This window comes from Protobothrops mucrosquamatus, unplaced genomic scaffold (assembly GCF_001527695.2).
Source record: "Protobothrops mucrosquamatus isolate PMUCROS unplaced genomic scaffold, P.Mucros_1.0 scaffold1, whole genome shotgun sequence".
Classification (NCBI taxonomy): domain Eukaryota; kingdom Metazoa; phylum Chordata; class Lepidosauria; order Squamata; family Viperidae; genus Protobothrops; species Protobothrops mucrosquamatus.
In genome coordinates, this window is record NW_015386388.1 from 65,771 (window position 1) to 133,800 (window position 68,030).

General features: G+C 37.8%; 2 protein-coding genes across 2 annotated transcripts in view; one reads left to right on the forward strand and one right to left on the reverse strand.

Annotated features, from left to right (window-relative positions):
- Positions 1 to 11,289: 11,289 nt before the first annotated feature.
- On the forward strand, positions 11,290 to 38,880 carry MAP3K14 (mitogen-activated protein kinase kinase kinase 14). Its single transcript, XM_015832209.1, has 15 exons — positions 11,290 to 11,548; positions 12,659 to 12,728; positions 14,006 to 14,219; positions 15,647 to 16,249; positions 18,016 to 18,153; positions 21,118 to 21,247; positions 22,386 to 22,517; positions 25,247 to 25,351; positions 27,311 to 27,474; positions 29,591 to 29,741; positions 30,898 to 31,227; positions 32,964 to 33,070; positions 37,026 to 37,170; positions 38,127 to 38,227; positions 38,716 to 38,880. Exons 1-15 carry the CDS (start codon positions 11,293 to 11,295, stop codon positions 38,878 to 38,880), a joined length of 2,811 nt encoding a protein of 936 aa, XP_015687695.1. The 5' UTR covers positions 11,290 to 11,292.
- Positions 38,881 to 47,771: 8,891 nt separating this feature from the next.
- The window catches only part of FMNL1 (formin like 1), a 90,699-nt gene continuing 70,440 nt past the window's right edge, over positions 47,772 to 68,030 (reverse strand). Inside the window, exons 11-27 of the mRNA XM_015832210.1 lie at positions 65,021 to 65,095; positions 63,767 to 63,877; positions 62,954 to 63,103; positions 62,589 to 62,711; positions 61,263 to 61,497; positions 59,849 to 60,211; positions 58,105 to 58,229; positions 57,811 to 58,013; positions 57,350 to 57,584; positions 56,153 to 56,221; positions 55,008 to 55,088; positions 54,376 to 54,505; positions 53,976 to 54,139; positions 52,733 to 52,834; positions 50,809 to 50,907; positions 50,515 to 50,641; positions 47,772 to 47,943 (exon numbers count right to left, since the gene is read on the reverse strand). Of these exons, the coding sequence (XP_015687696.1) occupies positions 47,840 to 47,943; positions 50,515 to 50,641; positions 50,809 to 50,907; positions 52,733 to 52,834; positions 53,976 to 54,139; positions 54,376 to 54,505; positions 55,008 to 55,088; positions 56,153 to 56,221; positions 57,350 to 57,584; positions 57,811 to 58,013; positions 58,105 to 58,229; positions 59,849 to 60,211; positions 61,263 to 61,497; positions 62,589 to 62,711; positions 62,954 to 63,103; positions 63,767 to 63,877; positions 65,021 to 65,095 (2,496 nt within the window). The 3' untranslated portion in view covers positions 47,772 to 47,839. The remainder of the gene's footprint in view (positions 47,944 to 50,514; positions 50,642 to 50,808; positions 50,908 to 52,732; positions 52,835 to 53,975; positions 54,140 to 54,375; positions 54,506 to 55,007; positions 55,089 to 56,152; positions 56,222 to 57,349; positions 57,585 to 57,810; positions 58,014 to 58,104; positions 58,230 to 59,848; positions 60,212 to 61,262; positions 61,498 to 62,588; positions 62,712 to 62,953; positions 63,104 to 63,766; positions 63,878 to 65,020; positions 65,096 to 68,030) is intronic.

Sequence of the window (68,030 nt, forward strand, 5' to 3'; positions counted from 1 at the left end):
CCCATGACCCCACTTCACACCTAGGGATTCACAACCGGCAGTCTGCGGCACAGTGGTCTCCCTTGGATCCAGGCCTTCCCTAATAATAACCGCCACCCCCCCACCCCGACCCTGGGCTCTCGGCTGGTGAAATGCACGGTAACCTGGCGGGCACATTTCAACGAGGGGCACCCCCCCCTCTTGGCCCAGCCAGGTCTCCATAATACCCGCCAGGTCCACCTCCCCCTCCAATACCAAATCATAAATGAGGGGGGCTTTATTAACCGTGGACCTGGCGTTACACAGCATCAGCCGAAAGCCCAGGCCCTGAGATCCTAAACCCCCTAGGTTGCAAGAAGAGCCATGGAGGCCGGAGCGCGCCACAGCTCGTAAACAGCAGGTGCGCCCTCCCCTAGTGTGATATGGCCCTCTGCTCCCGCCATATCTACCCCTCCCATACACAGTCTTAATGGAATTGCCCTCTATTAGGCAGACCCTCCCCCCCTCCCCAATTCCAGGACCTACGCCCACCTCGTCGAGGCCTTCAGCCGGCCTGGGAGAATTAATTTCAGTTTGCCCACCCCTCTCCCTGGAACCCCCTAAAACCCGGACTAAAAATTTGATTAAAAATCCCCTTAGGTTGCGTTTTGACTTTCATCAAGCATTGTTCATATAATATAGTTCTCAGCCAAAGGAATAATTTCTTTATTAAATAATATCAGAGACATTCAAGATCAGAATGTTGAACCTGAACTTACGTTTGCAACTGCCTAATTTTGGTAGGCAAGTTGCACTCCTTCTGGCTAAAAGGAGAACACTAAAGAAGGCAGGTTCCTTGAAGTAGAAATCAGGAATAGTTAAGAGTGATGTGCATATCTGTAGGCAATATGGCAAAATCGGAAGGGAAAGAGCATGATCTCTTGAATCTAGCCTCATCCTATACTGAAAAAGGTTCTCAGATGCCACATCCACATAGTGTGACATCCTGAGAACAAGTAATCTAGTGCAGCTCCTTTTGAACATGATTGGATCTTCCAATTGATTCAGAAACATAATCTATCCTTCAGAAAGCAATTAAATATGCCTTTTTACTTAATCATGAATCAAAAGCTGCACTGGTAATGGAGATACAAAACAAAGATTTAAATGAAGACAGTAGTTTGTTTTATTTTCTGAAGAAGATCAATAGATATGAGATATTAAAATGACACATCTTCATCTTAATTTTAGGAAAAAAATTAGGATTTTAGGAAAAAACTTATGTCTACTAATAGAAGTATTGAATACACTGTCCTAAAGCATCCATAATTTTGTGTAGTATTAATTTCTCACTTTTGCCAAATAAGGTAAACTGAGAATTATGATTATTATTTAATTACTTTTGTTATCTAGCTGTTATTATTTTTATAAATAACTCTAGTCGGTGAACATAGATGATATTTCTTTTTCCTCCTATTGTCACCATAGCAACATAAAATGATGTATGTATGTCAGAAGAAACACAAAAATTGATTAAATGTGCCAAGATTGAGTTATGAAGTATGTTGGAAAAGAGGAAGAAGAGATAGGGTCAGGAACAAATAGATATTTATAATAGGAACAAATATTACAAAACAAATATTTGCAAAATAAATAATTTATATATTGAATTGCAAACTAATATGTGAAGAAAGGATAGATTTGAAGAATGAGAAAATTGGGCTGGCTTGGAATTGATGAGATCCTGAAGCACAGAGTAGCCAGCAACATAATATTCAATGAGATAAAGTTTCACAGTTATTTAATTTGGATTCCATCAACATGGGATCAACCATTTGTGATTAATGGGTTCTAATGTGATCGGTGACTAGTGGACTAGTAGAAAGATTAGTCTTTGGGGCTCATTATAAAGCTTAGGCAAGTTCATAAAAATGTAATGGTTCATCAAGTAAATGGTCTCATGCCAATTCACAATTTCTGAAGCTTAGTGTTAAGCTCCTTGATAAATCCTCAGTTTGTCTTCAACTTGCTTAGAAGTTCTCAGACATTCAGCCCAAATAGAGAAGTATCTTTATTGCATGCCAAGGCAATAAAGACGTACAAAGTTGATTGCTTCTGTCTTTGTTAGGGTTGCAAATTTCCTCTTTTACCCAGGGCACTGCACAAAGCCCTTGTCTTTTCTCCCTATATGTTTCACCAAAATATATTGTCTGACAGCTCTGCCCTGTGAATTTCTGGCTTTTGCAGAACTCTGCATAAGTATATTTAAATGTAAAATCTAAAAATAAAAAAGTATCCAATATCAGAGCAAAAGAATACACGTTAAACCCACTTAGTGTCACAAGTTGAATCAATACTGCTCCAGCTGAAGTTTCATTTTAAAAAGACAATTTTATATTGAAAGCATTTCCAGTATTGTACTTCTATAGCAGTGTTTGCAATAAATCTGCAGTAAAAATTGGCCTGGGTTTTGTTTTGGAGATTTTAATTTTGTTTATAGACATTAAAAGGCTGTTTTCCCATTTATAAGGTTCAACAGTCATTCTCAGTCCTTGACTTAACAGCGGGTAGTATATGCTTTGGGTGTAGGATGAGTCATTAGTGGCTCACATTTTTTTTCTTCAAGTTACATTTAAATAGCAGCAGGAGTTGCAGAAGGCTGTGTATGAAAGCGTGGGTGTAGAGGAAGCACTAAATTTTGTTGAGAACTGGCCTGTAGCATTTGCTGCAAGGCTGTGCAGGCTGCATTTTAAAGTTCACATATCTAATCATCTCTGGTGATTCATCCTGTCTGGCTCTATGGCTTGCCAAGTTCCAAGAGGATCTTTAGAGCATATTTGCAACTGTGGAGTCATAAGATACATTTAGCTGAGGATTAACTTCTTTGGGTACCTCTTAAACTGTGCTGGCTTCTCTGTAGTAATTTCTTGAATGGCCTGGGCCTCCCCAATATTATTCAAGGCACATAACTGTACTTTATCATTAATATGATCAAAGAATCCTGGCAATAGCTTCAGCATTTTTTAAATAGTTCTTTTTAAACACATTTTCTTCACCTATTTCAAAACTGAATTCAAAAGGAAAATTCTTTGACTGGTCTTGAAACACTTTCTGAAGTATTTAGCTTTTGTGTTAACTGGATTATCAACTTACTGCATTGGGCAGAATTTGCTTTAAAAGATTTCTGGAAGATTTTGTTTTAAATCTGCTTTGTTAACATGGTTGTCTACATAAACATAGACTTAGTAGACAGAATGTCAGCCTATTGATTTTTTCCAATTCTGAAGATAATTTAAGGCTGGTACAAAATAGTTGGAAATCAACTATGCTTAAAATAGAGGAATATGCTTAGAATTAAGGGATAGAACAGTGATGGCGAACCTTTTAGAGACCAAGTGTCCAAACTTCAACCCAAAACCCACTTATGTATCGTCGGGTGCCAGATGGGCATGGCTACAGTGGTCATGGCAGATGGGTGGGCGTGACCAACTCAATGTTGCTCCTGGGGAGGGACACCTGTGGGGGCTGGGCAGGGTTGGGGGAGGTCCAGGGGGTCTCTGGCGGGTGGGTTGTGGGCAGGAGGCTGGTCCTGCAGAGTGAAGCGAGGCAGGGTGGGGGTGCCACTGTCGCAGGGTGAGGCAGGGGCCTGGCACCATCGGCCCCCACACCCAGAGGCCAGCAAACACATGGGTGCTGGGATGCATTCAGCCACGTGGGACCTCGTCGATTTAGCAGGCGGCTGGTTGAAGAGGACAGTTGCCATCTCTGGGGCATGGCACGGGTGCCCACAGAGAGGGCTCTGAGTGCCGCCTCTGGCATGCATGCCATAGGTTCGCCACCACTGGGATAGAATGTCTTTGAGCAATGTCAAAAATAACAGAAAATCAGGAGGGTTGAAGCCAACCCACTCCGGGGGGATATGAGGTTCCAAACAGTAGCAACAATAGAAAAGGTTCTTCTCCTGCACCCTTCCAGCTGGAACATCCTGGCCTGCAGCATGCTTTCTCTGCCTTTAAAGGTGATTATATACACCTTATTGCATCCCGAAGTAAATTGGCAGCCAGTACAACTCAGGGAGCAGTGGTGTTACATGGGGCGTTCTTGGGATCCAAGAACTGCCCATGCTGCTGCACTCTGCACCAGGTGTAGTTTCCAAAAACCCTTCAAGGGTTGCTCTATGTAGAGCACATTGCAGTAGTCAACCATGAGATGACTAGGCTTGAATGAGTGAGCACAAGAACTCCTAATGCAGAAGTGGCCACAATTTATGCACAACATGAAATTGTCCAAAGGTTCTTTTGCTGTGACTGCCACCTACTCTTTGAGCAGGAGTCAGAAGTCCAAAAGAACCCCCAGGTTGTGGACTGGATGCATCTGGAGTAGTGCCACTTCATCCAGCACTAAATACGTCAAAGTCTCGGATTTTGGGGCTTCATGCATTCAAAGTCACTTGGTCTTGCCAGGGTTTAGCTGAAGCCTGTTGTGGTCCATCCAGGCCCCACAGTCTCCAGGCACTGCAAGAGGGCAGTCACAGCATCACTTGGCTCTCAGGGATACTGCATACAGTAGATATTTCAATCCATGGTGATGGGTGAACTCAATAATAAATATCAATAAAGAACAAGCATATTTCATTGTAATTGTCCATACATTTTCCATGTCTATAAGCAGTTTTTTCATAAGTCACAGATATGGTGGAGTTAAGAGGGGAGCTGAGCTTAGAATCCTTGCATTGCAAGAAGCGACAAAGGCCTTCCCCAGAATCCTTGAAGCCTATCTGACCTTTCCATAGGGAAAGGCAGTCTGATGGGATATTTGTATTATAGATTAAAGGTCCCCAACCTTTTGGGCACCAGAGACCAGTTACCTGGAGAGAAGTTTTTCTGCAGATCGGAGGGGGTGCAGTTTTGTATGCTGCCTGCATCTCGCGGATGGGGCTTTGCTTCTTTGTTCTGACCGGTTGCTGGCATGCCGCAGCCCGGTACTGGTCCACAGATTGGGGGTTGGGGACCCCTATTATAGATGACTAACGCTATGTTTCTGCTTGAGACTATTTATGAGTGGTTTGGGTTACTTGTGTGTAATGCAGGCAACATTGAATAAATGGATTCATAAATTTATATTTGTAGTATTGAAGAATTTATCTGTTACCAATGCTGTAAAAATGGCATAAATAACCCATTAGTATAGCCTAGTCATTGGTTTCTATATAACAAATGTGTATAGTTCAAAACAATATTTGAAAATATGAAATATCATCACAATCAAATTAGCAACTGTAAGTAGAATTCCTAAAATGTAAGCACGGAAGGAGGCTTAGAAGGTAAATCGTGGTTGTATTTTCATATGAACGATTAGGTGTGTAAAATTGTAAACAATTTGCTGTTATTTTTGACATTGCTGAAAGACATTTTATTCTTTAATTCTAAGTATGCATATCCTGATTCCTAGTTATTTTAGATCAATACTTAAGAAGTGAAAGGTACTATACCTGCCATTTATTATTTTTAAGATGATAATGGGATGATCTGATAGGTTTTTTTGATGTTAAAAAGGCATTAACAACTTGGTTGTGTTTATTTTTCTCACCTCAAAAAATTAGTACAAAAATAAAATAATGCCCTTTGGAAAAAAAGTGAACAAAAATGCATATTGGAGAAATGTTTTTAAAGCTAATCTTAAAGTAGTTTAAGAATTAAATGCATAATACTTTAGAGAAGGATGCATGTAGTATGATGCAACATAGAGTATGTGACACTGTCATGGAATAATTTGGACTGATCTAAACACTTTTATGGTAGACCTTTGAGCTATATCAGAAACAGAATGGACCAGCAGGGCCGCTTATTCCTGATACAGGCAAATATTCTGCCTTCAGTTTGGGCTAATTAGAAAGGCATTATACTTTTGTAGCATGTCCGTGATTTGAATTATAGTTAATGCCAAGCAAATGTGGAGCATATGTTTCCCTCAGTGAACGCAGATCATGCTTATAGAGAATTTCAGAATGTTCAAATGATTCATAAAACCAAGAAAATCAGGAAGGCCTGGAACCTGCAGATATCAACTTTGGGTTTGTGGAAATCTAGACAGCCCATCATTTATGGTTCTTCCATAAACGAATTCAGTTAAAAATTATTTTCTCTTTCCTGTTTTGCTTCATGAAAATAAACATTGATATCTTACCTAATTGAAGCAAATCCCTTGAGACCATGAGCCTAACTGGGGGCAATATCGCAAACTGGTTTTGCTTTTGAGATGCAACATCCTCCTGTTCTTTAAGAAGGAAAGGTGTCTGCAAGATGTGACTGAAAATTGTGGCTTCTGAAATGTTAGAAAAGGCTTTCTGAGCGGCCACCTGAAGCTGGGGAAGAGAGAAGTCACTTAATATACTGAGAGAGCATTGTTTGTGTGGGATCCAGGACGTGGGCGTCTTTACAAGAAAAGGGTTGGCTGCTGAAACAAGCAAAAGCAAGCCCTCAGCCAAGAGTGCAACTACTATATGTAAAATCAAACCACCTCAAGCAAATGCAAAAAAAGGAGACTAAGAGTAGCGTCCATGAAATAATAAATTTAACAAAGTCAAGGTGGTGGCAAAGATAGGAAGGAACATAAGTTCCTTTTGTAGCAAAACCCATTTTATTTTTCCTTTGGTGGATTTCTGCTCTAGGATAGAGATGAGAAGGTACTTTTTGGCAAGGATCTTCTGTAATCTGGGTTTGAAGTGAGCTATCTGAATATTTGCTTTACCTGCTGCTGTGTTTTGTACTGCATTGTGTAACAAGCCATTTTGACCAATTTTTAAAAATAGGAAATAGGTAGCTTTAGAGAAGGAGTCCTATCAAAATATAAAAAGTTCCTAGGTAGAAAAGACAAGCTGGGATCTTAATTAGAAAGGACTTGCTTAGTTCCATAGAGGAAGGTGACAGTTATAAGCTCCTCGACGAAATCTGGGTTATATAGGGATTCCCAGCTTGTACTGATGAGTAAGGGTTAGTGGTTTGCCATTGCTTTTTTTTCTAGGGCTGAAAAGAATGATTGGCCCAAATTCACCCAGAAATTCACCTTAGTCACACCTAAGGCAGGACTAGAATTCACAGTCTCCCAATTTCTAGCTTGGTGCCTTTAATTATTACACCAGATTGGTTCTTCTTATATGCTTAGATCAGTTCAGTAATATTTTCTTTTGCAAAATGGTATATGTGCTCATTGCCTGTGATTCTCAGACCAATAATAAACAATTGAGACTGTGGTTATCATATCTTTTAATGATAGGCCCTTCCCTCTGCGTGGGCAGCTGTATTGACAGAAGGAGGGCCACGTAAAATATGGGAGTGCTTGGAAAAGACTCAAGATTTATATGTGTGTGTATCATCTATTTAAAAAACAAAACAGCTTTAGGGGAAAATAGCCTAAAACAAATAGAAGAGTTTGTGTGTGTGTGTGGAGGAAAGCCAAAGGGGGATGAAGTATATATGCTAGGCCTGTAAATCCCTTAAATGAGTTTCAAATGCAGCCCTACCCTTCCTGGCTAGCCAATACTTCTGGAGATCTCTCTGCGCTTCCTTCAAGTACAGGAAACAATTTCTCATCTACCTCGCCTGGGTGGCAGGAAACTTTACCTTGCATGCCTCACCCCAGCAGAGTTTAAAGTCCAAGATTTCTGTCTTCCAGAAAATTTCAAGATGCCATGATCAAAAGAGAAGCATAAGTTCCTTTCTTGGCTTCCAGCCTTGCAAAACAGAAAGAGGATCCTTACCATAGAAAGATACTGGAGCCTGAGCACTAAGGCGTAGTTTGATTATGTTTTAGTGGGGGTTTTGTATGGGGTATTTTTAGAGCAGGCCTGTTATTTAATTTGATTTTAGAACAGAAACTTGCGTATATTTATCGTGGTTTTTATTATCGCCTGTTCACCGCCCTGAGTCCCGTAAGGGAGATAGGGCGGTATATAAATTCAATAAATAATAATAATAATAATAATAATAATAATAATAATAATAATAATAATAATAATAATAATAATGAGAAGGAGAAGGAGAAGAAGAAGAAGAAGGAAGAAGAAGAAGAAGAAGAAGAAGAAGAAGAAGAAGAAGAAGAAGAAGAAGAAGAAGAAGAAGGAGGAGGAGGAGGAGGAGGAGGAGGAGGAGGAGGAGGCAGGCCCATTTAGCTGTTGTTGCATCTCAAAAAGCCATGCCCTCCTAGTTAATTATTTTATAATATGTATAAGTAAAAAAATATTGGGTTCTTTATATTAAAGCAGTTTTTAATGTTCCTTTTTAATTGTCACAAAGATTTCCTAATTACTTCAAAAAAAAATTCCACCAAAAAAAAAAGAAAAAAAAGAAAATTGAAACTCAAATATTTGTGTTTGTTTGTGAATATCAAATAGTATAAAAATGTATACATGGACATTTAATGTCGTTCCCAGTTATTTTTAATATCTTTTGAAAGATATTCTGTAATGAGTGTGATCTTTCTGAAAAGTTGTCTCTTTAATTTGGCGTAACACATCTCTGCAAAAATATAAAGACAAATTCATTTGGCCCTGAATACTTTGTTCTTGGCAACAACTTGGATGCCAATTACGTAATACTCCAAAAAGTAATAATTAAATAAGCATTTATATAGCAGGGAATTCTAATTAGTGGACTCTGCAGAAATTTAGATTGTATGTTCCAATTTAGATTCCTAATTTTATAATTTTTTCCTATTGTCAGGTAAACTTACACTTCATGTTACACAGTAAAACTGCTGTACACATATATTTTATGTACAACTGATTTGTTTGAATATAAAATGGGTAAAACAGTAAAAGAAAGAAATAAGAGATTTTTGTGAAATGCTTTTCCCTTTTTTTTGGGGGGGGGGAACATAAGGAAAAAGAAAAGCCAGCACAGTCAATATAAAAACGATGCTTCCTTTCTGGTAGGGGCAGAATAGAAAATCTAGTAATGTCTCACTATGTCAGCACAAGCTGCTTTCTCTAAAAAGGAGAGTCTGTGGAAGACCAACCAAGGCTGAGCCATTTCTGATTACAGCAGCTGCTTAACAGCCAATTCCATTCAAGACCACTTCTAAGCTGCAAACTTAATTCTTCAGTCCTGGACCCATTGAGACTTGGGCTCAAAGGAGAAAGCAATTTTGTGTTCTGTTTTGTCACAGACAGAATTTTGTTAGCAATTCAAGTTAACATTGGTATTCTTGAATTGTGAGCTCTTAGGAAAGTATCCCCTCCTTGTGTGTTGCAAACAGCCATTTCCAGTGGGGAAAACAGGACAAAGCAGAGTGGGAAAAATATTTTCTTTTGCAGGGTCCCCACAGAAGAGCCTTTTTAAAGATTATGTATAGAAAACCAACATAAAAAACAGAGGAGCTCTGAGAAGCATCGAGAAATGTTTCCCTTTTGCATTTGAGCATCCAAGAAGGGACAGGAAAGGAGAAAGGGAAAGAGGAAATAAAGGGGGAAAAAAGGAAAGAGGGGAAGAGAACAAGGAAGGAAGAAGGAAAGAGGGAAAGGAAGAGAAAGGAAAGGATAATGAAGAGGGAAGGAAGAAGAAGAAAAGGGGGAAAGGAAGGAAGGGAATTATAATGAGTGAATGGGAGGATTTGAGGGAAGTCCTGCCTTTGCACTTGGCCACGAACAGCCCAGCTGCCCTTTCGCCATTCCCTTGTCCCCTCCTCCTTGACCTCTCCTGGTGGTCTCCCATCCTATTGCTGAGGATGCTTTGGTTACAAAACCGGGACTCCTCGCATGGAGAGGGAGTGGGCCTTTCTGAAGGCTTTGCCTTTCTGCACACCCCATGAGCAACCTGGCCAAGAAGAGCAAGCCAAGCAGCAGAAGCCTTGAGGAGGCAAGCACAGCCGGGTGCCCCCTTGGGGAAGGCTGGGCTTGGCACTTGCCCTCTACTGCCCAGGGCTCCCTGTACCACCAGGGATCCTCTGTGGGGCCTGAGAGGGATGACAAGGCTCCTCTGGTGGACAAAGGTATGGTGCTTACCATAGTCTCACCTTCCTCTGTATGGATCCCTTTCAGCCCCACCTGGGCCACCACAGGTGCCCCCCCAACATGAGCGACATCGAGCTGGCCATGCTCACTCCAGCCACGCCCATTCCAGCCATGCCCCCCGAGATCAACAACAACCCTGATGCGGCCCTCAATGAAATAGAATTTGATACCCCTGCTCTTATTCCTTCTAATTAACATTTACTGTATATGAAGCTCCTGTGAGGTTATCCATTGTACGGGTCAGGTATAATTGGCATGCTGATTATATAGCTCAGTATCATGTGCATCTTGAGCTGTGGACAACCAACTCATACCATAAAATATTTGAATCAATGCTCCGAGATTATAGGGCAATGCATTTAAGCTCAACCCTAGCAAGACAAAGTAAATACTGATGTGGGTATGAACTTCCAGTTCTGGGAACTTTGTATCTCTAATTCTAAATAAGGTTACATTCCCCACATGGAACTGATGTACAATTTGAGGTTCTTGGACTCCTGCTCAAAATTCCTAGTCAAAGAACATGTGATAGCTGTAGCTAGGAAGGCCTTTCTCACATATTTGTCTTGTACACCAATTGCATCTGTTCCTGGATTGGGATGCTCTTCTCATAGTCCCTTCTGCTTTGATTAGCATAATTGCAAGCCTGCTTTTCTTTAAATACGGCTTAACTATTTCACCAGGTTTGGGGATAGGGTAGCTTATGATCTCCCTTTGTGAGATGTTCTTATGTCTGTTGCGTTTGAATGACCATCTTCCCGTTGCCTGATAATTGTTCTTTCTGTGGTTTTCAACTTGTACACTATCTCTGAGAAATTGGACAGCTTTAGAATTATAAATCATAAGGACAAGCATTGTAAATACATTTTCAATAGAGATGCAAAATATGGGTGTATGTAAGGCTGTGTCTTTAAAGGAAATTTTATTCTCAAAGTAGTATAACAATTTAAGTATAGTTTATAAAATAAAAAGGTCCCTTATTTTAAAAAAGAAAAGAAAACATTTGTGATAATTGCAGGATATTTGCTAAAATGTTTGCTGTTGGCATTTAGAATATGTAACTTCTTAATTCCTTTGAATTTTGAAAGATGTTTTTAAAAGATGATTTGGGATTTCTAAGTAGCCACGTAGCTACTTAGGTATTGTGATTTGTTTTCTGCTATAAGGTAATATGTTTTCTTCAAGAAAAAACACTTTTAATTGTCTAGCATAGAAAGAGGTAATCATCAATACCCATAAGCTCTATCAGAACAAATGCTTAAAAATTAACATTTAATACTTCTTTTCCTGGGATTTGTTTTTTAGTAACATACCAAAAATAAGAGATGGCAGTAATGGAAATAGCTTGCCAGGACCATACAGAGCCAGCTACTGGATCTCCAAAGGATCTCCTAATGGGCAAAGGGCCAGAAGAAGTAGTGAGTGAAAAGAAAAGCAATGTTTGCAAAATAGAAGAGCCAGATAAAAAGATGTTTCATGGATCATGGAAGATCCTTAATGATGTGATTGCTAAAGGAACTGCCAAAGAAGACAGCGGAGAAGGGAGTTTAGCCTCAATCTCCATCATTGCCCAGGCAGAATGTAAGTGGAAAATAATATATTAATGAAAGGAGGAGCTGAAAGTGTGTGTGTGTGTGTGTGTGTGTGTGTGTGTGTGTGTGTGTGAGAGAGAGAGAGAGAGAGAGAGAGAGAGAGAGAGAGAGAGAGAGAGAGAGAGAATGTTAATGTTTATGTAAGTATAACTTTCTTCTGGAAAGATCAATTGGTAGCCTTCTAATGGATTTTCAGTGTTAATAAGGACATTCAATTGAATACCACGATGATTAAGGGAGAAGTGCTTTCTGAATATTAATTGCTCTTAATTCACTTTTCCATTTCTCCTGGCATTTCCATCTCTCTCTATAATTCTGAGTCTGAATTCTAGTAGAAACCTCTAACTTTGAAAGTGTAAGTGATTTAGAATAAATACTTAGAATAGAATTAAAATAAACCCTTGACTTAACAGACCACTGGGGACAGGAGCATCTGCTATATCTGAATGTTCATGAAATGTTGAAAGGGAATTTATGCATGTGTTATACCATTGTATACAAGCTTAGTAGTTATGTAACAACTAATGTCAAATGGAATTCAATGCATGCATAACATGGCATTACATGTACAATGCTGAACAGGTTGTGTTGCATCTGAAGTCCACTATATTAAGATCTGATAAACTGAGATTTTAATATAATTTAGGCACGTCCCAAAAAACCACTCTTAAATTCAGAAGTAGTCTGAATTGATTGATATTTACCATCAATTTGTTTTTGACTCCTAGAAACCAAATAGATTTTCTCCAGGACTGTGCTATTATATATATATCTAAGTCTAGATTTCTATTGGATATTTGAAACAAATTGTGCTATTCTTTAGATTCTAGCTTGACTATTTTAACGTAATATTTGACTCCCCCCTTCTCAATCCTCTGAAATACATTTGCAGTCTTCCTTTATGTTTTCTTGATATTTTATCAAATTTTAACTCTCTAATACTGCTATTCTTTGATCAGAAATGTGGATATAAATTGAACACAATAATAATAAATGGCCTCACACTTTAGTGAATCTGAGTTCTGTAAATGTTTGTGATTTTGATGTTTCTTGCTTCATTATGGCATGTTTGGACTTCTTTTTTAAAAACTTTCTTCAGGTGAGATAAGCCAGGAGTTCAGTCCCACCTATTCAGAGAGGCCTTTTATTGCTCACACAAAACGATATAGGTAAGTTCTCCTTCGTAAAATGCAAAACCACAACACCTTCACCTGCTCCTTACCCCCAATTCACTTGCATAAAAAGAGGAGACTCCTTTGAATCCATGTTGGAAGGAATGTATCCACACGGGGGGGGGGCAACAAAATATTCAGGGGCTGGGCTCTTCAACCATATTTTGATGACTGCTATCTTGCTTGTTTGATTCATGCCCCCCATTCAGCAGAGGTCATATATTCCACTTAATTCCACTTTTTATCCTAGACTGGTATCCAAACCATTGTGCTAGAATTACCAAATTTCATTCTTCAGAATTTTCTGCATTACGTAACAAAATATTTGTTAAAATGCTATCTTTGAAATTGTTCTTTGAAGATTGTCAGGACTTGGCAATTCCTGGTAAGACACATTGTATACAGTACCACTGCAGATGTAGCATAATTTGCATAAGGTCTTAGTTCTTATGGTATAATTACAGAGTGGTCTTGCAGATTTTCAGCAAAACTGGAGTAGCAAGGCTAAATTTTATAAGCAACATTCAAGTAAATTATTCTGTGATTGTGAAAAAGTTTAGAATTGTTGTTTTAAAAGAAGGGAAAGATAGGGAAAGAATCAATATTATTATGAAAAGGAGCCATTGCTTGACTCCTTGGATTTTGTATTTTGAAAAAATAAAATATTTCGATTGTGACATGAAGCAATAATACCAGCAGAATAAAATGTTTCTTGGACAGCCCCCGTCCCCATGTATTCTGTTTCTTGTTATTCACAGTCCTTTTCTTTTCTGTTATGTCTAAGTTTGCCTTTTGCCCTCATCACTCCAAAATATCAATCATTCAGAAAGTCAAACCAGTAAGGTTTATATAATGAATGTTTCAACATTGCTGTAAGCAAATAAATCCGGTGTCTGGTACGCCATGGCATTGCTTTCATTTTAATAAGGCTAAACTCTTTGGCTCACTTTTGACGCTCATATTAAAATATTGTTGAAGAGGAAACATCTGAGAAAATATGTGTTTATAGTGTTTCAATGTATGATTTAAAAATTATTTAGATATATAACTTTATTGGTGTATTTTGTTAGAAATTGAAGACGGAAGATATTACAAAATTAAATTTTAAATGAATACATTTTTCACAAATGTATTCATTCTTTAGTTTGAGAACTTATTTACTATGATTATTCCAAATGTTCTCAAGATCTTAGTGTGTGGCTTTCAGACCTGCTAAATGATTGTGGTTTTTGTGAGTTAAGCTAAAATATATCTGTAATACTACTTTCTGTCAGCCGGTCTAGCAGCCTTGATCAAATCCCCAATAATGTGGCTCATGCAACTGAAGGAAAAATGGCTCCAGGTTCCTGGAAGGCCTTACATCGCGGCAAATCCCGGAAGAAACAGCAAAAGAGAAAATCCTCCCTTAAAACATCAAAAAGAACAGCCTCCCTAATTCGAAAGCCAAGGACTCCGGAGCAGGAGAGCTGTGTACCTATACCTGTGCAGGTAGGGTATATTCTACACTGCTTCAAATCATGCTTGAATATAGCATTGATGATGGCTATAATGGAATTTAACCTCAACAGTGCCTGTTTTCTTTCTCAGAGACATATGTGTTTGTAGTTGTATTAACAATGCACAAATGAGCAACAGCTCAGATACCATTTTTCACCTTTATGAAATCTATCCTGTGGCAAAATGTGTTATAAGATGAGATCCTGAACAATTTGGAGGGGAAATTTTTAAAATTACTATCTACAATAGATGACATGTACGATGACAATACAAAAGAGGACAGAGATCACTAATGATTGCTTAGCAGTATGATTTTAGACCACTTTTTTATAATTTACCATGTCTGAAACATTTAGGACTTTAACTTCCATAAATCCCAGACGTTATTGGAATTGAGATCCAGCACACTAGAGTGGATAAATACATAAATATTTTTTTATTTATGAAACTTTTATTACACTTTTCTATTTCAAAAGCACTCACATCTTTCCCCTAATTCAATAAGTTGCTAAATATGGAAATTTGTTTGTCATGAAGCACATTCTTTTTTACCCTGTACATTAGTACATCTGATAAGTAATCATCTTGCCTCTAACACCCAGGGAGTCTTAGCAAGGGACACACCAGCAATTTCCCACCATCCTTCCTTTCTTCAGATTTAGAAGAATTTCAAAGATGTCTCTTGGTTGCTTTTTGATAGTGATGTTGCATTGACTAAACCCAATGCAGGAAGGGCATCTTACAAAAAAGTGTTCCAGTGTTGGTCAAACAGAGCATATAGTTATAAAAGCCAGCCAGAAATTGTGGAACTCTCTGTAATAATAATATTCAAAAATAGAATGGATTACATATTTAAAATTCTAGATAGTCCTCGACTTATTACCACAGTTGGGACTGTAAATTGTTGCAGTTGTAAGTTGAGTTGGATGTGAGTTTATGATAATTTTTACAGCAATCATTAAATGAATCACATGGTCATTAAGTTAATCCAGCTCCCCCTGTGGGCATTTTTGCTAGAAATTGGTAAAACACTCACAAATCCACAATCATGTCACTGTAGGACACTGCAAGTAGTGGTAAACAAAGACCCAAGAGTCCAAACTATGATCAATTAGTGCAACAGTCATAAGTGCAAATACAAGTCATTTTTTCCAAAGCTATTGTAAGTTGAACAACTGTTAAATGAATGATAGTGAGTCCAGGGCTACCTGTAAATCACTGGTTCATATTTATTTATAGATAAAGTTCATGTAAAACCATTCTTCCAAAATGTTAGAAATTCGTGTCCGTGGTTCCCAGCTTTTAGTTATTTTGCTTTTAACTAATTGGAATCTGACAATTGAGAAAATAGCTTCCCTAAGTATTGGTGGAGTTTAGAATGCAATCCTGGGTAGCTAACTAGTTCATTTTTCTTCCAGGAAGATGACTCTCATTTGGACACCCTCTTCAATATCACTTCATGGCATTCAGAACTATGTAAGGATTTCAGTTCTGATTTCAGTTCCTTTGAGAAACCAAGCCAAGTTTTATCTACTAGCAAGTTGCACATGATAAAGAACCAAGCAAAGCTAGAGTTACACAAGTTGATCAGCCCTGCTCAGTGCTTGAGTCATGTTTGGAAATCCTATACACAAGATAATTTGGGCTCTCAATTGGAAACTGTGCATCCCTGTCCTTCAAACAAATTTCCTCCTTATTTGTATGGCTGTAGCTATTTGCTTCCTGCTTTGAAACATGGCCCTCTGAAGACTTACCTTTTTGATGATCTTTCAAATGTGGATGATGAATGTTATCTTTCAGACTTGAATCTGGCACATAGCCTTTCCAAATGTCATCAGTCTGCAAAAAACACTTCAGATAATCTTTCTATGGATGAATTTCTAGTAGATGCATTGAAGGGTAATGTTATTCTTGGAGAACCAAGAAACCTAGCTTGTTTGGCCAAGACTTGGAAAGATGGATCAAGTTCAAAAGTGTGCCTACAGGAAATTAATGAAAATGAAGGAGTGTTGCTTACAGAGGTGAGCTTTTGAAAACTGTTAACAGAGTACCAATTGCATACTTAGTCATAGGTCATGCTGCATTCTGCAAAGTAAAGATAGGGATCATCACCTAGAACCATATTCCTCTAAATAGCTTGGTCAAAGACAAAACATGCATTTAAAAGTATTACACGACAAAGAACATTTGAATTAAAATATTTGAACCCGCATGGAGCAGGGGTGTTGTATCTTTCTATATTTTCCATAAGTGGGAAAACTACTAAAAATCTGGCATAGAAAGAAAAGGTGAGACTGCAGTTTTCCTCTCCATTAGGCTAGCTTTCTAAAGAAAATGAGTTTTTAAAGACAATGGGCACTATTTCTTATGTCTTGTGCTGGTATAACAAAGGAATTACTGTTATGATCTTAGAGTGAAAATTCATTTTAATGCACTTTAAGTTACTTTTAGTGAAAGAATTCATATGGGAGGTAGTAGGACCCTCCTTTGAAATGGAAATATTTTATCCCATCCCTCCCATCCTACTTATTTGAGCAATAGCAGAAGAAATTGCAGAGTTTGCATTTTATGTTAAACTTGGTTTTTTGGTTTTGATTTAGTATAATGTGTGAACAAAGTTGCAGTTTTTTTTATAAACTCCTGGTTTGTCACTTAGCAAATATAAATCCATCCTATTGTGACTTACTCAACAATCCATAGCAGACACAATCACTGGTGATTCACACAACATGCCATAATGGCTTGATTTGGTTTTGGTATTGAAATACAAGTGTTGTTTTTAAGGTTTATGTGAGAACTAGAGCACTTTTATTCAACAATAATAAAGCTGGAAATTTGGGTAGATAGACTGGTTTAGATTCTGGACATGTAGGAAGAGGTATATGATGACATAGCAGTTGTGATTTTTTTTCATGAAATTTATTGCCAATAGAAAAGGAGATGATCATTAGTTTCAGTAATGTTGAAAAGCATTACATAAATTCATGACTATAACCCTATGAAACCATAAAGTGTGAGTAACATGGCAGTAAGAATACTTTCAAATCCCAGTTGCTATTGTGTATACTATGAGGAAGACTGTTGTTCTGCTATGTTGTTAAGACTTTGTGAGCATGATGCTGGTATAACTTGGTATATTTTTGATGGTCATGATGTTTAAAGAGCATTTCATATGAGCATTTATTTTTTGAAAGTAAATTATTCATAGAAGCAGTTAATTGGAAGTGTTAAAATGTTTCTATGTAAGACAAGCATTTATTATAAATTATTTTTATTGCATGAATCTGCTCATAGAAATCCTATGTTTCTCACAGAGTCAAGGATGAAAGGGATATAGAGAATATTTCTTCCTATGGAAGATCCACTCCTCTGTTGCCCTTTAAAAGAACTGGGTAACTCCTGAATTCATATCACTTTTTCACTCCCTGTCCAGGGATCTTATTTTGTGATGCATCTTTATTCTTTCTCCAAATTGTGCTGTTTCCTAGGATTATGTAAACCACCTAGCTTTCTCACTGCAGATTCTGGGCATTTAAACTAGAATAGCTATAATTATGTGAATTGTAGTTAGTTCCAAAAAAAATGAAACAAAAGGAATTCTGTTCATAGTAAATTTCTAAGACTCAAGGATAGAGGAGAATCAGTAAACATGTGAACTAATGGCAGGATAATTTGGCTTTAAAAGGCAAGCTCCAAAATGTTTTTTTCACCTGTTCTTGACAATAATTTTGGCATCCTCTTTTCAAGGCCTCTTTTCCTCTTTTGTTTCCTGGTTGCTAATCTGCAGAAACTCAAGGCAGTCGATTATGAGTACCGTGAAGAGGTTCACTGGACCAAATCTCAAAGTTTGCTTGGCACAGGCACTTTTGGAGAAGTGTACAAAATGGAGGACAAGCAGACTGGCTTTCAGTGCGCAGCCAAAAAGGTACAGTGGTACATTATGCAAATCTGTTGCCTTCAAGGGAGGGAAAGCAGCATCAAAAAAGAGGAAATGAAAGTTGCTTCCCTTTTCAGTGGAACTGCTGAAGGCTGGAGCAGTCGAAGCAATGATGCTCTGCTGAAACTTGTTTGTCACATCCTCAAGGTCAAGCCAGAGGTCGTTGCCATGGTGACATCAAACTGCGGAATCTCTGGCTGGCTGTGAGTGTAACAGGCTGCCAGGGAAGGATCACTCTTGTGCAGCAGCCAAAATTGCCTGCGGAGGTGATTTTAGCTGCTTTCTTGCATGGCAGAAATCATTTGTACAATTTGTAACAGGGTCAGATATTAATAATAATAGAAGTTTCTTTAATCTAATCATTGAATCCTGGCAATTTTTCCTTTACAATATAGATGTAGTCAGTCTCGTCCAATGAAATGGGCTCCAGCCACAGCAGCTCATGTAATTAAAACATTAGTCTTAAAAATACCACCAATCTCTGTATTTGAGTACAGAGTATGGTGGGAGAGCATAAGTCTCAACTTTTATTAGACTAAAGCTGTAGCTTTAAGCTACTAGCTAGAGCTGATTTGTAGGTGCCTAATTCTTTTTGAGACACATAGTGTGCTTTGGTGGCATCTTCAGCAGCAGTCTAGATTTCCTCCTTGTAATACGTCATGCACTTTCACACTCTTATGTTTAATGCTGGTATTATGTTTAAGACCTGGGGGGGGGAGCTAAATTAACAAGTTGGAGAGCTCAGATGCCTGAAGCTTCTCTGATGTGTCTTGAGGCTATTATTTATAATTCCTTTTTTTCCTCTATGCTCTGAATTTTTGTTCTTTGTTTCATTCTCTGATCCAATAATTAGCAGCAACTAGCTAATGACTAATATTTTCCTTCTCTTTAGCAGTTATCCTCTTTTATAGATGTTTTGTTTTACCAGTCTTTATATAATCAGCTTTTATTTTAGCTTTTCTCTTATCTGTAACTATGGGCAGACTGTATTTTAATGTTTGGGTTGAAAAAAAAAGCTAGACAAAGAATATTTAGCTTCATTTGTACAAAAATCTACTAGGATATGTTTAGCCTAATTTTGAACTGAAGGCACAATGTGACGTTAGCTTTTAGATCCCAGCTTCTTTCAATGAGAACATATCACTATATCAAACAACAATATTGGCTTATTCTTGCTTGTTTGTCTTATTTGTTCAGCAGGCCACAGAGATGTAAGGTCAAAGAAATGAAAAACTGCTCTTGTTTTCTCCCCATCCTTTGCTCCTTCTTACTCTTTTTGGCACTTGTCATATTTGTATATCAATGTCTTTATCAAGACCTCTGCTTATGCCAGGATCTCTGTGTTTTTTGTTGGTGCTGCTTTCGATAACTTCCATGTTGAAAACGCAGCTTCAGTGGGACCAATAAAATATATCTTGTTGCCTAAGATGATGAGTAAAATTGCTCCCTTTCATGGGGATGTCGATCAGTTTAACTTCAGTACTGATAGTGGACACATCATTCTCTACTGCAAATCAGGACAACAAAGTAGCTTGGAACCAACAGTGCATACTGTATTGAACTGACAACTATCCTCAGTCATTTTACTACTATATTGATTTGCTGTATCTAATTGCTGCTTACTGTCTCTTTGATAAAATGCAATGAAATAGGGTATTATGTGTTATATGAACTGAGCAATATATGTACTAAAATTGATATAGTACCTGGGCTGGTTGTCTCTTTGTCTTTTTATTTGGATTAGGGATTTTCTCAATAGAATTGTCAAGCGCTAGGAATAGGCAGGTGGGAAGAGCATTTAGGCAGCGCAGCTAGCAATATAAAAGTATTGTTACTGCCACTAGTTCAGAAGGATGGGAATACCCAGAGAGAAGTGGTTGGCATTGCAGCAGTAACTTCTAAATACACTGCTTTTCTCTACAACTGAGTGGAAGGAAAAAAATAATCGGCACAGGGTTAGCCTAGGAAGAGAAGTAAGCTTGTTTAGTTTGTGTTAACAATTGTGGGAGATCACAGAGAGGATTCTTATTTCTTGTTTGTGCAAACAATTTATGGAAAGTTATCAGATAACATGAGGAAACAGTGCCAGCTCTTTATTACTGCTAAAAAAATTGAGATATTCAGATTCTGGAAGAAGAGATAGAGGGAAATTAAGTGAGAAATTTGATAGACAAACCATGATTGCTTTGCCACACTAAATGATAGTAAAAACAAATTTGCTTTAACAGTGTGTATGAACCAAGCTCCTGTTTCAATAATTATTTTTTCCCACTGGGGGCTCAGGAATCTCAGTGAGTTTGTGAAAATCAATGTACCTTGTCCCAGTTTCTTCCTCAACTTCCCATTTTTTTCCTGTCAATAGATCACAGCTCTTTTTCTTAGTTACTTTAGAATTACCATGAGCCTGAATGTTTTCTTGGCTCATTGCTTATTCTTCTTGTTTTTTAATTCATTGTTAATTTGGTTTTGCTTCTTTTTCTGCCAGCTTCTCTTATCTATCCTATTTATTTGTTACCGTCATTTTTTAAATAAAATTTTGTTAGGATCTGTCTCTTCCATTTCAATTTTTTCTGCCTCTCATTCTCATCTGTTCTTCACTTAAGCAGGTGAGAATCATGATCCTTCGTAATAAAGGTCAAATATTGCTAGTATCTTTTCTCTGTTCTTGATCACTTACCTAGGTAAGGCACCAAGTGGTCTGTTTGCCTCTCAACTTCCTTATGGATAAGAAATCCAAATACCCCAACTTGCTCATCTTCTGCTTTCTCAGATGTGCCCTGAACTTCCCTTGCTCTGAGTTTTTTTCCTCATTCAGCTCACCCTTAATTCATTTGAAGAAACAAGATACTGGACTAGCTAATTTTGATTTATTCTAATTGTAGTAAAAGCCATTATTTTTCTATTTAAGGCCAATATTGTTTGAAATTTTTTACCTCATGCTTCTCTTTCTAGGTACAAGTTGAACACTTTCGTGCAGAAGAGTTGTCAACATGTGCTGAAGTGACACATGCCAAAGTCCTCCCACTATATGGAGCAGTGAAAGAAGGCCAGTGGGTTACTATCTTCATGAAACTGATGGAAGGTAAGTGATCAAGAACAGAGAAAAGATACTAGCATATTACTAATCATGAGCAATAGGAATTGCAGACTATTCCAGAGGCAAAAACCTGATCTGAAAATGAATTGGGTGACTAGATGTGAAGCAGGATTTTAATTTAGTCAATTTAAGTTCTTTTGGGATTGCTTCTGCAACATTTAAGCAACCATTAAATGTTGCCTGATGTGTCATTGTGGGATATAGAACTAAAACTTGATGGAATACTTTTCTTCAAAGCCTATTTCTAGCCTATTTCTGACCGCCGCCACCCTCTTTTAATGTTAGACTTGCTTCCTTTTTTCTTTTTTAAATATTATTTGAGCCTTACTTGTTCATCACATTAAAATATAATGAAATTTCAACATCTTGGTTTTAATGATTTATGAATATAGAATGCTATAAAATTTTAAGCAGAGGAGCAGAATATCTTTTCTGACCTTAAACATTGCCTATTTTTTTCTAGCTGTCAATTTGTGCTCTATTTCATTTTATTTCCTAAAAGCCAAGGGTCACAACTGTTTCCCGACTTTTCTGTTAATTTTTCTTTTAATTTGTGATAAGTATTTTCTATTTTTAGTAGAGGATAACTGAATATTTGTGAGAGCCTGTTGATCCCGTGGTTGAACTCACAGCGGGAGTTCTTCCTTTGGTACAAAGCCAGCTAGTGGACCTTGGCTAGTTGCTTTCTCCCAGCTCTAGGAGGAAGTTAATGGCAAACCACTTCTGAAAATCCTTGCCAAGAAAACTGCAGGGACTTGTTCAGGTAGTCTCCAAGAATCAGACATGATTGAACAGAAGAAGAAAATAGTCCTGAATATTTATTTCTTGCTTTTATAGTTTTCCTTGCTTCTCCATAGCCATCTGCTTAGCCACTGTAAAAATATGTGTTTGATTACATATCAAGAAGCTCTAAAGCTAATGTGTCCAACTTTGCAGTTCATGTGCCGCAAGTGGCCCTGGACCTACCAAATTGTAGGTACCATATCTTCTCTGTACATTGTTGTCCTTTAACTATAGGATCCATGATTGCAGATTTCTTGACTATGATGCCGCTTGATATTTTTTCTGTAGACTGAAGCAGCTAATGTACTTCTTGGTGAAAGATGGGAATTTTTCCTTCTAGGTGGGTCATTGGGCCAGCTAGTTAAGCAGTGTGGATACTTACCTGAGGACAGAGCTCTTGATTATCTCAGCCAAATACTGGAGGCCTTGGAATACCTTCATGCCCACAATGTTCTCCATGGAGATGTAAAAGGTAAGATCATTATTAAACAGCCAACCCAAGTAGCAGAGTATTTGCTCAAAATGGCTGCAGTTGCAGAAAATATGAGATGATGTGCTGGAGGGGATGGTATATCTTGACGTACTTCCCACTGAATTAGTCAACTTGTCTTTATCTTCAGTTTTCAATAGAAGATTGTGTGTGGGGCTTCCGTTTTTTGCATCTGCAGTGCATGGCCACGCGAGAGCAGACCTCTGCTCCCCACAGCTATTTTGTTCCTGCTTGGGGAACCCTAGATGGGTCCGAAGTTGCCCCGGAGAGGTGACTGTGAAGGAGGAGCGCCCCGTTGATCACGAAGCGACGGCAATCGCTTTGTTTGATCCGGGGAAAGCCCTCTGAACCCGACAGGAGAAAAGCTAGCGTGAGATCAGCGTTTAGCCCAAGCTGCTTGCAGCCGAAGTCCCAGAGCACGAACTTAAACATCGGTGAACAGCATACTTGAAATTGGTGAGAGTACTGATCTTCTTTCTTCTATGTACTATTTAAATCCTTGAAAAGATCCCCAAAGCAAGAAAACCTCCAGAAGTGAAGGGAAGGGATTATATCCCCATTCCCTTACAGACGGAAGCGGCGAATTAACATAAAAGGTTGAAAAAGATATACTAAAATTTGATCTAGGAACTAAAAAACTGTCAAGATTATACCCCAAAAAAATTCTGATAGAATTATAAAAATATATAACAAAAATAACTTTTTGATAGAAAGAAAAACTGAAAAAAGAAATAACTGCTGACACCTAGTGGAGAATCAAAGAATAGAACACTAACAATAAGGATTCAGAAATTGGCAGAATGCCCAGAAACAAAGAAAAAGTTGTTCCTTTGAATTGCAAATAATTTTGAAGACAGCTGGAAGAGCCACCTATAAGATTAAAAAGTGTTTTGAAAGAAAAAAAACACCTGGACTGTTGCTTAAACCTAAAAACTGTTTATGGGGAAAAAAACTTTGGCTTTTTGGCTAATATTTTAGAGGAGAATTTGCGGATTTAAAGTGGCTTAATATACTGAATCTGTAATTTTGATTTTCTGATAAATTGACTTTTGAATTAAAACATTGATGAAAGTTTATTTGAAGGGGGGAGACAACATGGATATCACATACGTATCAAAAAATGACAGGATACCACATTCAATATTTTTTCTTGAAGGACTTAGCCTGGAAAATCAAGGGCCTCCAGAAGCAATACTTCAAAGCAAGATAAATACTTTCCCGGAGGAAATATATGTAATGCTAGGACAAATACAAATGACAATAGATTCAAACCATGATGAAATTCAAAATAACTTTAAGGATTTAAATAAACATATTTCCAATCTAAATCTACAGGAAATAACAGCAAAGGAACAAACAAATCAGACAGCAGATTACAAACTAGAAGTGTATGATCAAATTGATGAAATAACAAAGGAAAATAATTACAATTTGACACAAACAGGAAAAAATCTTCAAGGTTCTGTTACAACAAGAAAAATGGAATTATTAGGAGAACTATTAAAATTTGGGGGACAGAAAGAATTTATCTTACTTACTTCATCTTTTGTATTCCTAACAACATTTGTAAAAATATAGGAACTGTTGGGTAAGCGGATTACATCAACTTGGAAAATTACTTGGCAAAAAAAGAAGATCAGAGACAGATACAAGAGATTTGACTCGCCCTACCAGATGGACTATTACGTGAATAAACATTGTTTGAATATGGCTAAAAGAACAGAGAAGTTCGAACATAAAGGGGCCTTATAACAAGAAGGATAATGAGATTTAAGTAATATAGTATGTTTTATAATATATTAAATGTTAAAATAGTAGGTTGATGTAACTTTTATTAATATATAAGTAAAAGATAAACTGATTAAAAAGGATGTTATATCTAGATACTATAAGACAGATAAAAAGTATAGTATTTTTTATAATGCATGGCATAAAATATTGGGACGATGTACCTAAATGGGAAAATTTAGACAATGAGATGATTAATATGAAGAAATTATGACTGATAAGAATTGGATTGAATATAAGGGAATCTAAGCGAACAAAAATTATAAAAATAGGATGCATGCTGAACTAATGAGATGATGGTTATGAGAATAATATATGCTGAAAAAAACGTTATATAGAGAGATTATTATTATTTGTATAAATATAAAAAATGCCTATACCTAATCATTTATATATTGAAAATATTAAGAATTATATTTTGGCTAAGGTTGAAGAAGGAAAATACAAATGGGAGAAGGGAAGACCAAAGAAATGTATTATTAATTAATATATTAATTACGGGATTATCAAATTTAATCATTATTGACTGTTAATTAATTATTACTGTCCTTTTTTTCTTGTTAAAATATAAACCAAGACAAAACGCTGTACACCAGGCACTGGAAATTGTTATATTTAAAAACCAATAAAATATCTATTAAAAAAAAAGATTATATGAATGTTCTGGCAGCCCCCTCCTTTCACATAAAAAACTAAGTATGAGGGAAAGGGACTCCTCTTTAGGCTTCTGCCTGAGAGGTTAATATCTGTTGTATTAGAATTTCTATGGAGGAACATTTAATCAAGTAAATCTGCACTTCTGGTCCCCAGTAATAAAGTCAAAATGTCAGGTGAGCACCTAAGGAGAAAAACTAGGTGCTCTTGTTACAATATTATATAGAGATACCGATGGCCTGAAAACCTTGCAATTTTTCTTTTGGCAGCTGACAATGTCCTTTTATCTGGTGACAGAAGCCATGCTGTTCTCTGTGATTTTGGTCATGCAGCTCAACTTCATCCAGATGGCATAAGGAAATATTTAATGACAGGTAACTTATGGCAGGTTCTGAAGAGGCTATTGATGTACGAGCATTGGACTGCTCTTTCCTTTATGTTCTAAATATTGGACTCATCCCTGAAAATAAATAATTTAGAGGTGTCTGTCTCATTATTTTCCAGCATCAGGCATGAAGCTATATCTTTATCCCTGCCTCAATATTTTAGGCATAATTTTAGGGCATTATCTATTTTTAAAAAGTTATATGGTAACATATACAAACTAACTTCTGCCCATAATCTGTACCCGACAATTTTATATATTATGCAAATTGAACCACTGCGGGTACGTTACCAAAAAGAAAAAGAAAAATTCCTCAAAATGGAGAATAAAATATAAATTATGTCAAAAATCCTAGGCAATATTTCCTAGGAGATGAAATATTCTTTGCTCTGATGCTGGTAATATCTTTGGAAGAAAGGCTAGGGCTAGTGAGGAAAGAAAAGCAAAGAAGCTATTATTTTTCAAGCCCTAGTTTTCTCTCCCCTTCACCCCCATCAACTTTAGCAGCATATGCTAATACCTTGGGAAGGAAGGTTAGGGCTAGCGAGGAAAGGAAAGCCAAGAGTTTCACCAGCATCTCACAAAAAGACTGTCGCTTGTGGAATTCTGTCACATGGCCCAGCAATGGAGCAGCCTGTCATCCTTCCCTACCTCAACCCCTTGAACTCTGGAGATCTTGAAAATGTAAATGAATAATCAGTGATGGGGGCAGAGTGGGGAGAAGGCCCAAGGAGCTTTGGGGACTCCAAGGGATGGGAAGTGGAGCAAGGGGTATCTTGGGGTGGGGGGACGCCTTAAGAGGCTGGAGGCAGGTGAGCTTGTGCCTGCACTAGGCCTTTAGGATCTTTCCCCACCACTGAGGTACCCCATACTCCACTTAACAACCTACATTTAACAAATAAATGTGTTGGGGAGAGCAGGGATGGGGACTTGTTAAGTGAGGCGGTTAATTTAACGCCCTCCCAACCTTCCACTGTAATGGCAGGCTCCATTATGTCAAGGATTATCTGTATGCTTTTTTTAGTAGATGAATTGCAGAAAGCATTAGCCGTTTGATATATTTAACAGTACAATGTCTACTGTTTAAGACACTAAGCTAGAAACCAGGAGCCTGGGAGGGACTCAGCTTAGACATAAAAGCCAGTTGCGTGATTTTAGTCCAGTCACTCTCAGCCCCTAATCAGGCTTGGACAACAAGCCAGTTAGTCAGTTCCTGTTGCAACCAATGGATCAACACTCTGTTGATTCAAAATAAGCAGACCCTGCACTTGCAGGAAAATATTAGGAAAAAAGGCTAACTGAGAATTTTTTTTTGTTGAAAAATCAGTTATTAAAGTAACTATTTTTTTCTGATGAAGGGAGTTGAAAACTATTCATTTATAAGTTAATGCATGAATATAATATATATCCTGCACTTATCACCATTTTTTTGCTCTTCCTTTGTTTGAAGCTATTATACATTGCAATCACATTGCAGGATAGTTTTAGAGATTACAGTATAGTTTTCCCAAGATAAGTTTGTAACAGATTTGGAGTATAAAGCTGTTCAAGTTACAAATACTCTATTTCAAGTTTGGAACAGGCTTTTCCAACTGCTCCAGAAATGTTTTGAGAATGAAGTTGCTGATAGTTTGACTTTAAAATACCTCTTTCAGACTTGAAACTTTGTGAATTCAAAACATTTTAGGTACTCCTATTTCCCAAGCGATACTTCTCTCCAGAGAGTTTCCTACCGGTGTATGAACCTGAACTCAAAGTTTTCTGTATCCTTGCATTGCCTCTTTATTGTAATACTCCAACACAAATTTGGTTTGATATTTTTGTGTGCTGTCTGGTCTTCTACAGTGAAGGACCCTTTATTAATTTAAGAATGTCTCAGCATGGCTGCTTATGTGGAACAGGGCCCAGCAGGACCCTAAAGAATCAATTTCCTCTATTCTGCTTTCAGGGGATTATGTCCCAGGCACTGAGACCCACTTGGCTCCTGAAATCGTAATGGGGAAGCACTGTGATTTCAAGATAGATATCTGGAGCAGTTGCTGCATGTTGCTGCACCTACTGAATGGGTATCATCCTTGGATCAAGTATTATAATCATCCTCTGTGCCTCAAAGTAAGTCACACATTAGTAAATGGGTAATGTGTTGCTTCATTTATCTGAAAGACAAAACAGATAATTGTGGCATGAAGTGCTTAATGTTCTCAACCAATCTAAGAAACGTATCTTTTGTTAGTAAATACATATTTTTGTTGGATATCTTGAAATCCATAAAGTTTACCATTCAACATAATGCACTTATTTTATATTAACTATTGATTTCAAGAAGTTATAGGTCCCATCTCAGGATTACTTCAATTTTTCAGATCTCCAGAACTTGTGGTTTACACCAAAAACACAGTCTCTGTCTAGTTGTTTGGTAACAAAAGCCATTTGCTCACACCTTTTAGCCAAAAACTCAGCAATATTTGTTAAATGGTAAGGTCCTTATCATAATCATAAGTTCAAAATGAACAACAGTCTATAAAAAGGGGTTTCTGATTCATTCTGAAATTATTTTTGTCTATAATTCTGGAGGATTGATATTCCAGAAGGATTCACTGATAGAAAGCAATTAAGAAATATAGAATTGTAATGTGATTGTGGCTACAGCTTATCCAGTTCCAAACAAATATCTTCAATAATTTGTAAAGATTTCAAAATTGTTCCACCTATGAGTATATTATGTTTGAGAATAGGTGGTTGGGGCATTGCAGATTTTTCATGAGTTGTACCAGCTATGCCGAGTGACACATTGTCATGCTATGTTAGTTACTTGGTTTTGCAGCATGGGAGTTTAATTGCTAACTGTTTTATTGATGTGTTGGATTTTCTGATTTATTTCATGACTTATTTTTACTCTCAATAATTACATGTGAGTAGAAACAACTGTTGAATGAAAAGGATTAAAATGTTATATAAATTGAATGAATATTGAATATTTTTGATATTACTCTGTAGAGAAGTTGTTTGGAGGAAATTTTAATGCTTCTTGTGATTTTTAAATAGGGCTTTTTCCCTTTCCTTCTATTTCTATCTAGTTACCTCTTCCCTTCTCTCATCTCCATCTGCTTCTTGTTTTCTATTTTTCCTTTCATTCTTATATTTAATTTTACCTTTTTGTGTATAGCTCTTTGTGAGGAACTTGTGAGAGAAAATGGTACATGCAAATGGTGTACCTTATTCCGAGGGGAACGTTTTAAATTTAGGGTCATTTTTCTCTTAAGTAAATAAGATATTTGTTAGAAAATGAGTATGTGCCAACTTAGGTCTACACAGAACCTGCAAGAAAGGATGGGTGATGACATTTAGACTGCCATTCTATTCTCATTTACCTGAAGTTGAATTTTAATGAAAACAGTGATAGGTTTCCATATAATGAAAGGAAAAGCACAAACGTGAAGTTCTGGAACATAACACAATATTCAGTGCATATAGAAATGATTGTTCGGAAGCTGAAGGGCTATGATGAGGAAAATGCAAATCAAGAGAATTTTCTTTGAATCTTTAGTATAGAATAGTTTCAGGAATTAGCTCCTACACAAGGACCTCTATTTGAGAAGTTTGGTGTGGATGCTAGACGCAGGTTGTCTCTATTACTTATATAAATTCTGGTGTATAGAATACTATTTAGGTCACAGTTGGCTGTTCTAAATGCAAAAGAACAATTGTTATTTCAACAATTGATAATATAGTGTAAAAGAATATAATTATTCCATCTTTTCTTCGGGGGCTAAAAGGATTCTAATTTTTATCTTCAGTCTGATGAAATATAGTGGGCTAGGAGTTAAGAGCTGGGCAAATGTTGTCCAGTGAGGAAACAAAATTTCTGTCCATCTCAGACATCAAATTATCTTTGGATGGCACTGGCCTTATTTGCAAGTCTTTCACTATTTTGTCCTTTTTGAATATTGACTTTAAGGCAACCTGTCAGTCTACAGTGTGTGCTTGGTATAATTTCTGTGCACATTAATATTTTTTGTACCAGAATATTGAGAGTTTTGGCCTGTATTGCAGTTGTCTATCAAACAGTATTATCTATTCCTTGTTTTCAAAAAAGTGAGAAATCGATTTCTATTTCATATATTACAGTAGTTGTTGTCATTGTCTGTTAAATAATTGCTACTTGTAGGCTTGCAGTTTTCTGATTGCTTTTGATCAGTATCCATTTTCCTATGTCTTTGCATTGCAGATAGCCAAAGAACCACCCCCTTTAAGAGAAATCCCCCCCTCCTGTCACCCATACACTGTTCAGGTCATTACCTCTGGCCTTGAGAAAGACCCTATAAAACGGGCTTCTGCAGCACAGCTAAGGGAGAAAACCTGCACAGCACTTAAGCAAGGTGAGATTTCTTTGTCTGTCTGAACATGCACACTGGACTGGCGATTCCTTCCTTTCTTGCATTTGTCCCCACAGTCCCCTGACAAAGTCTTGCTCTTTTATTTGTTCCTGACATTTCTGTTCATGTCGCTTCCATGAATCATTTTCACATTGAATTGTGCAAGAGAAAACATGGAAGTCAGGTTTTAGTTAATAACTTGTGTACTGTAAATTGGAAGGAAGTAAAAGTACATAGCATGTCCCAGAGCAAGCATTCTCTGTAAGTGAATTTGGCCACCTTCACTAGTGTCATGCATGAAAATCAGGTTCACGTGTGAAGGTTCAATTTAACTGATTTATTGCTAAAAGACTATGCACAAGAATCTTCTCAACTAACAATCAGCACCTGGTTCAAGCTAGATAAGGTTCAAAGCAGTCCTTATATATAATAAGCAGTCCTTATATGTGGCTGGCTAATAAAGCAGTTCAAGATAAAGTTTCCCTCAAGCTGACAAATAAGAATCATCATGGTTGAGTAATTCCTGTACTGTGAACATAGGACTGGTTATCAGCAGGCTTCCAGTTACAAATCAAAGACATTTGCATTTGACCTTATAAAAGCACTGAATGGTTTAGCTCATGATAGTGGTCTGCACCTTGTGGAACAGCCTTCCCAGTTGTTCCTGTAGGCAACAGCTTTGGTGGTATTTTAGAAAGCAGTATGCTTTTATTATTGTAAGCTCCAGGAGTCTTCCTGAGCTTAGTGATACAAGACTAAAAGGAATAGTTAAACTCACTCCTGATTTCCATCTGGGTATGCTGAGCCTTTTGACAATAAGACAAAAGTAATTTAGTATTTATTGCCTTCTGGTTTTGTTTTATTTGAAAATATAATAAAACGTTATTCTGTCATAGAAAGTAAAACTATGCCAGAGAGTACTCATCATTTTATGAATATATTTATAGAATATATTTATTATAGAATGTATTTATATTTTCCCTCTTTGTAATGGATTGTTACAGGAAACTTAGAATAACTAAGAAGATCTAGATATATCATCTGAAACTTTGGAGGCATCTTATCTTGTGTTAAATGCGTACTGGTGGTTGAACAGGAGTCCCAGTTCTCCTGAGGTGTTTGTACTATAGATTTTTCCATTTGTGCTTTTGGTTTGTAGTGGGAGGAGTGAAGAGTTCCTGGAACAGTGAATACAGAGAACCCAGATGCCTGCAGTCGACACAGAAAGCTATTCTCCCAGAGCTACTGTTATCCATACCTGAACTCCCGGATAGCCAAAAAGTGTTGTCTAGAAGCCCTAGACCTTTGCTGCCATGTCAGGATTTGACTGAGAGAAAGCAGTTAATTCACCCAGACGTGTGCAAGGAATTATTGCCACCAGGTGACTCCTTTCTACCCTCCTTCCTGGCTCCAATCAGTACTAGGAAATACAACATGACAGAATGGGGGACCCCCAGCATTGACCACGACCTTCAGCAGCTGGAGTTTGGTAATCATGGATCAGGATTGATTGATTCCTTTATTATTCCTTTATTGTTTTTATAAATAACTCAAGGCAGCAAACATATCTAAATACTCCTTCCTCTTCCTATTTTCCCAAAATAGGAGGAGGAAGGAGAGAGACAGTGACCAGCCCAAGCTGGCTTTCATGGCTAAGATGGGACTAGAACTCACTAGTCTCCTGTTTTCTAGCCAGGTGCTATAATGAGTAGATCAAACTGGCTCTCTTATCATTTAAAGCTGCTTCTTCGTTTGCCAGTCTATTTTCCTGACCTCTCTTTTTTTTCAAGCTTTTGGTACAGCTGTCAACTTCCTAGAAGATTTTACTGAATGGTACTGTATATTATAAGTAGCATTTCTACCTACCTTAATTTAGTTGAAGAGGCCAGTCATATAAAACTTGTGTGTTTAAAAGAAGGAAAAGGGAGATATGTTGAATGCAGCATTAATAAGATTTATATAGTAATGACAGTAACAGAATAAAAGGAACCTGCAAATACGGAGCAGATATCCATGAAGGAAACAGAGCATGTTAGAGTGTAAAAATAGCAAGGAGATTCTAATGCAGGCATGTCAAACTCGCGACGTCATGTGACATCGCATGACATATCAGGACTTTTTCCCCATTGCCGGCAATGGGGTGGGTGTGGTTTCAGCGTGATGCATCCGGCCTGTGGGCTAGCAGTTTGACATGCCTGTTCTAATCTATGCATTTTACAGAGCATGCATATGGAATATACAAATTTAATAGAAGAATCAGGAAATGAAAGGATCCTTTGAAAACCATGAGTTAGATTCTCGCTTAAAAAATATTACTAGTTTAAACAAAAAGGTCTTTAGATGAGGCAATAAACTTGGTAATCCATTTTTCCTTCCTTTAGTTAAGTTGTGAAAGGGATTCATTATTAAGGTAGTTCAGTGTTTCAAAAATGATTTAGAAGAAGTGCTTCATACCTTGCTTTGGCATAGCACCTTTTTACTTTTCATTAAAACATTGTCTTTTATTTTTAAGTTTCAATGTGGCTGCTGTAATAAATAGAAAGCTGCTGTGCTTATACTTGCATGAAATCCAAACCACTTCCAAATCATTTTGAAGTACCTAAAGTTCCAAATACTTATCTCAAATATCTTTAAGGACCTTGTTCTTAGGATTCAGAGGAACCAGATTTTACCTCAGTACATGCCAATGGGCAAAATGCTATATCCATGTTCATTTTTTTTCAGAGTTACAAATATTCTGTTTACAAATAAACTAAATAAAATTTTTAAAAATCTTTCATTGGCAGATTATTTTGGAAATGCCAAAGACAAAATAAATAGTAAAAGTGCTTAGGCTTTAACTGGATTAAACTTTTGAGGGAAAAAAACCTGTGTTTTAGAGAAGGAGAAATTAATATAAGAAATTAAAATGAAAAATGCATGCTAATATGTTTAAAACTAAATATAATAGCTGGCAAACATGAATTAGTATAGATACCATACACATTTATAAAAAGAACATCCATGGAACTTGATTTAATTTATTATTGGAAGCAAAATCAAAACTATAATCATTATATTTTGAAATGTTAATGAAGAGATGATGGGGTCCTTTTTTGTTTTAATAATGAATCCAGAAATAGTTAGTCCAGATCAGTTAAGTGTAGTCACGGAAGGCAGAACCATTTAATGCCGACAGTGCACAGTCTTCAATGTCTTCATTTTAGTCCATTCTCCTTTCCACAGATCTGATTTTGAGCAGCCTCTCTCAACCCTTTTCACTGGAAGAACAGGAACAAATGTTGTCGTGCTTCAGCTTGGATAGCTTTCTCCCATCAGATGCTAGTGAAAAGGTAACTACATGAGGATGAACAGTTGCTATTTTGCAATTGCAGTAGATTGCCCAAGTCAGAATAGTCAAGAAGGACTGTATCTAAATAGGTATCTAAATTCCTATTTAGAACAATTTGAGCATAACTGAATGCCTTGTACATTCGTATCTTTTACTGTGTGTTCCTGTTTCAAGTTTGTGTCCTGTTTATGCTATGAAGGAAAACTGTTTTTGTAATAGAATCCCAATCTAGATTCTATTGAGAAATGCAAATTTATTTCCTCCACCCAATAATAGAAGAAATAAATAATAAAATGTGTGATTGATCTAATATACTCAATTGCCCACACTATCTTCTGGGTCAGAGAAGGGACAAGTAGACCTTGACTTATAACCCACAACTGGGACCGGGATTTCTGTCACTAAGCAATGCAACTGTAAAGTGTGACTCCATTACTTAGCAATGGCAATCCTGGCACTCCTGGTGGCCATCATAACTCCAGATATATCAGAAAGTGGAGAAAGTCCCAAGTAAATACATAGTGCCCCCCCTCCCCACCCATCATAGTCAGACAGGAAGGATATTTCACCTGTCAGGGTCTAGGAAGAGAGCCTTCTCTGCCACTGCCTCAGTCCTCTGGAATTTTCTCCTCATAAAGGGGTGGCAAGCCCCACTCTCCAGGTCTTTTAGAAGGGTATGAAGACCTGGCTAGGCCAACCCATGTGGGATCAGAGTGGCATACAACCCTGGGGATTGTTGTTGCTTTGCATGTTCTCCATCTACCTTTTAACTTTTATTTCATCTTTGCTTTTTACTTGGCTCCCATTTTACTGATCTATTTTTATGTGCTTATTATGCTTTTAGCTGTAAACTCAGAGTCACTCTGAGAGTGATATTGATTGATAAATAAAGAGCATAGGGGGCAGGGCAGGGGGATTGAGCCCTGGAGACCAGGTGCAGACCGCACATCATAAGTTTGTGGGGATGCTAGAATACAGTGTGACAGGAAGGAGGAAAGAGAAATAATACAATTCAGCTCAGAGTCTTCTTGGCATGTCATGGCTCTGAGGCTGTAAGAACTCACTCAGCTACAGCACAGCACAAGGCAGTGGTCCCAGGAAGCCCTGGCTAGCAAAGTGGAAAGCCCTGGCTCAGCCGCCCTTGCTGCTCTGCGTTTCATCAGCCTAGCTGACCCTCACTGATTTCTTGCTCCTGCTGCTGACAAGGCATAACTGCCTTGGACCCTCACAAGACAGCTCCTGACCATGCCAGGCCTTCTTTCCAAGGCTGCTTGCTCCAGTCTCTAAATTGTGCGTTCCATTCTCCAAATAGTGCATCCTGTTCTCTCAATGCTTCAGAAAGCTTTTTCTAAGATTTTTGAAAACGGGTACCCTATTTGGAGAAAGCCAGGCATCCGTCTGTTGCACTGCTTTGGAAGACCTTAGAAAATTTCCAAAGGCTTTCTGAAGCATTACAAGCACAGGGCACACTATTTGGAGAATGTTACAAGTGACCTTAGGAAGAAGGTCTGCTACAGCCAGCAGCTGCCTTGTAAAGGGTGAGGCCGGGCAAGCCTTGTCAGTAGTAGTAGGAAGATAGCAAAGGTCAACTAGGTGCAGCAGGCATGGAGGGTGCAGGTCAGTGATGGCCACTAGTGCTTTGTGCTGTGGTCTTTGGGTAGCTAGCTAAGAGTGTCAGCTGCAGCTCTATGACTGAAATAAAGGCTTCATGGATAATAGCAGCTGGCTACTACTGCTGAAGGCCCTGGGCTGCTACTTCAGCCCCAGCTTTGACGCAGCTGCCAAGGAATGCTGCTGTGCCAAAAGGATAGATGGGGAAGAGAAAGGCAAGTGGGGTAAGTTGAAGGACCCCTGTGTTTGTAAGTGTGGGCAGGCTGCCAAGAACCCAAATTTTGATCACATGACCATGGGACAATGCAATGGCCATAACTTCAAGGAACAGTCATAAGTCATTTTTTTTCAGCAGTGTTGTAACTTCAAATGAGTGAATGAATGAATAATCATAAATCAAGGACTACCTGTATGGTGAAAAAGTCTTCAGCATTTCTTTCCAATCTCTTTTCAATTCACTTCAGATCATTCCCAGGGCTTTGTGCTTTTCTGGAAAACTATAACCTCTACTCACTGCAATTTAGTTACATCAGTACAGTGTAGTGTTTATGTTGTTGGACTAGGACAGGGAGATCAGATTCAAATCTTCACTCAACTGTGGAATCAACTGGATGAATTTTGGCCAGCTATTCACTCTTAGCCAAAATGTAAAGATCTTCCATGAGTCACAACCAACGGAATCTAAATATAACAAAATATAATAAATAGTATCCTATAATAAAAGGGTATAGATCAGGGGTAGGCAATCTTGGCTCTTTTATGACTCGTGGACTTCAACTCCCAGAATTCCTGAGCCAGCCATGCATGGCTGGCTCAGGAATTCTGGGAGTTGAAGTCCACGAGTCATAAAAGAGCCAAGGTTGCCTACCCCTGGTATAGATACTCAATAGTGGCGAATATCTGTAGCTCGGGTGTAGGATGAGGATAAAGGTTACCTAGATTACTCCGCTGAAGATGTTACCCAGCATGGTAACGAAACGTTCAAAAACCAACCCACAAGCTCAAGAGAACGAACCTTCACCCTTAGGGTATAGATATTCCCAGGGAATGTTTTTTTCTTTCATATCACATCACCCCTGAATCCTTGAACTGTTACCCCAGAATCTTACAAACAAGCTGAGCTATTTTTCTCTGTATGTCCCCCTTCTCATCTGCCTATGCAGTAGTGTTGGCTGATGCATCTTTTTCATCTAGAATATTTCAGTACTGAGGCATGTCACTTGGACAAATTATTAACTCCATAAACAGTTGGTTAGAAGTTCCATTATCCATGACCATTTCAAAACTCACATGCATACTAAAATAAAATTGTCTTCCTCTCTCTGCTTGTCTCTATGTCTCTCACGTATAGCTTTTCTTTAGCAATAATAATAATAATAATAATAACAACAACAACAACAACAACAACAACAATAAAGTTGGAAGGGACCTTGGAGGTCATCTAGTCCAACCCCCTGCTCAGGCAGGAAACCCTACACCATTTCGGACAAATGGCTGTCCAGTCTCTTCTTAAAAACTTCCAGTGTTGGAGTATTCACCGCTTCTGGAGGCAGGTTGTTCCACTGGTTAATTGTTCTAACTGTCAGGAAGTTTCTCCTTAGTTCTAAGTTGCTTCTCTCCTTGATCAGTTTCCATCCGTTGCTTCTTGTCCTGCCTTCAGGCGCCTTGGAGAATAGCTTGACTCCCTCTTCTTTGTGGCAGCCCCTGAGATATTGGAACACTGTTATCATGTCCCCCCTCGTCCTTCTCTTCGTTAAACTAAACATACCCAATTCCAGCAACCGTTCCTTATATGTTTTAGCCTCCAGTCCCCTGATCATCTTTGTTGCTCTTCTCTGTACTCTTTCTAGAGTCTCAACATCTTTTTTACATCGCGGTGACCAAAACTGGATGCAGTATTCCAAGTGTGGTTTTACCAAGGCATTGTAAAGTGGTATTAACACTTCACGTGATCTTGATTCTATCCCTCTGTTAATGCAACCCAGCATTGTGTTGGCCTTTTTGGCAGCTGCAGCACACTGCTGGCTCATATTTAGGTGATTCTCCACTAGGACTTGCATGTTAGCATGCAAAATGTTAGCATGCAAAATACATTCCTTACTTCTCATGCTTGAAAATATTCATATTTATCTTTTTCTCCATATACTAGTTGTCAAATGCAAGGCCATGTACAGATTTGCACTCTCTAGCATTTCTTGAGTAGTTTTTGTGTGTTTTAGGAGCAGCAGCAAGGGCGGGTATACAGATTGAAGAAAAGAATGCAAAAAAGAATGTAACAAAAAGATATATCTGACAGCCAACCCCCCCAAAAAAATGCAATTGCTCCTCCTTTTTTGATCTTTTAGGGCTCATTGAAAATGTCCCACAGTCTGAAGGATACCATGAGTTCAGGTGTACATTCCTGGAACAGCCAAGCAGATGGGCAGAGCACCAGTTGGAACAGCTGGCTGAATCGTAGCAGAAATACAGATATGCCCACTTATGTTAATGGTAAGACATGGTTATAGAATGATAGCTACAAATTACCTTTTTGATGGTGTTTGTCAAATATGATTTTTTTAAAATCAATATTACTACTTGAATTATGGAGTTATGAGCTAGAACAATAGGATATAGCACCCTAGAAAATAATTATTCTTTCCCATTATTTACTAGATTTTTCTAGTAACAATCTAAACTAAGTTCTGGAAAACGTTTATTTGATAAAGCTGAATGGTGAAGATTTTGGCTGTTTTAAAGAATTAAAGACAACTTAAATGTGCCATGAGATTTCAAAGATTAATCTAGTTATGTGTATGTTACATTATTTTCAAAATGATTGTAAAATCTGTGTGTTCAGCTGAATTTTTTTTAAAAAGTGGCAACAACAAAAGTTAATGAAATGCTGGATGCTCAAAATATATTTGTGGCTTTTGGACTCCTTTAGATCCTGTTGCTTTCATTTGGATTCTTACACTGACCAGGGTTTGGATCAGATGGTTTGAATCAGGCGTGTCCAAACCATGATCTGCATGTGGCCCTGGACAGTTAGTAATGCAGCTCCACAAGATAATAAAATAAATAAATAAAGGAAGTTTGACATAAATTTCACTAAATGCAGCTCAAAGAAGCCAAAAGGTTGGAGAACCATGGTCTAAATCCATGTTTCCCACTCTTACCAACTTTAAACATGTTTGGGCTTCAAGTTTCAGGATTTCCCAGCCAGCATGCTGTGTGCTGAAGTCCACACACCTTAAAGCCATCAGTATTGGAAATATTAGCCTAATGATCTATTTTTGCACTAGTATTATCTGGAATATTGAGGAGCATCATATGTTTGATGAAGGGAGTTTAGTCCAGGGATGGGTAGAAGGAAGATTGAGAACTATTGATCTCTACAGAATAAGGTTCTTTGCAATAAAATCGAAACAAAAAGTTATTTTCTCTCTCTCTTTTATTTTCTCCAGGGGTGAAAATTGAGATCTGCTTGCTTAGTGGGGAAAGCCTCCACATCAGAGAATTCCGTGGAACTAAGGTGGGAGATGTTGCCACTGGAATTAGCAGCCAGGTAGGTATTGTGCTGGAGAGCCTGTCTTCTTTGGCTATGTATTAAAATAGAGCTTTCGGTGAAAGAAATCTAAATTTTGCAAGGTGAACAACTTTTCTATGGCAGTAATAATTTTATATCTTAGATATCACTGAAGTGGATGGGACTACAGTTTCTAATCCAGTCTGGGATGCCATAGCCCTGCCCCAATTGAAAAAATTAGCTCGATTTGGGGAGGTGTGAAAGCTATAAAATGCCAATTTATTCATATTTTTACTATTTTTATTTGGTATGCACTTATATTTAAACGTTGTACATGATTTACTTCATCCTTAAATCCAAGTTTTGTAAAAGTCCAGAGGCATGCTGTGGGTCACAAAACAGGAGCTGGTGGGTTCAGAGGGTGATTTGACAGATTTATACAGGTGTTATTTAGGATTGTCAATAATGTGTACCTATAGTAGAGTGGGTTTCCTTTACTTGCTTTTTATTTTGTTTTGTTTTCTTAGATACCAGCCTCTGCATTCAGCTTCTTCACAAAAGAAGGTGATCCTGTCCATTGTGATATGGAGGTCCCTGATTCAGGCATTGAACTTCAGTGCACTTTGGCTCCTGATTGCAGTTCTGGCTGGAAGTGGAGGGTCAAACATGGTCAGTTAGAGAAGCAGCTGTAACGCCTTTTTCCTTCTCACATCTTATATTCAACAAATGTGACTTTGCAGAAAAATCAATGCAGAAAGTTGTTGGCAACAGCTGGCTGCTAAAGCAAATTATAGGTTCCTTGTTTGCCACATCCAGTGCCTATGGAAGGTGTTGTGGAATGAACTTCTATGTAGAGTTGAATGGTTAGGCTGCATTTAACAAAATCAAACTCAGAAGCTTGGAGGAACATAAATTGCTGTGATTCCTTAATCCCACTATCAAGGACTATCCTAATCTTTTAACATGCCTTTTTACAGTCTGAGCTTTTGAATTCCTTGGAGGAATGTATGACCTCCAAATATAATAGCCAGTGTATAATGAGTGCATAACCAACATATCTCTGCAGAAGCAATAATTTTATCACTCACATAGAAACTATATATTAATTCATTTTCTTCTTGTACAATTTACAGCAGGCATGTCCAACTTGCAGCCCTATAATTAATGTATATAAGTTATATATATATATATAACTTATATATATATGGCACAACAAGAAGTAAAGAACACCAGGAGAAGAAGAGACTCTAAAAATATTTGATGGTAAAAACCAACATGACAAATACTGGTTAAAACCTACAAAACTATTTAAAGAAATCTACAAAAATTGAAAACCTAGCTTTCGTTGGCAAACTGCCAACTTCCTCAGGGCTGTAGTTCATACAGGGCGGGAGAAGTTCCCTTATAGCTGGCCATTACTCTGCATCCGGCACCAAGCCCTAGTCATCGGGCGTGGCCGGTCAACGAGAGTTTTGCTTTCCTTGCCATTGGTGGTTAGGCTCCTGCTCCTACTCTCAGTCTCGGAGTCAGTCCTCCTCTCATGAACATACTCCTCCGCCGGAGATGCTTTTCCCCGGAGAACTGATCCTGCGATTACTTCAGAACTGGAGGGCAGTGGAGGGTATGGCTGGCTTATGGGGTGGAAACACCCTTTACCCCAGGCTGCGCAAGTGGGAGGAGGGGGGTGCCGCCGTTCGTTTTGCACTCCAGGAAGGCCCATGGAGTCATAGACGCCTGCGCCAGTCTCCACGGGGTGTGCGTCGTGCTTACAAGCAGGGCGTCCACCCCTCTCCACTCTGCTCCGCTCAGCATCTCTACACGCGGGAGAGGCTATTTCTTTAAATAGTTTTGTAGGTTTTAACCAGTATTTGTCATGTTGGTTTTTACCATCAAATATTTTTAGAGTCTCTTCTCCTGGTGTTCTTTACTTCTTGTTTTGCTATGGATCCTCCCAGGAGTCATATGTATGTTTTTTTGTGTTATTTTTAATATATATATTATTTAGATACATTAATTATATTATATATTTTGTATGCAGCCCAAGACAATTCTTTTCCATTCAGTGTGGCCCAGGCAAGCAAAAAGATTGGACACATCTGTTTTACAGAGCTGAATTACATGTTTATCAGGAGAGTTTTTAACTACCAGTCTGAATACAGATAGTTTTTTAAGATTAAACAAATAATATTTTTCAAGAGGGCATTAATTTTTTAATATTTTTATAATCGTAAATGAAAGAGAATTACATCAATCTATTACTGTTTATAAGAAATAAGCCTTTGAATGCACCAAGGCTTACTACAGTCTAAATGCTCATAGAGATTAGATTCCATCTATGCAATGATAGTTTGAAGCAAAAATCTAAACTTGAGATAGATTAGGCAAGTCCTTGTAGTGTTATTAGTCTTGTTTTTAGTTGACCAGATTGATTTTATTACGCTGTGGTAGGTTTTATGGAAAGAACTCTGGTCGCATAAATAAATATTGTTGGACTAGGGGTGTAAGAATAAGTGCAAAGATACCTCATTCAGAAAACCTCATCTGGCATGTTCTGAATTACATCTGGAGTGTGTTCACCCATAATTGTTTTTGGTTGAACTTTGAAATTATATAGAAAAGATAAATCCAATTCAGAAATAAAAATGGGGTGGAGAGGATTTAAAAACATGCCTGATTTTTATCCCTCTCTCTCAAAGAAAATAACATTTGGGTTTGAGAGCAGTAGACCAGCCTGATTTTCAGTGCCTAAATTCCAACTAAATTTTCAAGATTTTTATACTTCTTTTCCCAAACATCCATACTTCTTCACCAGGGCAAATTCTGGAGGGCAGCATCTTTTCAATCCATCTTTTCAAATGTAATTCCTAGGCAGCTAGAGTTAATGTGTAAATTACAAAAATTTGGCCATATAGCATCTGTAAACTCTATAATCTTTCTCCTTGTAAATGTCTCATTTCACATCAGAGTTAAACAACGTCTTCATTTCTAACTTGACTTTACTGTTGGATAATAAAATTTGTTGCTACTTTCACTGGCTTCTAAATCTACTGTAATTCTAAACAAGTAGATTATTTTCTAGAAGCTTAAAATTGTGCCTTAATAATAGGTTATTCCTTAATTGGCAAGAGTCTGTAGTCTGGTCTATTAAAAGCTGTACTGTACTGCATTTGAAATCTTGCTTGAATATCCTGCTAATTTGATCATAGTTGTGCTCTAAGCAGCAGTATCTTCCAGTTGGTATAACAGAAAGCTGAAATAGGCCAGTGAGTGTTTTATGATTATGTGTGATTTCAGTTGTCTGAAGTTCATATAATTGTTGTTTATTTAATTTAATTCTTTGCAAATTAAATGCTATTCAGAATTGGAATCATTGCTCTTGCAATTCAGTAACCTAATGATCTTATGAAGTTTGTGATTCAAAAAATTGCCAGAATAATCAGGAGAGGCTATATTAAAATATCTCCTCAGGACCACACTCTGGATGAAAAGGGGAAGCAGCCTCTAATTTTGCCATTGAAAACTTAATTTGTAAGTACTGTGGTTTGGGACTGCAGTCTATAGAATCGTTTTGTACTGTATTCTCTCAATAACTGGTAAGAGTTCATGTGAAAGAAAGATGAGTAAATTCTATTTTTAGCTGTCACTTAATTTCAAGTTGGAACTGAAAGAACTATTTTTAAAAAAATTATGGAGAAGAAACTGGCTGCAGAGCCGATCACAGCTGTCAGCCTAGTTCCTAACTTTTTTTTTAAAAAAAAGGACAAATTGCCCTCTGTAGATCATACAGCTTTCTCAGTCAGTGTCCTGTGGAAATCTTGACTATTTCAAACAACTTTTCTTAATTTGCAGGAATGGATGATTTATGATCCAATCCAAAGAAAAAAAACATAGCAATATGAAGTATCTATATGCATCAGGGGAGTAACCATTTTTCACATTTTGAAAAATCTGAAAGTTTATCTTGATATCTTAAGTACCTGTGATTGTAATCCAGGGGTCTTTGCCTCCCCAGTTAATCTACTTGCAACATATTGCTTCCTGCAAAGGAAGTAGCAGATCCTAAATCAAGAAATAGGAATCTATATTAATATACAGAAAAGCACAATATTTTTTTCATCTTCATCATCATGCATGCTTTCTCCATTTGTTTTGTTTTTTGGTATAAAGTAAGTTACTTTGTCAGATTTGCAGTTGTGATGAGGTAGTGATAGTGAGCACATACCATCTGAGCTCATAGATCATAGATCTGCACATGTATGTTCTTTTGTAGTGTGATACACTACAACTCTCTGTAGCATCAAGTCAAGCCACATGGCACATTGAGCAAATGATGAAAACAATTTGTTCATAGTACTTAAGAGCATTATACGAATCGAGCCATTTTTTAAAAACTCTGCTTGAGAGTTTGGGCTAAAATATTATTAGCTTTCTGTGTGGAGAATTTATTAACTTTCTTGCTTCCAGTGTTCAAACTGTTAAGTAACTAATTTGCTTGCAAAGCCTGTCCATTTTTTCAATGCTGAGATTATATTAGTTTTGAAAAAGCCAACAGATGGAATGCTAGAAGCCACAGCATTACACAGCCTCTCTATCTTAGATACTTTTCCCTCCAGTCCAGTCCAGCTCCAGAAATGCCACAAAGCTTTTTAAGATGAATAGAATGAAAGAATTATTTGGAACAGCTCTTTAGATTGGAGTTGCTTTTGCCAAAACTAGGATAGTAATCAGAGTGGCCTAAAGATGCTTCTAAACTGTGTTCTTAAAACTTCAATTAAAAGTGTTCATTTTGTTGTTTTCAACTTAAAATATATTTTAATGGAGGGGAAAAAGAGGGGGGGGAGAACATACAGATATATTTTAAATGAAAGTCACTGATTCATGTTTGTGTGATGCACTGAACCACAAACTTGCCAGCTATATTTAGTCTAGTGTTTTCTGAAGACCTGTATTAGCTGTATCAGTTTATGGTTCAGTGTGCTGTCTCAGTCCAGAAAAATAAATCTTATTAACTGTATAATCATGTCATATAAGCACAATATACGTTGTCTGTGATTCTGTGAAGATTAATAGTAACTGATACTACTTTTTAACTGTCAATGAAGTTTGTAAAGTAGGAAGGCTAAATATACCTTTTTCAATCAAGGAAATTAAATCACTGTGCCTCTAGCTCATACTTTGGTGGCGTCTATTTATTTGACTATTTTTCTACTGTTCCTCTTTTCTTCAGAACTTTGGCTAAGGGTGGGTGGATATTGATTACTCAGTAATAACTAAGTATAGTTTACGAATTTGCAACCGAAGCATACAATGTCTGATTTTGGTGCAGACGTGACAGTCTCATCACATACCAAAACCAGCATACTGTCTCCCACAATGATTTCTTTGGGAAGGCCATAAAATAGCTCATGCTGATGACAAGGGGTGTCTACTTTCCTTTATAAAAATTAATGCCCAACATTGATAAGTATTTGTCTTTTGAAGAAAAATTTCATTTTCCACATCTTAAATTGTAATTCATGCAATTTACAATTGATCTGTAATTTGGAATAAAAAATTGGGAATAAAATGTTTGTCAATTATAGGGAAAGCTGGGGAACAGCCATTATCAAGAGGGCTGCTGAAGGATTTAGCTTTGTGAATGAGTTTGACAAGTAAGCCTTTCTTTTGCCAAAACAACACTAGAAATGCTATCTTTACCCATGTGCAACTGAAAATTTGAACTCATAAAGTGCTGGCATTTCTTCATTCCCTTGTGCATTGCATTTTATCCAATTCAGGGTCTGTTATGTTGTCTGGATCTGAAACAATTATCAATGAAGCTTCATAACTTAGCCTTGTCATAAAGTGCAAGAATTTTGTAAAACCAAAATAATAACCATTTTGGCTCTAGATACTGTAATTTTCAATCTTTGATTCAAATCCTACAATGCAATAAGAGGGAGGGCTTTAAAATATTGTGAGAATGACTAGCTTGGACAGGTTAAAGTCCCAAGTTCATCCATGGATACTTGAATACTTTTTAATGGATATTTAAGTGATATCTTTAGGTCAGTCATTTGCTGTCAACCCAGCCCAAGGTGGCTGTTGGGATAAAACAGAGTTATCATAAAAGTCACCTTAAGTCTCTAACACATATGGGTTTATAAACCAAATAAAATGATGGCGTGTTCATTTACGTTCAAAGCATTTTGGTTTAGTGTGGTAGAAACCTGACCTTAAAATTTAGAGTACTGTATATATTTTAATCACACAATAGTAGGGGAGGCTGAGACTAGAGTCTACTAGTTATATAAGCAGAAGTGTGGTATTCCAGCAGTGGTTAGTCCAGGGGTCTTCAAACTTGGCCCTTTTATGACTTGTGGACTTCCAACTCCCAGAAGTCCTCAGCCAGGCATCCTGGCTGAGGAATTCCGGGAGTTGAAGTCCACAAGTCATAAAAGGGCCAAGTTTGAAGACCCCTGGGTTAGTCTCTCAAACATTTGATTTCTGAAACTGATCAGATCAATTTATCTATCCGACATGTAGTACTCAGAGGGAAATCATTCTGAATCTATCATGGATTAACAACTATCAGATATGCTTGCAGTACAAAAATGTGTTCCTTGGCTAACCTGGGAAGTTGAAAACACATTCTGAAAGGCAAACTACATCTGCTGAGAAAAAGTACATGGATATAGTCATCTGCATTTTAACTAAGTTGCAACACCTTTTACAAACCATCTAAATTAATGGTTTTATTCTTTGGGGCAGGGAGAGGTAAATAGCCTGTGAACTCTAGGTGAGAATGAATGAGGTGGCAGTTTTGTGCTATTAGTGGTAAAATTGATACTTATTATACTGTTCACTTGGATATTTTTCTCAGTCACAACATCTAGAAGGTATGAAACCTAAGAAGACTAACTTCAGTTATGAAGAGTCATTATTTATAAACCAGACAGGGCAAGTAAGTTTAAATGTACCAGTTGGGTAGTCCAAGCTCTTTTGCTTATCCCACATCTTGACTAGAGTTCTGAGCTGCCATGAGTTTGTGATCATAGGATGCATCTGTGGACACCTTGATATTATTACAACTTGTATTGGTTCCTCTTTGAGGGATTTCTTGCAATTTAGAATATTTCCTGTCTTAAGAATCTGAGCCCAGCGTTCTTCCCAAACAAGAACATACATTTCATTGTTACAATACATGTATTATATTTTCTCATTTGTTAACTTGCTTTGGGTTAAATGCAATTCACACACCATATATAAAAATAATGTATACAAGTTATGCAGAGCATTGTGGCTCATCTACAGGATTCAAGGCATCTTAAGAAAACAATTAAGTTCCACATTCAGTTGTTTTTCTAACTATTCCTCCCACCTTTCCCCTTGCTCCCAGACATGGCATAAAGAATTGTGCTATTCTGAGCATTTGCTGTGATAATTTTAGTTTTTCTTAAATTATGGGGAAAGCGATGGTAGCCTAAAACTGGGCTTCTAAGCATACCTAGTCTACAACAGGTTTGGGATGGACAGTAGGGACCTGGCCATAGTATTGCTAAAGGCGGTTGAGGATTTTGTTTCATCTAAGTTGAGACTGAACAAATTTGTGGTCCATGCATATCTAATCTCTCCTGAAATAGGTAGTTATTGCAATATGTTATTGCATGCTGGAGTTTGAGAGGGAAAAACAAAGTGCAACTTTGCATCAGGCATAAAGTGCTCCAGAGGGAGTCAGATTATACAAAATGAAGGTATTGTAACCCATGCCTCCTCCACACCCACCCACCCGAAAAAGAGGGGCATGGACAAATTGCTCTTCCCCTCTACATACTTTAGAGAATATAATCTGTTCTCCCTCAGCAAATGAAGGGAAAGCTAGAATCCATAAAAACTGGCTTGATTTGGGAGAGGGAGTAAGATGTATTGTCTGTTGCCTGTACAGTGGAGCTACAAAAGGGGGAAAAAAAGCATTTTCCATGAGTTAACCCCATTTCCCAGGCTTCCAGCAAGTGGGGAAACATGCATTTGGATTAGGATGTGGTATCCTTCAGATGAAATAACACTTGTAAATCTCAGTATAGAATTAGAACTATGCATTGTAATGATGGATTAAATTTTTATTAAAGATCTCCTGAGTTATCTAATTACTGTCACCTTCACTCTATATTTTTCTGTCTCTTGTAGCAAAGCTCCTAAGAATATACATCTGAAGGTTGGAAGTGGGGAGATAATATATTATATGTAATATGTTATATATACTGGCAGCAACCCGGAAGAAAAAAGTGTTCAGCCACAGAAGAATGACACCATGTGGCAAGAAAAAGAATAGCAATTCCCATAACCAGTGTGATTGTCACCAATACTCAGAAGAATGAGTAGTTTTTGAAAGTGCCAAACTTTTGCTAAATCCTGAGATGCTGTTCAACTGACCAGATTAACTCCCTAGACTGATTGTTGTGCTAGAAAAGGATGCTGAACTCACTAAATATTCTAGAGGAATATATAATCATGGGAAACCATTTGCTAGAGAGAGAGAGAGAAAGAAGAGCAACATTGTTTTCAATGGGTTTCTAATTACATTGGATGCAACAGTCATGCAGTTACAGTTGGCATGTAGTAGAAATGTGAAATATAGATCACAATATGGGGCAGACCTGGATAGTATGAAAATGTATAAAAAGGACAAAAAAAACATGATTCCTGTTGTTCCCTCATTTCTCTTTTTACAACTCTAAGAACTTGTCATATATTCATAACTCTAAGGAAGCAACAGGACTGTATGTGGCCAGAAACAATCGTGAGATTTTGCAAAAAGAAAAGGCTATAGGCCACTGAAGCCAACTCATTCCATATCAGAAAGCTGAAATGCTGAATATGGTTTAGATTCTAAAGTGATGAAATTAATGCAGCACCTTTGCAAAAAAATAAAAAAAAAATGCTACAACAGAATGCTATTGTATACTTGGTGTTTGCTCCACTCAGAAACAGCTTGGATTTATTAATTAATTAGCCCTGTTTTGCTATGCTATAATGGCTTAAATGATCCTGAGGTTACACTTTCTCAGGAAGTAATCCTTACAACCACATCAGTACTTAGACAAGCACAATTTTTTGTGACGCTTGAAGGAAAACACAATCCTCTCCCACCTTGTCTCTAGTATAGAAGAGGAACTGAAGAACTAAAATAGAATGAATGCCCTAGATAAAGAAAACAGAATCGGTTGGATAGAAAAGGAAGCAGGGAGAAAAGGATCTGGATCAAATTGCTTTCTTCTTCTGTAGAGGCAGCAGCAGCCACAAAAAATTTTGAAGATTGAAGATGCTTCTTGTGATTTGGTGGTGGAGGTTTCTAGCACCAGTGGCTGTCCCTGTGTTAGAGACTTGAGTCTCCCCATCCTGCCAACTGCTGCCATGGTAGGTCAGTCAAATGTGGGCAAGATGATCCTTGCTTATTAGATGAAGCAATGTTGTTGATCCAGTGGGCAATGTAGCCAGCAGGACTTACATGTGCAAAGGTTATAAGTGAGTGTATATGTGGGGGAGGGGAGAGGACAGTCATCCTGGCCTGAGTCCCTTTATTTCTTGGTGGGAAAAGTCTTTGGTCCAGGCCTGAGTCCTTGCTTCACCCAGCAAACCAAGACTTATTTAGCTTGTTCTCATTCAAGGCTGTCACAGTGAGATCTCGGAGGTTGCCTGAAGAGTCTGCCCAGTGGTCCGTTTTTTGCCACTGTGCCGACCAGTGTCCCCCCGTCGGTATGGCTGGATACGTAGACCTGCCACAAAAGAAAACTCAATTATGGCTTTTGAAAGTACATATTCTCCACCCAACCCCAAAAAAACCCCATAGAACATTTTTAATAAATAGGGAAGAAATTATTTTACCTGCTTCTCAGTAGTATTCACTATGTTTGAAAAAATGTTGGGGTTCCAGCCTTAAACTTTTGTTAAAAGTATCTAAAATTTGGCTGTTGCCAAGAATACTTTAGAGAAACCCTACATCTTTGCATCGGACCCTAAAATTTCAGTACAAATTAAAAATAAGCATGTATCATAAAAAGTACTTGTTTTTTGCTCTTTACTTGGGAAAGCAAGATGGATATAATGGGGAGATTAAATCTCCAGTCATGATGCTCATATGGAGAGTGTAAATTTTTCTGTCAGATGAGAATTTGAGGATAAAAAAGAGGGTCCTTTTTGGGCCATTCTGCCAGACTCAATGAGGATAGGTGCTCCAAATACATTTAGAGAATCTCCTCTCTGTTGGAAAGAGTTAATCTGCCATGCTAATTCATATCCCTTCCCCCAAATAAATTCAGCTCCTGCTGCTGACCAATGTTACCTAAAGCCACAAGTTACAGTGGGCTTTCTTCATTGAAGCTGGCATCGCAGAAGAGGCGAGATGAACGTTTCCCCGTCCGAGCAGTAAAAGGAATAGTTTTCAAAGCTAAAAAAGGACAGTTCAGGGAGGAAGGAAGAGGAAAAAAAGAAAAAAGAAAGGAAAAGCAGTAGGCAAGTGAAAGAATGGGTTGTACAAAGAAATATACCTTGATAGTAAGTTGCATTACTCTACTTACTACAAAAGGTATCTAGAGAAAGGCTACCTGCTCTCTCTTAAGAGACTCCACAGCCATCCAACCCCAACCCCTCATGTCATATGCAAGGTCAAGATGCCCTTGAATGAGCCATTGGCTGAGTCCGTGCACTTTCCTTGGCAATACTATCTGAGTGATTACCCACTTATTTTCTCCTCCCAGGCTTCTCAGTTTAGTAACAACCTCATTTTACCAGATGTCCCCCATCCAATACTAACAGGTTGCTGCTGTGGAGAAAAATAGGAAGCAGGAGCATTATGGATACCATTCTGAGTTCCTGACCGAGGTGGAATATAAATCAAATAATTAAGGCTGACCTCCTCAGTTTCTGAAATTATCACAGTTGGCTAGATGCTGATGCCATGATACAATGTTAATCCCCAAATTCCCTGTTTGCAAGATGGATGTATTCTTTGAGAATCCAAGGCAGGAGAAAGATATTGGTATATCTAAATTGAGTGTGGTATCTTGCAGGAGTTAGTAAAAGCAAATGAACATGACTTCCAAAAGAAGTGATAAGGCTTAAGAAGGGCAAAAGAGAAGCAAGTCAAAAGTCAGAAGTAAATGAATAGCTAGTGTCAGAAACATCCTTTAAAGTCCCACAGAGCTTCAAGATCATGAATCCATGTATAGCTAGCTTCTACCAATACAAATTTGCCAAGAAGATAAATCCAGATTTAGGCATGAATTGGGATTACAGAAGTAGAGATACTTATTACTTTTTCCCCCACAGCCTTTCTGCGTTTCTGAAAGTGCTACATGGAAGGGGCGGTGGGGGTGGGGGGGAGAACCAGAAACAAAGGTACTTTCCATGATCAAAGCTCTGCTCATATATTTTAATTTTCTATGACTTTCCTGAAAATGGGAAAGTTTCCCATTTTCACTGTACTACAGCTTGCTTTCTTCTACAAAGTTTCCATCCCCTGCATAATGTAGTATTTTTTAGGGCTGGAAGGGGAAATTTGCCTTCATCAATCCAGCTGTATAACTCAATCTAAACTCATCTTACTCATGGTGTATATCACGAGTGTCAAACTCGCGATGTCACGTGGCGTGGCGTGACATATCGCAACTTTTTCCCCATTGCCGGCAATGGGGTTGGCGTGGTTTTGGTGTGACACATCTGGCCCGCGGGCTAGCAGTTTGACACCCCTGGTGTATATTCTTTGTACACAATTTCCTGGATTTTATCTTCTATTTCTATTGATGGATTTACATAGTTTAATGTTTTGATAGTGCTTTGAGCATATTACACCCGAAGAAAAGAAACTCAGACAAGGCATGGCTTGTAATCAATAATTATCTACTTCATTGTTATTCCCTGCTATTATTAGTTCAATTTGGCAGGATAAAACTGTAAGAAAAAATATAGTTCACATCTGCAATAAGAAAAATTAAGTGGGCAGCTTAAATGGATCTTAGAAATGTGCTACATAATACTATCTTCTCAACAAATGTGGTAGGGACCCAAAGAAGTAACATATGCCAGCTTATTGCTACCCAGAGATATGCAGAAAGATCCTCAACAGTACCCATGCAATGAAAAATATTGCCACACCTCATTTGCTTTCTCAGCTAGAACCAGGTATCTAAAGAGCAACAGTAACTCGGAACAAATTATTGTAGGTCACAAAGGATTAGTTTTCCCAGTCAATAGGATTCTGAGCAGTTCTCACTTCATGTTTGGGCCTCTAGAGAGGATTTGCAGAGATTTCAGACATTTTTGATAAATCTGTCAATTTCCCTTCTCACCTGAAATAATGTCTTCAATGGCACCATCCTTCTCTTCATAAATGAGAGGCTCCTTCACCATCTGCTTTTTCTTCAGCTCAGCTATGAGGTCCATCTGTTGTCGCTTGGCCTTATGGGTGGGAGATTGCTAAGGAAGAGAAATTGTTGCTATGGTTACCCATGTATCATGATGAAAGTGAAGATGTCTGTAAAGCTCACCCAACAGTGATGTATAGGAAGTTAGTCCACTTATGAAGAAGAATATGTTGTAGATTTTGGAAAACGAGGAAAGGATGAGAAAATCTTAACCCATACCTTGGGTACTGCCTGTTCCTCCTTGCCAGGGGAAATTGACTCCTCTTCTTTGGCAGCTGCTTCTTGCTTCTTCCACAATTTGATATCTTCCTCTGCTTTCTTTATATTAGTGGAATGAGAAAAAAATAACAATCCTATTAAGCAAACATGGATATCTCAACTAGACTATTGTTTTTCAACCTTGGTAACTTTGCTGGTGAGGAATTCTAGGAATTGAAGTTCACACATCTTAAAATTGTCATTGTTGAGAAACACTGATTTATTATACAATGAGATGTTTTCCCCTCAACAAAGATTATGGCCCATTTCTCCTTTGCATGCTCTGCTTTTCTTTCTTTGAAATAATCTTGATATCACATGGTTGCCATTTGTGACTTTCCCTTCTGGCTTCTCCATTGACTTTCTTTTCAGAAGCTGGCTGTGAAACTTGCAAGTGGCAATCACATGACTACAGAAAACTGTGATTTAATTGTCAGCTGGTTGCCTAGCCCCTGGATCGAGATCATGTGACTGTGGGGATGCTGCAACAGCTGAAACGTCAAGCACTGGTCAATAATGCCACGTTCAGTGCCATTAGTTGAGCAGTTGCTGAACAAGTGGCTGTTTAAGCAAGGGCCATTTTTAGGAGGTTTAAATATCTTTCACTTGTTACCATAATACCATGATATTAATGCATTGATTAAGGCCACACTAAAAATCTTCCTATTTGAAGCATTCAAAAATAGCTAGGGAGAGTCCAGGATGTGGGGTGATTCTATGTATAATAAAGATGGGAAATGTTTGCCCTATCTGACTGAATATCAAATTCCAGACCTTCTATTTGAATTCTGCTAAGGATTTATTGATGCCTAAAATATGTAAGGCTGGTTTTGAGAGAACCCAATCTATCAGACTGTGGTCAATTTGCTTTCATAGGGTGGAATCAAAATCTATTATTCATAGTAAGATGAGCCAAGGAAGTCCTCCAATGAATTTACTTTGCCAAGACATTAAGGGCATAGTTTTGCATGGGCCATGCATTACTCTCTTCTTCAGATCCTAGAGCTTCACTCAACCTGTTAATGAAAGAAGCTTGTTAGTGAGAGTTGTGAGAAGTGTGTAATTGTTACATTTCTTTTAATGTATAAACTTCTCAAATATGCATGCATACTAATATGCAGAAACTTTCTTTTTTACTATTAGAACGAATTACAATATAAGAATGAGCTGCTATTATTGGAAGAAACTATTGTAATACCCTTGCTTATGAACTTCAATTACATTCATGCAATTCATCAATAAATAGTCCTTTACCACGAGGTTGTTTTGTATCCCTGCAATAATAATTGTCACGAAAACATTAGAAATTATTAACAGCAAATGCCATCCACAGAATGATACTTTAAAATAAGACAAGAAAATGAGGTAATTTCCATGATGGACCATAGCTTAATAGTTGCAGTCAATTAAACAATTTGGAAGAGAACTGATGGACTCAGTCAACCTCCCTCCCCCCACCTGAATAGATTAATTTATACCTTAACATTTTTCATAATTATTTAATTAATTTCTGCACCACAATTATTGTCTAAACTTTACATTGATTTAGTGCAGCCCTCTCCAATGTGATGCCCTCTAGGTTTAATGGAATTATGCATTTCATAACTCCCAGCCCAGGTGATTAATGAGGTTTTAGGTTAAAGAAAAACTGGTTTAGTATATTTCAAGAATTCAAGGCTCCTTATATCCACCTTCTGTCCAAGCTTTACAAAACTTCAGTAGAGGAAACTACTTTAATAATATTCATATTGCAAAGGTGGCACGGAAAACAGAAGAGAGTAGCCATCTCCAGAGTCCATGATTCAGGCATGAGATAGTCTCCTTGGGTCATTAGGCTGCAACATTAGGTTACAACATATTAGAAACAGGTTTTTTTTTTGTTTACCTGGTATGCTTTAATAAAGCGCACAAATGTAGGGAAGAACATAGTTGGGGGAGTAGTCTTGGGATTCTCCCCAAAGTATTCCACTGTTGACTCATATGCCTCCTATTGAGCAAGCACAAACAATCACTGATTCACACTTATAAGAGCCATTGTGTCAATCACAAACTCATTATTGTCTGTCTGTCCTGTCTGTCTGTCTGTCTATTAAAAGATTAGAACAAACCAACATTAAAATATTATTAAAAACTGTGCTAAAACCATGCCTACAAGAGCCAAGAGACAGGCCAGGGATGAGATCTTCTTACCCTGTCAACCACCTTCAGTAGTGAGCAGCCTCCTCAGGGCTCCAGGCCAACCGGCAAAGCCAGGTTTTGATACCCTTCCAGAAGACCAAAAGGAATGGGCAGTTCTCATCTCCAATGAAAGAATGTTTCACAGGGATGGGATCACAGCAGAAAAGGCTCTTCTCCTTGATCCTGCCTGCTTCAATTTCTTAGCAGACGGGATTCATAGCAGGCCTCTTCTGATGGCACAAGTGGGGCAGGTTTGTCCCATCAGGGAGATACAGCTCCTCAAATACCCTGGACCCATGCCATGTAGGGCTTTAAAGGTAACAACCAACACCTTGAATTGGACCTGGAAGCAAACTGGTAGCCAATGCAACTTGCACAGTAACTGTGTTATAAGTGGAGCCTTAGCAGCCCCCAGAACTGTGCGCACCACTGCATTTTGCACTAACTGCAGCTTCTGAATACTCTTCAAGGATAGCCCAATGTAGGGTGCATAGCAGTAATCCAGCCAAGAGATGTCTAAGGCATGAGTGACCATGGATTGTGCGCAGGGCCTCACAATCCAGGTAACAGCACAACTGGTGCACAAAATGCAAAAATTGCACAAAGCCCCTCCTAGACATCAAGAGTTAATGATGATAAGTCACCGGGTCCTCTTGCACCCATAGCATCTTGCCTGGGTTCTTTTGAAGCCTGTGGTCCCCTCATCCAGACCCTTATAGCCTCCAGGCACTGAGAAAGGGTAGTCACAACATTGCTTAGATTTTAAGTCTATGGATGTATAGAGTTTACAAACATCCATTTAAAACATGATTTATAGTTTGAGAATTCATAAATGGATTGTAGAAAAAGAAATACAGTTTTATTTCTCAACATGGATGAACTCTCTTCCAAGCCCACAAACATCGTATTGTTGCGATAACCTTTTAAACAAAGCCCCACTTTCTCCTTACCTGCGCAGTTTTACTGTCTGCCTGAAGCTTTTCCATCATTTCTATGTTCATCTTTAGGAAATCTTTGAGTACAATACTGTCATCCTGGCGCATGAATTCTTTGCGTGCTAGCTCCATGCCCCGCTGTAGGCTTCTCACATCTTGAAGCACACTGTCCAGTGACACTATAAAGGTGGGAAGGAAAGAGAAAAAGCATGGACAGGTGAAGCAAGAACAGCCAATTTGGACTACTTCCACCTCACTTACTTTCCCTTTTAGATTCATTTTTTTATAGGGCAGATCCTCTTCTACCTATTGCCATCCTGTATTTTCCATAGGCAAAGAGAAAAAGCAGCACTCTATTTTTCATTAGGAAGCTGACTCAATGTTTTCTTCTTGCCCATAACCTACCACTCCATACCTGTCCCTGCTTTGTCCAGAAAGTGCAGCTCACTGGAAAAGTTCAGGAGATCAGAATATTTTTCTTGGATCACCCGCACTATATAATGAAGTAGTGTCTGTTTCCGGTTTGTTGATTTCATGTCCAGAAGCTACAGAGAAAAATAGCAATTAGGATAGGAAAAAACTAAGCTATCAAGCCGTTACAGAACACTTGCCCTTTCTTTTCCTGCAATTTTCTTCCCATTTCTGCTTAATTCCCATTGGTTTTGGTGATATATTATATAAACATACCTCTGATATTGTGAAGACATGTCCTTGGAGTACAGTATCAACATTCCCGATAAGTTGAACATCATCAGGAAGCCCAAGGTAAGGAAATGCCGAATGGCTCAAACTATAGTAGCTTGGGGAAGATTACTAAAAAGCACAACCTACTGCTATTATGAAAGCCTGTTCTGAAATGCTGAGGTGCACATATTGGATGGTGTGTGTGGCCAATGCATAATTGGAACTCAGTATCTTGTTGCTCTCAGCCTTAGCTCTTTCCTGATTTGTGGCCACAACCAACTTTCAAGTTCACAACCTACTATTTGGCCATGTTTTTTCTCCTAAAAGCAGGTCCTACGGATTCCATGCCTCCTTCCCACTTACCGCATCAAGGCTCTGCAACCGGAATCCATAAGCTGCTCCCCGTTTGCTGCTGTTCAGATAATTCCCAAATGCCAGGACAATCTATGGAGAGGCAGACAGGCAATCAAAATTAGTCATATTTAACTGGAATCTCTTAACTGAAAGCATTGATAGGCCAGGGTATAGGAAGGATATCATTTTATGTGATCTCATATGAATGGCCAACTACTGGAGGGGAAAATGGATATACAACAATAATGGCTTTGAAAGATTATACATATTCATGAAAAAATATGAATGGTTATTAATAATTATACTGATTTTACTATGTCTTTGATTCCCAGTTATCTGAGGAAAGAGTGAAAACTATTGCCCTCAGGTTCCACCTTTAGGCTTGGGAAATGAATGTCTATGGTGACTCTGATGTCTTTATAGCATAATATTTCTGGACATGCATAATAGACCAGAGTTCTATATGATAATCAATTGGTTGCATCACATAATCCAATAAGGTCATGAATCAAAGGAACCCACATAGCAGATCCTGTCTACTGTCAAGGTCCAAAAATTCTTTCTTTCTTTCTTTCTTTCTTTCTTTCTTTCTTTCTTTCTTTCTTTCTTTCTTTCTTTCTTTCTTTCTTTCTTTCTTTCTTTCTTTCTTTCTTTCTCTTTCTTTCTTTCTTTCTCTCTCTTTCTTTCTTTCTTTCTTTTCTTTCTTTCCTTCTTCCCTCCCCCCTCCCCCCAACCACACCCACACCCCAAATTCACATAGAAATATACTGGGAGACTTCTGTTGCTTAATGTTATTAAAAATGCCTGCCAGTATGGTATACTGAATAACTTTGAGACAGTCCTATATTCAGTCTCATGGGATTGTTGTGTGTGTGTGTGTGTGTGTGTGTGTGTGTATGTGTGTGCGTATGCAGGGGAATTAGAATACAATGCATGCCACTGATTTCCTGGAGGAAATGTGGTATACAAACCTAACAAATAAATAAAACAAATAAATGAAAGTATTCTAAGGTTTAAGAATATGTAGACAACAGGGTGCGACTCAGTTGTCAAAATTCTGGGAGCCGACTTAATTATTACTACCCAAGACCAAAGAAAAATTGTCCTTCAACTTAAATGGTTGTGGAGACCTCTTTATCTTTAAGGAACCTCACCTCTAAAATCTGACGCAGTTTGGTAGATGACTTGACTGACATTGAAGCAACAATCACAAAATTTAGTTGCTGCAAATGAAATGTGAGAATAACATAATCAGATTTCCTACTTGGCTTGACAACTTCTGACCTTAATTCTGACCCTAATTTCCTACCTACCTTAACTGACATACTTATTGGAACTAAGTGTAAATGTGGACATTTTTAAACTCAATTATCAGACTTCCAACATTTATATTTTGTATACATTTCATTTTCCTGTTTTGTGACTTTACTCCAGAAACATTTCTTAACACTTTTGATTTTTTTTAAATCGTGAAATTAGAATTGAATATTTTGAATACAATCAGAACAGAAAAAAAACAATTATTTTTTTAAAGCACCATTTTAGCGGCCAGCACTGTTAGATACTGCATAAGATACTTAATAATCCTAGCTTATCATGCAAGGTGTAAACCTGGATCTTTTCAAAACGAGATAATTGCAACCTTTTCCCTGAGGTAATATAAAAATAGCTTGAAAACTTGATGACAAACCCTGATAATGCCATAGAAATTAGTTTCACATAATGGCTTGGCAAGGCCTTGAATTGCTTCCACAATTAGCACGTTCATAGAAGAGAATTTCTGTAACACTACCATCACCAATAAATACAAACCCTACAGCAGTCTCCATCACCAGTTTCTCTGTGAATTTCCCCTATAGTTGGGCTACTGAATATGAGTAAACTTTCACAGGTATTGCTGCTGAAATTTAAGTATTCTTCCCAGAGAGACTGTTCCTGTTCTTAAGTTTTACTTTTTATACCAGGCAAAAAAGGTTAAAAAAAACTTTAAAAGGATTTGCTGCCTGCTGCTATTTGATGTCTTATGTGCCAGATTTGTTGCTGTCTCTCCCAACAACACTGGATACTTAAAAATGCTATAGTTAGCCCTGGATCTACTTCCTATGCAAAGTTGCAATTTTCATTCTGCTGCCCTTATTAAGCCATTCAGCACATCATGCCTTTTTTTCTGCCATCTGGAATAAATAAGAAGACAGAAAAAGAAGAAAAATACTATTTTAAAAGAATCATCAATCAGGATACTATATCAACTTTTATAACCATTTTTATACTCTTCCAACTGATATTAATCCAAGATATTACTGATTGACACTGCTTCTTGGTTATAATCAGTTGCCTGCTTTGTTCCTTACTGGCAGAAGGAGTTGTACAGTATCTGCAAAACTGCCTAAGAATGTCATGATGTTCATGCGTTCTGTTAGGCGGGGAATTTTGCTGAATTTGATCATGAATTGGTCCTCATCGGAAAGCTCATCCAGTGGATGTTGCTCTTTTTCATATTTGCGGATTAGTGTCATCTCATATTCCGTTGGGATGAAGCGCATCAGTAACTCCAGAAAATCCAGACTGAGGGTCTGTAAGTCATATCTAAACAAGAATAAAGTAAGCCAGGAATAACTAGTTAGGTAGGAAAGGACTAAACTGTTTGTCTAGGTTACAGAACTATATGTCATTGCAGTAAGTAACTTCCCATCACAAAATTAACCATTTTGCATATCTAATCTGGATATCAGGAACATATACATACGTGTTCACTTCAGTCTTCCCTCTTGATTGGCAGGTGGAATTCATGAAAAAATGTGGACATACTTACGTCTGAATGGCTTTGCAAATGCTGTCGATACTGAGCCCCCCTTTACGGAGGGTGATGGCCAGGTTCTTTGCCCGGTTGCATTCAATCAGTGAAACCTTAGTGGGAACTTTCGCTAAAGTTTTTGCCTTCATGGAACTGAGTTCTTTGCTTGAACCCTGAGCTTTGGTTTTGAATTGTTCTTCAAAATCACTCATGTCAAGCTCCTGCACCAAGGAGAAGCCAAAATAAACAGAATGATATGTATTTGGTGGCCAGGGAAGAGAATAGCAAAGAAAAAAGTAAAGGACCACCTACCTGAAGGACTTTTTCATCATTGAGTTCATTGAAGATGGTCCCATTGATCTGGTTAGGCTTCAAAGCAACCCAATTGAAGACAGGCATACGGAATTTGGTCTGTATAGGCTTCTTAATCTTGACAGCTTCCAACGAATAAGAAAGTTTGTAAGTGCTTTATAAATCTCTACAATCTCAGTTAGAGATTTTTCTCTTCCCAATTTTATTTTTCAGAAAGAGCCTTCTTACAAATTGGGCATAAGATGAAAAAGAAACTTTTATCTGTGATAAATTGGATGTGGCTAAATCTTTCTAAGCAGTAGAAGCATTGACAATCATTGATAAAATATTGGATTAAGAAGACTGGGTTCAAATTTATACAATTTATGCAATTTCATGAGTGCCTAAAGAGTGAAACTGGCTAATTCCCCCAACATATTAAGCCATAAGATTGCTTATTTATTTGGAAATGAGTCTCGCAACAGGGACCTTTGGCATAATACAAAAATTAAAACCCACCAATTAAAACAATAACCCATGGCATTCTGGATAAATGACATTGCCAAGCAACAGGGCACTGCATCAGCAACAGGGCTAACCTAATCCCCAGACCTGAACATTTGGGGGAAAAGCCAGGTCTTCAGAGCCCTGCAAAAGGCCACCTGGTTCTCCAAGAAGTTGCTATTCCACAAATCTGGCTAAACTATACTTTAGGAAGTATAGTTTTTGACTTAGCAGTAATGTATGATCTCAGCCATGCGTGGCAATGCAATAAATCAGGGTTAAACAAATCACTGTTTAGCACTATATTTAAACCCAATCATTGTCTTTCAGCATAATTCTTTTTTTATGAATGCCGTTTTAAGCAAAAGCAAGAAATAAATGCAGTAACTAAATAGAGATAAGCCAACTCTCAGCATGGAATATAAATTCTACCCACTTCTTAATTTCTAGCCCTGAGTATTCTGTAGGCTAGAAGCTAAAATTTGGAGTTGAAAGATCTTAACTTTAATTATTTTAAAAGGCTGCTGCCTCTGTTATCGAGGAAAAACTTGGTAATGTTATATATTCATATAATATAGTCATATGATATTTTAAGAAAGAGCAATTGAAAAAAGAAAATGTCTGGCAAGTAATTTGCCATATTTCCTCTCTTCCCAGTGTTATTATTTCTGGTATCTCCTCCTACCATCAAATTTCTGTCCTCCTCAAGAAAATCATATAACATTGTTAGGAATGTACCATGTAACCTGTTAGGCTGAAAATCTGTTAGGTTCAGCAAGTTTTACTGAGCTCATCATGATTCTGAATAGACATGCCCACTTTAGAATTGCCCTGTTAATTAATTACATGCAAGAACATAAACCTATAAATGATGCTTTAGATTAATTTTAAAAATCCATTTCTTTATAATTACATATTATGATTTTTAAATGAAAATTTTTGTAAAAATACAGAATGAAAATACCATCTCAGAGGAAGTATCCCAACTAAAATAAAACTGAATATATTATTTATATTTAGTTATTTTAAATATTTAGATTTTATCTTTCTGTATATACAATAAGATATTCAAGGAACCATATATATCAGTATTTTTAAATTCAAAGGATGCATTAGAAATTGAACAATGCAGACTATAGTATGAGATTTCAAGTTTTATTTCCATGCAGCTTCAGCTGATTTATTAACTTATGAAAATTTATACATGAATAATATGCAAATAGAATGGCTATTAAGAAAGATCTATATATATACAATTTACCTGCAGTAACTGTACTTGCTGGAAAAGTTGTCCCATCAATCATGGGAGGAGGAGGAGGTGGTGGTGGAGGAGGAGCAACGGGGCCACCAAATGTTAAGAGGAGTGGTGGTGGTGGTGGTGGTGGCGGTGGAGCTTGAGGTTTAGTTACAGGCAGTGGTGGGGCAGGTGGAGGCTCACTGATCCCTAGTGAGGAGGGTGGTGGTGGTGGTGGTGGTGGAAGAGAAGTTGGAACAGGTGACAGCCCCTCCTCTCGAGAAGAATGGAAAGCCACAGAATCATTGCCTTTCATGAAAGGTAAAGGTGGTGCTGGTGGTATTTCTGGAGCAAGAGTGGGGACAGGCGATGTAGATGGGGAGGGATAATCTGAAAGAAACAGAATAGATATGTGGAATGGCTTCTTGTCCTGCCTATTGGAAGATAATCCTGCCTAAATCTCCTGGGGAAGAGAAAGTTATGGCCCAACCATATTAAAATAGTTGTCCCTGTATGATAGGTGGTGATTTCTTAGCTAGTGCATATCATGGAGTGGTCTCCAAGAGATAAGCCATTTGGGAGACCATAGGGTACAAAGGTTGATGTGTTGGGGCAATTCAAATTGGAGTATTGGCTACCTGAGTAATCTTCTATTAAGACAAAGCAATGCAAACAAACAAATCCTCTGTTACATACATAACTGAGGAGGAAAATTTCTAAACCATTCTTGTCCTTGATCTGCTAGCTATATATGGGAATATATTCATATAGGGTAGGGTTTCTCAAACTGTGAATGGTGAACCCTCAGGAACACATTAGCAACTTGGGGTTACAATTTTTACTGTATTTAATAGATGGAAACTTTAACTCAATTTAAATGGTGAAAATCTATTTACTGTACAGTACAACTGAGACCTGTCTATTTATTTACTTATTATGATTACCCACTAGATTAGTGGCTAAAAAAAGATCTTGTAAAAAATATCCAACTGTTATTGAATTTTTATAATCAATTGATAAAGACTACTGATAACTGTGTTCGGCTTTTCTCAGAAACACTTGTTTCCCTCTGGAATTTCTGCCAGCAAAATAGCAAATTCAAATTATTTTGAGTGACTAAGGAAATATATATATAAATAAAGTTCAGTATTTTTAATCCTCTTTATATATAAAGTTGTAAGGTTCTTTAACTCATTTGCTTCGCATGTAGATTAACATTTAATTTGTAGAACTGAGCAATATATTTCTTGCCCAATATAATATTTTGTTTTATTCAATGAGACGTCAGACAAAAATTTACTATAACATAACTATTAACATTGCAGAATTGCAATGTTAAACAATACCCAACAGAAAAAAAACTCTCAGAAATATAATTCTTCATTTATATTGCAAAATGCTCCAAGTAAGGCTTCACCTTGCTTGTTCCATGAGGATGTACCTGTGCTAGTTGATGAAGATGCTTCAATAGTAACAACAGGGATGACCTCAATGCCAATGATGGTGTCACTGCCAGGCCCCCGCTGAATCCGGATTAAACCTTTGTCTTCTAGTTCTTCCAGGTTGTGCTCCAAAGCAGTGTACTGTGGAATTATTTTTAACTCTTGTGGAAGCTGCATTGGGAGCCAAGAAGGACTTCCTGGCTTGTTAACTTTGCTGATTTGATCCAGCTTGTTCTGAGAGAAAATGTTTAGAGAATCATAAGTTTTGAATATAAAATCTAGTGAATTTATTCTGTTATTCTGCATTTGAGCAGGTTTTATTTTCTAAGATCTTGAATATGCTGCTATGGTATGGCATTTATTTTCCTATTTTTTTAAAAAAAAAATTCTGGGTTTATTAGAATAAACAATACATTTTATGCAGTATACTAGCTCATATCAGTTTGAGGAAAAAAACATACAAAGCCAGACACTTCTCAGAGATGAATGTAGCCCATGTCAATGTTACAGGTTCTGAATTTCAGATACCCCTATTTTCATGATTGATCATGACACAGGGGAGATTGATGTGTCAGGCAAACAATATAACCCAGTCAACCAATCCATTCAAGTAATCTTGAGAGATTTAATTTTTGCTCTAAAAGAAATTTGGGACTAAATTAATTTTCTTTTGTTCAAATGGATTTAAAGTCTTCATGTGAACATGGCAGTTATGTTGAGCACATTAATATTCTTCCACTATTACAAGACCTTCTCATCATCCATTACCTCCAATTAATTCTACATTATCTGCCCACCATATGCAGCATGGATACTTGGCCTGATGCAGCAGATCTTCTAATTACATATGCAATTTATTTCAAAGATTCTGAGCTTAGGATTTCTGAACCTAGTTTTAGTTGCACAACTGGAACTATCTATTTTGAGGTTAGATTTCTTCAAGTAAGATTGAGATGAGTTGAATTCTTCTTGTAAGATCTTCTTGTAAGGGAATGTTTTGGATACAGAATGTTTTAAGCTTGAAACGCTTTGCACTTTTCCCCCCCACTTCCAATGAGATGGTGATGCAGGAGGCTGCATGTACTTGAATTCCATCTGATAATTTTAAAATTTATTCAATAAACATAGATTTTTTTAATTGCAATAAACATAGATTTTTTTAATTGGAACACACAGTATCAACTGAGGTTTGAATGCAACAATCTAAATTTACTCCAGAAGTGTGGATATATTGATAACAAAGAATGTAACTTCTTTTTCTAATCTTATTTTGAAATAAATTCTGATCAAAAGTTCTCCTAACACTTTTCTATTTGCTTTCATACCGGCTCATCACTTCTTCTTGTTCTCAGGATCTCCAGCTCATTGCGTGACTGATACAGCTGTTTCTCTAGCTCAGCAATTTTGGCCTCGGATTCATTTTCTGCATCCTGGAGTTTCTCAGTGAGCTGTGAAAAGAATCATTGTATTGAGAATATGTTTTGGGAGGGCCAAACTGTAAAGCAGTCAACAAATATCCTATGTACTGAAGCAAGGATGGACTTTGTGCATGTGAACTCCAGGTGCAGGGATGGAATATATTCTCCTGGTGACTTGATTGTCACCAGCTATCCTACCTTCCTGAATTGCTGCTTCTCGATCATCTTAAGATGTGCATTGTCCATAGAATTTGTTTAGTCAGCCACCCTACCTGTCCAACTTCTTCTTGCAAATCCTCTATGTGTTCCAGAATGGCATTTTTGGTCTCGGTCTCCTCCAGCAAGGCACCAACATCAAAGATGTTATCCAGATAGGCTTGGATCTGCACTTGCAGTTTGTCACTTTCTGTACAGCGCACCTTCTGTTCAATCACAGAAAGGAAACTTTGATTTAAAAGTTGGGTCTGGATGATCATTCTTTACAACGTGAACTTTTGGAATTATAAATGTCAATACGCGGTCTATCTGCATGTGTTTCTTTTTCTTCTGTTTTTTTAATAAAATGTTTGTAGGCATTATTTAATTTTTTTATGACACAAAATCCAAATAAACATGCTAAAAGAACCAGTCCAGCAAATTTTCCCAGAACATTTTTGAAAAATGCTCTTATCACCTCCAAATCTACCGCAAATTTTTTATTCTTTCAAAACCTATATATTATCATTTATGGTGCAGACACTTAATGCTTCAGTTTTAAAGTGAAAGTTTACTTAGATTGAAATGTGCTGTTTATAAGGAAAGTAAATAAAAAAGGCAAATATAGTTATGAGGAACTTAATTCTAATTTCTACCAGTATATTCTACCAGTATATTTCCAAGAGTAATAAAATAGCATTAGCAAAATAAGTAGAGAAGCACACGAATTCTCCATCTCTATTTCCTATTCTGAGTAATAAAATTAGTTATTGTATAACTAATGTCTGTTGCTGGTTTCCAAGAATGGTATATATTTCAGAATTGCTAAGCACTTTTCAAATGCAGAACAATTAACGGGAAATTAAGAGCAATTAAAAATAACCACATACCTGTAGGTACTCATCAAGTCCCAACTGTGTGAACTCATATTGTAAGAAGGCACGAAAGTTCATGTTCTCCACAGAATGAACCACAATATTGATGAACTGCATACAAGCCACCTAGATATTTTGGAATGGAGAAAAAAAGGTGTTTTTTAGAGGATTTACAATTTTGAAGGGCTGGGATTTTGGTGGCTAAGACTCTCTTGGCCTGTGGACTTTTGTTACTTGGTTTTCATACTTTTTGCTTATTACATCCCTACACACAAATATTCGATATATATATTTTAACTAATTGGATATTAACTTTGAGAGAACCAGTTTGGTGTAATGGTTAATACACCAGACTAGAAACTGAGAAATGGTGAGTTCCAGTGCCACTTTAAGTACAAAGTCAGTTTAATGCTCTTGGACCATTCACTCTCTCTCCAACCCTAGGAAGAAAACAGTGGCAAACTACTTCCAAAAGTCTTCCAAGAAAACTGCAGGGCAGAGAGAGAAGGAGAGAGAGAGAGACAGAGATGGAGGGACAGACAGACGGACGGAGAGGGAGGGAAAGATGCCAAAACAAACAAACTGAGAGACTGTGACTTCTTTTCCTGCTATAGACATAAAGCCAACTGGGTGACCTGGAGCCAATCACTCTCTCAGCTTTAGGAAACAGGCAATGGCAAGCTACTTCCAAACCTTACGAAGAAAATTGCAGGACTTGTCTGGGCAGTCATGAGGAGTCAACACAGACTTGAAGGCATCCCAAAAAAATTAACTTTGAGCTTTTTTGAAAATTAAAAAAAGTGTTTACTGATATTGAGAGTTTCAATGAGTTTTTTTTAAAATTATAGGGAATATCATTATATAAATCATTTAGTTTTTAAGCCCCTTATTGATAATTTTAAGGATACTTTATTGAGCTCTTAGTAAAGCCGAATATGCTTTGAAAATGATTCAGAAGGCATGCTTAAGATTTTACCCAAGCCCAAAACACCTAGAGACATTGTTCGTCATACTATCAGTTTGAACAGTACAGGATTTCTCCAACATGTGCTCCATAAGGGCTGATACTTTGAGGATTGCTTTTAACCCTGTTTTCAGGATTGCTTTTCTGATCCCGAAGCATTAATTACTGCATAAACTTAAATTAGGTATAGGAAACATGGCATGAACAGCAGCTAATTTCTTGGCACAGTGTGCCTATTGGAGAAGAGTATTAGAGAAAATCTTATGGGTGACCAAGAAATCAGTCCCTCTGCTTCATTTTGTTACCATGAAATCTATGTTGCTGTCTTCATTTCGGAAATACTCCATCAGCTTCTCAAAACGGTTCTTCTCGCCACAAACCTTTAGGGAGAGAAAGGGAAGGAAGTCTGTTTGATGGCCACTGCAGACCTGCCATGGCAATAAAGAGTTTAAATTATTGGTACACATATTAGTAGCTTCCAGCAACCAAACCCAAGTATTTTATTCTCTGTGCTCTCATGGCAGTCATCAAAAAGGGAACCACTCACTGCTTAAAACACTTCTGTTTTAATTAATTTGTGGAGCATTAGATGGCAGGTCCAATGGATTTTTAGCAAGCCCTATGAGAGAGCAATAATGGTTTAGCCCAGTGGTGGCGAACCTATGGCACGGGTGCCAGAGGTGGCACTCAGAGCCCTCTCTATGGAAACGTGTGCCATCGCCCCAATCCTAGGCCTTCAGCTGGGTTTTATAAAACCTTTTCCCTTTAGGCCTCCACTGCCGTGTACAAAAAAAAAAAGGTTCAATCAATCAGTCAATTTCAACTTCTCGCGGGGAAAAAAAAGATCTTGCAAAGTTGGAATTGATTGATTGAACTTTTTAGTCCTACCTGGTCTGCTGTTACCACTGCAACCATGCCCACCCAATGGGCCACACCCACCCAGCACCTGACGATGCATAAGTGGGTTTTGGGTTGCAGTTTGGGCACTTGGTCTCTAAAAGGTTCGCCATCACTGGTTTAGCCTTTATTGCGTGCTGTTAGTGGCATTCCCAAAAAAAGGAGATAAAATAGGTGGGGCCAGGAATCACCCCACACACACACACAAAAGAGGTGGGGAGAGGGAGAGAGAGAGTATAGTTTTTCTCCCCTTTTGTCACATTTGAAATTATCGTTTGGCAGACAGCTCTTCTGGGAGAAGCTTTGGGGACACATGGCTTTGAGTCTCAGTTTGCACACAAGGCTAGAAAGCCTCCATCCTGATTAGTAAGCTTTAACAATTATAGTCCTGCTATTTGAGTCTGTGTTTCATTGCTTACCAGCTGGCTGACCAGAGTCTAGCTAGCTCACATGTCTCCTATCTTCTCTCACTTACTTTACTCTTTCAGGTCACCAGCCCTAGTTCCTCTGTCCTGAAAAATGACTTCCGTGGGGGAATAATAGAATGCCATTTTCCTCTTTTCCCCAGCACTGGTTCCCAGATTTCCTTGGAATGGAAGCCATGACAGTTTTGGAGAAGAAATCATGACAATTTTAGCACTTTTCTAAAATGAGATGTTTGTAATGGTACTACCATTTGATCTATCTTACTAAAAAAGACAACAGGCTGGTTATCTAGTGTATATTGTAGCCCTGTCTTAGCCAACTTTCTTTTCTAGTAAATAATAAATAACTATATCATAATCTAACTGGGCATGAAAAGTTTGGATTTTGGATTTTAATATAAATCTTACAAATCTTATACAGGCTTCATCTACAATTCAAATACTGCTTATTTGGGATTTCTACTCACATTAATAATATGCACACATTTGAAAACTGCTGTGCAAATGAAACTCAAGGTCACTTCTGGCATTATGGGGGAAAATAATGTTAAATTTAAATTATCTAGATTGTGCCCAATAACAAAATAATTTGAGCTAACACGACATTTATTCCAAAGAATTATGAAAGCTTTATGATTATAATTAAAGTCTCTGTATACAACATTCTAGCAATATACAACAACTCCCAAAATATCTCTTGATCAGAGATACTATTATTACTCTGCCAAGTATTACTGCGATAGCCAGCTCCTCTGCCTATGACCAATGTTGATTTAGGGGGTAGTGGTTTATAAGAGAAGGGGAAAATGAGGTTGCTTCCATGGGGGGCTGTTGCCTCTCTTTTGCCCAGTTGCCATTTATAATGTAGCTAAGTTACCAGATCTAAGAGCAGCAGAGTGTTACATTTTTCTATTGGTCACCCAGATTTTTGAAGCCCCAGTCTTTAGGATATTTGAAAAGCTCAGATGCACTGCTTTCCATCTTTAATGGAGGAACCTTTTCCAGAATTTATTTTGAACCCATGAAAGAGCCAAATATTCTTACATAGAACTAGTCATTTCAGGCGGCTGTAAATGTAAAACTGTAATGACATAAGGGAAAGACCTTGGGAGTTGAGGCAAAGATGGTGCCTCGGGAATAACCAGGTACAAGACAGCATAGCCTGCAGCTAGATTAATGGATGAGGCAACTGGCTTAGAAGAGACCCTCCCAAGTTTCACAGGCTACTAAGGAGATAGTGGGAGAAGCGTACTTTTAGATTTGCAAGATTCTGTTAGTGTAGCTTTACAATAATGTAGAACTAGCTTATTTGCTGCATTTCCTATCAGGTCTACCCAGTGGTGGGATTCAGCCAGTTCACACCACTTCGGCAGAACCGGTAGCTAATTTTTTTATTGCCCAGGCCCAGAATGGACTTCCGGAAGTGGCATCCACACAGAGAACTGATGGTTCACATATTTGAATCCCACCACTGGGTCCACCTGATAAGGCTGGCAAAAGCTCTCAACAGTCACTAAGCTCTCAGTGATAATAAATGTTTCATAATTACTTATTTATAAGAATTTGCTTCTAGAACAACAGAATACTTGGCAGCCTGATCAGTACACAAAGATTACAATATTTAGTATTCATTCCAGTAAGCTCAGTGACATAAACAGATTTTGAGTTAGTGCAATTGCTCTCATTATTTTCACCTTACATAAGTAATATCTGCTGAATTAACTGGTATTCTGGGTTTATCTCAATAACCTTGTTTTTAAGCCTGATTCTCACAAGCCACTTTATCAGCCAAATCGGTACGCTCCCACAGAGCGGGCCTCCTCAGGGTGCCGTCGGCCAAGCAATGTAGGCTGGCGACCCCCAGGGGGAGGGCCTTCTCTGTGGGTGCCCCCACCCTCTGGAACGAACTACCCCCCGAGATCCGGATGATTCCGGATCTCCTTACTTTCCGCCGCGCCCTCAAGACATGGCTTTTCCAGCAAGCGGGCCTGAC

Coding starts and splice junctions, on each gene's coding strand:
- MAP3K14 (XM_015832209.1), top strand. CDS start 11,293: ATGGCAGTAATGGAAATAGCTTGCCAGGACCATACAGAGCCAGCTACT. Junction 16,250..18,015: donor AAGGAGTGTTGCTTACAGAG/GTGAGCTTTTGA, acceptor GCTAATCTGCAG/AAACTCAAGGCAGTCGATTA. Junction 37,171..38,126: donor TATGCCCACTTATGTTAATG/GTAAGACATGGT, acceptor TATTTTCTCCAG/GGGTGAAAATTGAGATCTGC.